The 72,089-nt window shown below is 37.5% G+C and overlaps 1 protein-coding gene, 1 long non-coding RNA gene and 1 pseudogene across 2 annotated transcripts; all 3 read left to right on the top strand.

Annotated features, from left to right (window-relative positions):
- The first annotated feature begins 7,117 nt into the window (after positions 1–7,117).
- LOC113353232 lies at positions 7,118–8,462 on the top strand (annotated as a pseudogene).
- Positions 8,463–15,748: 7,286 nt separating this feature from the next.
- LOC113353231 lies at positions 15,749–18,010 on the top strand. The gene is made up of 3 exons (XR_003361168.1): positions 15,749–16,286; positions 16,381–16,467; positions 16,550–18,010. It is a non-coding gene; the product is annotated as an uncharacterized LOC113353231 (long non-coding RNA).
- Positions 18,011–66,182: 48,172 nt separating this feature from the next.
- On the top strand, positions 66,183–66,901 carry LOC113347604 (rapid alkalinization factor-like). The gene has a single exon (XM_026591267.1). It carries the CDS (start codon positions 66,356–66,358, stop codon positions 66,695–66,697), a length of 342 nt encoding a protein of 113 aa, XP_026447052.1. The 5' UTR covers positions 66,183–66,355; the 3' UTR covers positions 66,698–66,901.
- Positions 66,902–72,089: the final 5,188 nt, after the last annotated feature.

Below are 72,089 nucleotides of genomic sequence, written 5' to 3'. Positions count from 1 at the left end.
TGTTTTGGTTCAATAGTAGGGCTAGTAACACATCTGCCTGAAATGCCCCAGATCGCATTGGTGCCTCCCAACTGATGCTGCCTTCTTCTAGTATGCATAAAACATAAAATTTTAATTGGACCCCAAAGAGAAATTTCAAAGTTTAGTAACCCACCAAAGCCTCCCTTAATGGAAGTTCCAAAGGGAGTAAAAGCAATAATAAAGATTAGGTGTTGAAAATAAGTCTTGATAGGGCAATGATGGTTATTATAGTTAAGGGGGTACGCATGGCTTTGAATGGGGGTGGTAAACAAAGAGACATGACGGTTAACTAAGCGCCATAAATGGAATTGAATAGAAGAAAATGGGTATTTAAGAAGGTAATTAGCAGAGAGGTTATCATTTTGAGAGTAGTTTAACTGGAGAAAATGGCTGACCTTCCTGATCAAAATTTCCCAAACAGCAATGGTAACTTTCCCGTTGTACTACCTGAGTCGCCTGAATATTCTTAAGACAAATAATTAATTCCTTCTTTGAGTTTGAGAGATTTTTAGAGATTGAGAGATGAAACCCAGTCTGAAATTGATCGTCGTATACAAGAACAAATACATCAAAGAGAAAAAGAAGAAGCTGCTCATCTCCTAAAAGAGCGAAGAGTTGAGGCTCTCTATTCTGCATGGCTACCCAAATTCTTAGCATGGAGAGAAAGGAAGGATGAAGAATGGGCAGAGAAGCATGCCAAGGCTCCCAAATATGAAAGTGCAACTGAGAGTGATTCTGAGGCTTCTGACGGATTTGAGTATGATGTAGAAGAGGTGAACAACAGTGACCTCAAATCTGATGCTGCAGAGGATACGTGTAGGATGGAGGATTATCATGGAAGGAAGTTGAGGAGCCAGTTCAATTACGAACTTGCCAACCCCAAGATCTTTGCACGCACCATGAGTGAAGGTGAACCAAGCAAGATAAGGGTAAGCAGACGTATTTCCAATTCGGTTGATGAGGAAACTGAGGATGATGAAGGGGAATCACATGAGTACAGTGATCAAGAATTGTCTTCCAGTGGGACTTCACCTGCTCCATCTGACACTGATGATGGCGAGCGTTATGAAGAAGAGGAATGGGATACTGATGAAGAGGATTTATGGTAATATCTTCAGAATTACCAGGGAAAGCTAGATTTTTAGGCTTTACATAAAGCTTGAAAACGATCAACAAGTTTTTAACAAAACAATTTCTCTGGTAATTTTATCCTTCCTTACTTTTTTGATGGTGATGCAGATGGTGTGAAGTTTCTTCTTCTCTTTTTGGTTGTAAATTCGGACGGCTTTCTTACTATTTTGGTGATGCTGGAATGAAAAGGTGATGTTATTCAGGGGATTTTTTTGGTTTAAAGGTGTAAAGTTTGAAGTGGTTATGGTTTTTTCAGGTATGTTACAAAGATCAGTAGTAGTTAGGACTTGGGAAATAGTGATGTGGGATTCAGTTTCAGGTTTGGTAGTTTGGTGATTTGAAACTTTGGTATTTTGAAATTTTGCTGGAGAAATCTGGATGTAATATTGAACTAAGAATTGGAGACTCTTAATATAGAAATTTGTGAACTGTTTGCTGTTTATTTTCAGGGTGGTTGAGTAAAATTCGTACTTGTTTTTATTAGAATTAATGTTGTTTTGCAATGATTTTTTGTTTATGAGGATAGTAAGAAATAACAAGGATCTGTAGATGATATATCTGCTAATTATAATCACAATGAGTAGATATGATTGGTGAACACTACTAGGATTGTTGGTTTGATAGAGAAATTCTGAAAACATGAAACAAGAAAAGTGATGCACACATCAGGATAACGTTGCAGAGCTTGGATTATGGAGGAAAGTGAATAAGGAACAACGTTGAGTCTTATCTTCTCGAGAAAACAAATTTAAAGTGCCCAAATTGAACTGTTCTATAGCGAATTAAATTTGTAAATCCATCACTAGAAAACTGAAAACCCGTATCTTATTACTAACTAGGTTTATCCCTTGGTGATGGCAGATACCAGTGAGGAACTAGGACTTCTCATTTCTTAAATGCGGTCATTTGTTTTGCTTTTTATATACAACTATAGTACTCTTTATTTCTGACCAAATTCATATCCCTTTCTATTTCATCCATTAATCACGTAGATATTGGTGCATGTTTCAAATGTACTTGACAACTTCATCACACAAGTATATGGACCAAAAATGGTTTGTTCTTGTTCTCGCTTGATCGCGGAAAAGAATAATCATTGGAATTTCGGAAATGTGAACGAGATATATGTGACTCTGAACGTTCAAAATATACGGCTCTATTATGCATACGGTTGGGGGTGCCTTATTAGTTGCCATGACAATTATATCTGCCCAAAAATTAAACAATCATATTTTGTGACTACGCGTATAATTTGATCATTAAGGAATCCCTCTCATTTTTAATTTTAGATGTAATTTTAATTTGGTTCTTGTTTACTGAAGAAGTGCCACGTTAACCCATCGCATTAGTGATAAAATAGTTTTTTAGTCTTAGTAAGAAAAATGATAAGAGGATGGTTACTCGCTACTTTTGGTTTTACGTATTTTCAGCTGTTCACTTCATTCACCCAACGAATCTGCATTAAAAATATATATGTTGTTCTAGAGGTGTAAATCGGGCCGGGCCAGCACGTTTATGGCACAGTACAACACGTTAATATCTGAGCACAACACAGCACAACACGTGACCGGCACAGCACATGCACAACACGTTAGTTTAATGTGCTGTGTTGTGCCCAATAAATAGGCACATCAGCACGGCAAAACACGCGGCACAACACAACACGGTTAAAAGCACAACACAGCACGACACAACACGGTTAAAAGCACAACACGTGTAAAGCACGTTTAAAGCACGTGAAGCACGGCCTACTAGTCAAATCCCTCCTTATTTAATGGTCCATTACCTATAACCAAACCAGGTAGCTAGAAGTAATGACACGTACCTAGTTTCAATACTCCCGTTATAATGCCGTTACCTAAGCACAACCCTATGTTTGACTAGTATTAGAAGGAAAAAGTGAATCTGAGTTCTCATTTCTCTTTCTCACAAACCCTAGCCGAAAAAACCAAAAATCCGCTGCTGCCGCTGGTAAATCTTCAAATGAATCTAATCTAATTCTTTATTTTACCTACCGATATCACTCTTTCTCTCCATTTTCATTCCGTCTAATTAATCTGTTTATATTTTCTTGACAAGATTTGGTCTCGGTGGGTTTTTTTCAGCAATTTTTGAAGCTCGAGATATGTTTTGCTGTTCTTAAGTTAGTTTTTCGTGTTCTGGTTTGGTAATTTACGCGGTTGGACTTTGTATTGTTTAGATTTGTGATGTTTCAAGAGATTTGATTCATTTATTTTGGTGATAAAGTGTTTGTGATTTTAATTTTAGAATACGAACATGAAGTGTTTGTTAAAATGTTTAATTTGCATTTTTGTTTTGGTTTCATTTAAACATATTATGTTTCTGTTTGGCCTTCCAGATATGGTGTTCTTCAAACAAGATGAAGCCTTCAATGCAGATTAATCAACTCCTATTATTATGTTCGTGTTTAGGTTACTGATCTAAACTTATATATCTATCTATATATTTTTTTTTTCCTAACATATTTCGTGGTTAGGTTATTGACCTGCATGTGCTTGGTTTAACACCATTTATTTTTGAGATTTTCAGGTGTACTTGGTGAAGAAAGCAATTAAATCAAGTCTCACATATTAAAATCTTCCTTATCGCTATAGTTTGACTCCCTTTTATTTCATAAATTTAATGTTTTTCTCCAATTTATATTAGGTTTGTTTATAAGCTATGGAAACTGGTGCTGGTCAATCTACTAACCCGTTGAGTACTGTAGATTTAGATATGCTTGAGGCCAACCGGGAAGTCCCTGCTGGTCAGGAGGAGAATGCACCTTCCTCTCTTCCAAAAACAAGAAAAAGAACCTCTGGAGTTTGGGCTTATTTTGAAACTAAAGAGGTCATGTTTAAGGGGAGCTTGGTATCAAGGGATGTATGCAAACATTGTAAGACTGACTACAAAACTAGTAATGAACCTGGGGTTAATAGCGGGACTGGTCACTTAACTAGACATTTAGCAAAGTGTTTGCCCTTACACTTAGATGAAAATGATCCTAAGCAAGCTAAAATCATATTAGGTAGTGCAGGGGTAGGTAATTTTACTTATAGTCAAATTAGAATGAGAGAAGGATTAGCTGATTTGATTGTAAATTCTGAGAAGCCCTTAGCTCTAGTTGAAGATGAGGAATTTGAAGAGTTTATTCAACTTTATCTTCAACCTAGAACTGATATTTTGAAGAAATTTGATGAAAGGAAAAACCTTTTGATTGCTGAATTTTCTTCATATGCTACTGGTATATCTTTTAATTCGGATATGTGGACATGATGTAATGGATCTCCTTATATTTGTGTTACATCTCATTATATTGATGCTAAAACTTGGATGCTAATCAAAAAGGTAATTGCTTTTCGTACTATTCCTTATCCTCACAGTGGTCGCTATATTCATGAAGTTATCTTAAATATTTTGAAAGAGTATGGTGTTGAAAGTAAATTTTTCAGTCTTGGTTTGGATAATGCTGCTGCGAATGTTAGTGCTATTGACTTTTTTCAGCGTTCTGTTGTGCCTCCATATCCTGAATTTGCGAAATTGTTTCATGTTAGATGTGCATGTCATATCATTCATTTGATAGTTTATGATGCTATTAAGGTGATTAAAAAAAATGATTACTAGGACTTTATTAGAAAAATTATAAGTGCAATACTTTACATTACTCATGCTCCTTCTAGGTTACAAGAATTTAAGAAGTCTTGCCTAAATTTTTATCTTAAACCTAGATCATTTGCATTAGATGTGCATAATAGATGGAACTCTGCTTACATGATGTTGAAAGCAATTGAAGGTTATGAAACTGTTATATTGGATGCCCTTATTGATTCTGACTATGAACTGGACATGATTGACTTTGAAAATTGTAAGGTGTTTACCAAGTTTTTAGGTGTATTTTATACAACTACTAAGAAGTTATCTGGAGTTTATTATTCCACCACTTGCATTGCTTTGAATCAGTTGTATGACATTGCAGTAGCATTTAAACAATGTAGGGATAACAGGCTTTATGGCAGAGTTATTAAGTTGATGGAAGAAAAGTATCTAAAGTATTGGGAGGAAATTCCACCTCTATTTATCTTGGGGTCTGTTATGGATCCAAGGAAGAAAATTATTGGAACAGTTTTACTCATAGAAGGAATTGCTAATGCCTTTAATAGAGAACCTCTTGATAGTTTTGCATCTGTGCATTGGATGCTCTTGAAACTGTTTAACCATTATTCCAGTACTCATGGTAGTAATGTGCAAACTACTGTGGCCCAATCTCAATCTGATCTTAATGAACTGGATCCATCAGAAAGATTTTTATCTACTTGTTCTACCACCGTTTCAAGTGGAACATCTAATACCAATTCAATTTCTGAACTTGTTAGGTATTTAGAGTTGGATGTCACTGTTTTCCTTGGCAGTAAGGAACTCGGGAGTAATTTTGATATTTTGCAATTTTGGAATACTCATGGAAATAGTTTTCCAATTTTGCAGGTTATGGATCGTGATTTACTGACTCCACCTGCATCAACAGTGGCTTCGGAGTTTTGTTTTAGTTTGAGTGGGAGAATTTTGAGCAAAAAAAAGGAGCCGACTTGCCCCTGATATTTTGGATGCTCTAGTGTGTTCAAAGGATTGGAATGATGCTCGGAAAAGAAGACAAGAGTTTAACGATGAATATGAGGAAGTCTTCTCAAGGTTCGATGGTTCAATTGTCATTGGAAGGTATGCAATGTTTTGTTTTAGTTCTTGCATCTGTTAGCTCATTTTAAGATACATTAGCTTAAAGCAAGAAACACTTTGTAGAGTACTTGAATTAGGTAAATGGGAACAATGATGCCCAGTGTCTTAAGCACAATGGTTAACCTAGCTAGGCTGCCTGTGTGAATGGTTAATCTGGAAATTGAGTTCATACTTCCGAGCATTGGTCAGTTAGAAAGCATGTTTGGTTTTAAACAAAAAAAAAATGGATTTTTTATTATCTTTCCATCAATTTTATAAATCGTTGTTCACTTCTTTTATTGATTGAATTCATAATGTTTGTTCGACAGGTGATTCCACTTTTTTGACATGGATCTCACAGAGCCATGAAATCTTACAAATACTTTTTGTGCTGCTGATTAGCTATGCTTGGAATGTGCAGTTATGTAAAGTTATATTTTGGATGCAGTTAGTTTGTAAAGCTATATTTTGGATGTACATTTGTCAGATGTTTTCTCTTTCCTTACAACTACAAGGTTTTATTCAGTCTGGTGAAATGACATATTTCGGATGTATAGAGCTTGTTCTCTGCTGAATATTTGCTCTGGTTTTTTATTTTTTTCCTTTTTCTGTTCAGTTAATTGGGTATACCCAGTTCCTTAACTTGTAAGCTGGACTGGTGGTTCACCAATCAGACTCATGGCTTCTCTATATTTTTTATCTTAAAATATTTTTTTTTTTTTTGGTATATTGTCTTTAGCACGTGTGCTAACATAGCACAGCACGGCACAACACGTGAATAAACGTCCTGTGCCCGTGGGCGATGCTGTGCCGAGCTTTTGACTAATAAAGCACAGCCCAACCCAGCAGGTTTAAATTGTTGGCACAGCCCAGCCCAGCTCAAGCACGCTAAGCACGTGATTTAGTGGACTGGGCTGTGGTGGGCCGGCACGTTTTACACCTCTATGTTGTTCCACGTAAATGTCGCTGGAGTACTGTACGTTAAATAAGAGCGCGCACCAAAAACATGCACTCGCCAAATCAATTTGCATTTTGATGTAATACTATCTCACTCTTCCTGAATAGATAGAAAATAACACAACGATAACGTCATAATCCAATTTAATACTATAGCCAAACTGTATGCTCACCGGATATCCTTCTAAAATTTTCCTATAATACCAACTATTTTAGTAACCCAAAAGCACACACCAAAACATAGCAACAACACAACAAAGTATCAAACCTCGATCACATTTCTCTTGTTTCCAAAAATATGATGAAATCATCCAGTTTAGTTTTCTTGCTCTCTCAAATCTTTGTGTTCCAACAGTTAGCAGTTTTATGTGTCTCACAGAATTTCGATTTCTTCTACTTTGTTCAACAGGTAAGTCTTTTGGAATGATAATCTTATTAGTCTTCATTCTATGATTACATGTTGTTTTTCATCTATGAAAACGTCTGAATTTTATGTATCTTTGCAAACAGTGGCCAGGTTCTTACTGTGACACAAAGAAAAGTTGTTGTTGCCCAACCACAGGAAAACCAGCAGCTGATTTTGGTATTCATGGATTATGGCCGAACTATAACGATGGATCATAACCATCTGACTGCGATGACAGCAATCCATTCGATCCATCATCTGTAAGTTTAGTCTATATACACTGTACCTAACTAAGGAAGCCAAAATTAATATCACAAATTTTGCCGGCACCCAAATTTTCATTTTTTGACACTATACGTAAGGCCAAACACTCCGCATTGTATGGATGCATTAAAACTGAAAATTTCTCTGTGCTAAAATTACTTTTCTGAAAACAATATCCTCGAGTATTTCTTTCTTTTTGGAACATTGAACGTGGTTCTCTCACGTATGATTTACTTCATCTACTAGTTAAGTCACATAAATTGCCGTGCTCTAATAATCTGTGACCCATTTCCATAATCGGCTTGTTGATCTTAATTTCTCAAACTAAAATGGATGATCTGGATGACGCAAATTTGTATTGGCGCCAATATGAAGATGAAAAGGGGCAAAAAAAAAATGAAAAAAAATTTCTTTCTATTTTACACTAAAAACACAAATTTAGTTAGGGAGATTTTCTTTTCGACTAATGCATAAATAGATTTTGAGAACGGATGCTGTCTATACTTAATTCTTCCAGGCATGTGTGTTTATCCATTGTGTCTAATTTACAGACTTCTAGTATTAGACGCCAAATGCAATCTGAATGGCCAACCTTAGCTTGTCCAAGCGGAAACGGTAACAAATTTTGGGGTACGAATGGAATAAACACGGGACCTGTTCTCAAGACATTCTTGACCAACCTGGATACTTTCAAGCGTCTCTAAACTTGAAACAACAAACAGATCTCCTCAACGTCCTTCAAAATGCAGGAATTAATCCAGATGGTGAATTTTACAGCTTGACCAGTATAACAAAAGCCATTAGAGACTCTACGGGATTCACGCCAGGGGTAGAATGCAATGTGGATCCATCTGGTAACAGTCAGCTCTACCAGATCCACATTGGTGTTGATACATCTGCAACCACCTTGATTGAATGTCCTAAACTTCCAAGAGGAAAGTGCTCCTCAAGAATCGGGTTCCCTATTTTCTAAATATTATGTGCATGTTGGAGATGTTTCTTTCGTTAATTTGCTGTCGCAATTTGCAAACTCTAATAAGCTTCCTTGCAGCATGCTTGTAATTTGAATTCTTCTAATACAATTTCCTTTGTTGAAAATGATACATTTTCTTTGGGCCGTAACCCAATTCTCCAGCTAGATAATGGTACTTTGGGCCGTAACCCAACTCTCCCGCTAGATAGCGGTAATGATTAACAAATGAGTCTTGTGCCCTTGCAGCTGTTGCATTTTTTCCATTAACAAAGAACCATTTTCGGGTACCACCGTTTTTTTTTTTAGGGGACCATGATTTGATTAGGCTACCTTCCCTAAATTATATGGGGTGTTCTAAAAGGTGGAGATGACTAGTTTACCCTTTAACCTAATTTAAACTATAATTAATCTACAACTTCTTCTCCTCTATTCAACAATTTTTCTTCTTCTCTTCTTTATCAATTTATGATCATCTAAACCTGATCATATACAAATCTAATCAAAATCATCAAATTTTCATTGTCGATTAATCAATCTTTTGTAAACAAACCCGTTCATAAGTATTTTCCCACAAACCCATTATTTCTAATTCGTTTTTGATTGAAATTTTGAGCGGTAGTCACCAAAATAGGTTGAGTATGGAGGTTATAATAGTAAGTTCGGTTAGGATAATTTTGAAAAAGCCTCTAATTTTACAACCGAACTTTTAAAGACGAAGAACACTTCGGCTAAGAATGTTTTTTTGTTCCTAACCGAACGCCTGAGTTCGGTTGTTGCAAAAAAGAAATTCAAAACCGAACTCTTCTATGTATATCCAAATGTTGAGTTCGGTTCAATCGCACAAACAAAAATTCATAACCGAACTTTACTCTGAAAAACTATATAATGAGTTCGGTTAAGTCGCAATTTTTTCTGCTAACCGAACGAAGTGTTCGACAATGTTTTATAAACATTGCGAACCTACCGAAATCCGTTGTTTAAAGTTCGGTTACAACGTAATCTAGTCGACTGAACCGAACAAAACTCTGGAAACTCAAGCATAGTAGTTCGGTTATGTTTGATTTTTCATTAGCAAGCCGAACAAACAAAAACTCCATTAAAGCTTTGGTTCGGTTGCCTGTGTATTTTGGATTTATTAGCCGAACTGCATTTACAGAAAGTTCGGTTACATGTTCTTCGTATGATATAACCGAACTATGTTGACCTAGTTGAAATTTTTTGTTACAATTTTCATTTTGAAGATATTTTATGCCATTTATAGCAACATCAACTAAGTTACATGCGTAGAAAGTAGATCTGAGAAATGAATTTATTTTCTAGGACTTTTTTCCATATATGTGGTCCTAAAAGGATATTTTTGTCACCCCACAATGACAATTACATCACCCATGACATCACCCAAGGACCAAAACATAATTTATGAGACCAAACTATAATATATATTTATAAAAAGGACCAAACTGACAGTTGACTCAGCCAACTTGACCAAACTAGTTCTAATATATTATTTCTAATACCTAGTGGTATTTCCAACATTCAAGACACTAGTTTCATACTGATCAAACAAGAAGTGACCCAATACATGCACCCACTTTAAGTGTTGCTGATTAAGGTTAATTTTTCTATGTAATAGGGTTGACCTAGTTTATTTTATATGCTGGAGTAATATTTAATATTTGCATCTCCTAAAAGAGCCAAGAGGGAATCTAACAACATCTGAAACATTAATTTTATGTTTTTACCCAGCTTGAATATGCAAAGAGAGGGCTAATTTGGGTATTGGTAAAAATCAATAGGGGTAAATATGTAATTTGAATTGCTTTGCGAAATGGAGTAGAAAAATGTTTTAACTAATATAATAGACTTCGTTTTCCGTTAACAACTCGATTTTCTACTGCAAAGGTGAGGACTGTGCACCTTGGTTTAAGGGGTTTGATCTCAGCATTAAGCCCTGTCCTAGTTGAAAAATTGGGCTCGTCAGTGATAATTAGTATGCATTCTACAACATCTGAAAGAAAAAACCAAGCGTATTTCTGGACATTTTCTGAGTAGTGTAAAACATAGAAAACACTAGTTATATTCGGTGCCAAAATTACTAGTTTCCTATTTAATAACTTTGGTCCCCGGTAGATTAGGCTAATGCTATTTTAATGTAGTAACATTTTCTACCAGTGTGAAAGGCCGTTGACGAGGAAACCCCGGCTTTCCTAATGCTGCAAATCAAGTACTAAATCAACTACAATATAAAGGCTCCGATATCATTATTATTTAAATGAGTGTTTTTAGAGAAAAATCATTAACATATATTGTAGTGGTTAAACGAAACAAGTATTTCTATTACTCATATTCAGCTAAAAATGATATAATTAGCCGGTAAAACTTATATAATTGGCCAGTAAAATAAGTTTTGATGATAAAAAACTATGTTCAATCATACTTGTTATCTTTATGGTTACCCTGCCTCCAACTTCTTTATACAGTATTATTTAGTGTCCATGTGTTCCATGTGGTACATAATGCAGTTGCCTCCAACTTCTCAAACCTTATAGCTTATATGTCGTTTCTCGTTTGATTTTGCTCCGTTTCTTTCCTCTATTTGGTATACAGTCTAAATAGGTGATCAAGGCATAAAGCCGCTACTTTATATACTCTTCATGAATGGCCAAGGTGCAAACAACATGAGCTTAGTATGTGTTACATAAAGTGTTTGTAAATAACATTGGCGTGAGTTTTATCTATCCGACAGTTTATTAAGATACAGACTGACAGACACGGTGCGTGCAAAGTGTACCACCTTAAAGAGACATGTGCGTTTCGGCAAGCTTGAAGAACCTGAGAGAATATAAGTGTGGAGAAGCACATCAAATTGGGGGCCATACTAATTTGGGCCCACTAAAACTACACGAAGCACTGCCTGGTCTGCCGTCCCTTCCCAACTTCATTAATTTGCTTTACATTATGATTTCTACTATTCTAAAAGAAATGGACAAAATTGCATGCAGAGGGGAAGGTACGTCATTTGCATCATAGATTCATATCGATTTTCTCCCTATCTCTCGGACTTTGTAGCCTCGTTGGCCCTTGCTTCACACTATGATTTCTAGCTACAAGAATTGACGGAGACCCCGACGTTGGTTAACATACACTATAGGAAGTCACATTGAAAAAAAAACTGACCCTATAAAGATCAGAGCTAAAATAACTAGGAAAACTTATATCTACGAGAACTCGAGTTAAGCGTCATCTTGGATAAATATTAAGTAGATCGGTCAGTTATTTGTTTGAGTTGATATCACCGTATTATATTGGTAAAATTATTAGGTGATGATTCTAACTATACTGAAAAATAAATCTCTTCGGCATAAGCTTATTATGGAGAAAAATCTTCTATGTTCAAAATTTATTTCTTAGATAAGCTCGGAATGTTTTCATAAACGAATTTCAGCAAATAGCCAAAACCTTGACAATTAGAAGTGATGGGTTTACAAGGAGACATTAATAGAAGTGGTTGCATTCCAGTATCTCTGGTATGACTTTCCAAGTCATTCACTATAGGTCCCGCTGCAAATGTACGAACACTCATGTGTGAGCAGTCTTTAGGCATATGCAGACTTCACTGAAACTTTGATGTCCTGATTTGCAGCTACTGTAAATTGAAAAGTAGATGTCAAAAGTGATGTCTAATCATCAATCAGGCTTACATCTGGAGGATTGTTGTAGTAATAGTTTTGCTATCCTTCAATATTATTCTTTGGCAAAGTGAAAGCAGAAGATGAATTGTCATTTTCAATTTTTTTTTTGGCAAAGTTAAAGTTTATTCGATCCAAAACTAATTCCAACATACGAATTTAAGTGTTTGGTACTCTTGGAGCCTAATTGTAAGGTTAGCCTTTCCCCCTCTACAACTTTCAGATCAGATGGAAAACTATTGTATATTTTGCAGTCTTAATTTCTTGTCATCATGCTCTGGTGGTGATCTTATTGCTAACCAAAGTAAATTTGTTCAATGTCTATTATCTATGAAGTGTTGTAAGACATAATTGATAGGGTTGTTGTTCCTTTGTATGTTTTTCAAGCAAACTAATGTTAATCGCCTTTAACTTTATTTCATTGCTGAATCTTGGATTCTTCCTTACAACCCAAGAACGAATAAATATATTGTAGTTGCAGGAAATCCTATAACCACACCCCTTAGATAATCTATAGAACAAACTATGAAATCATTATGAAGAACACTTAGAAGAATTTTATTAAGTTTATAAATCAATACAAAGATATAAGATGAAACCCTAACTTGGAAAACAAATAACTTCCTCTCTCTTAAGGTTCTATCTAAGCTCTCGGAAAAATCTCTCCCTTAATATAATGGTGGTTGGTCCTATATATAGGAGTTTACATAGTGGAGGACAGCTAATAAATCCCCTATTTTCGGATCCGACGTGCGATGTTCTCGCAAGCTTATGTTGGATCTTCTAGCACGTGCTCTTGAACTTCGCACAACTTTCACACTTTACTCGTGATTTCATGACATCATTGGTTCCGTCATTTGGGATATGCTACGTGCGAAAGCCGTTCGCTCTGTAATACCATTGCTTCGCATAATTATTTGGTGTGCGATATTTTTCCCCTACATATATAATGAAAAAGTTATCCCCAAGCCAACGACTGGATAACTTGCAACCTAAACGATAAAGCAACGCAGTAGAATAAAGCAACGCGGTAGAGGGGATAGTCTTCTTTTTCTTTTTTTCATGTGGCAGAAGACTTGCAATCTTAATATATCAATAGATTCTATAAAGTATTATGTAAATATGTCTTGAGCTTCCATTCCCTTCTTTCAATAGACAAACTTATATAAGAAAGCAAACAGTACTACTTACTCATAAACATCATTTCTGAAATTTGTAGTGCTTTTTATATCTTGATCTTTAACATATATACGACTCTCTTGCTATGGGGTAGTTGACGGGATTCTTGCCAATGGTGTAACAGAAATATTAATGAAATTAGTTCCTGTTATTTCTCAAGAGATTCGTCTGGCTTGGGGCGTCAAAGATGAGTTGAAAAAGCTTCAAGGAACCATTGAGATGATACTTGCGGTCATAGATGATGCCGAGAGGAGGCAAGTGACTGAAAAGGCTGTGGGACTTTGGTTGAGAAGGCTCAAGGATGTGGCGTATGATTTTTTTTTGAAAGGAGGTTAAAATGTATTGAGAGAAAAATGTAACAAGGTCAGAAAGACCCCCATTTTGAGCTTACAGTATTACAGGCAGTCTATAATTACTTTCCAATGGGTGATTAAATCCCTGAAAGGGGTTGTTCTAAACCAATTTCCTGCTGAACCCCATAAGTAAATGAGAGATTTGACTTCGTTAATGACCACTGCCTCGGGTCTTGGTGTTTTCGCTGCCATAGTTCGTCTGCTTTTTTCTTTCCAGACTGCCCAGCAAATGGTGAAAATTAACAGTGGCCAGATTCTCCTACCTCTGTTTCTTCCTTTCCTGAATTTCCAAGCCTCTAGTTGCCCATTTATGGAACCAGAATGTACCCATTTTACATTGTACCCTGCAATGAAATAGCTCCAGATCTTGTGCACATAGTTACAATGAAGAAAGAGATGATTGACTGATTCTGGGCATCGATTACAAAGAGCGCAGGTGGCAGTCTGAATAAGGTACTCAATTACAAAGAGAGCAGGTGGCGTATGATGCTGATGATGTGATGGACGAGTTCTCTTATGAAACCTTACGTCGGTGTCAAAGAGGGGACCGCTTTAAGCATAAGGTACTCGATTTCGTTTCGGCTTCCAACAACCCACTTGCTTTCCATTTTGGTATGGCTAAGAAAATTAAAATTATAAACCGAAGATTAGATGAGATTACCGAAAATATGCATAAGTTTCATCTGCAATGTACTATACACCTACTAACACTACTATAACTTTCGGTGAAAGTAGCGAGCAACAGAGTCGACATACCACATCATTCTCAAGCGAGCCAGAAATTGTAGGAAGGGATGATGATAAAAATAAAATAATAAATATATTAACATCATCCTCAACATCTTCTGTTAAAAAATATAAAGAAGTTTCTGTCATTCTTTATATAAAAATAGAGTTTTTTCGAGCGACGTGGTTAACCGAAGTTTCGGGTTGATTCTAGCCCCACCATTCTAAATTTCAGCCAATAGAATTTCCAGAAAATCTTTTAGATCCACAAAATATTTTTTAATCAATCACATTTTTTAAAAATAATTACCTAAAATTACTAAATCTTATTAATCTAGGAAACATAACAAAACAAATATAAACAACTTTTAACATTAAAAATAAAAAAAAAGGATTTCATTGTGATAAATAAAACATGCATCATGATATCATCATAAAATTAGATCAATCATATGAATTAAAAAAAATAAACAACCAATGTCCAATGTCCATTTACAGTTTTTGTAATAAAATCTGCCTATTTACAACTCCAAACTACGGGTAAAAGAAAATACTTGCAATTACACTTTCAGCTGATATTAAAAGAAAATACAGAATTTATATTGACGATTAAATGAAAATACCTGATTTGTGGATGTCACACATGGATCGAGAAATCTTCTTTCGAGGGTTTACAGAAGAGTTTGTTAATCCTGTACAAATATAAATAATACAACATCATTAGGAGAAGTAATCTGGAGTACTCGTATACCAAATCGTTGGTAGAAAGTAATGATGAACAATTGAAATTAAGCAAAATTTTGAGAAGAAAGATAAAATTTATAGAAAAATGCAATAAACTAGGATTAGTTTCGTGTTTTTTTTAGCATTAATTTCGATATTGCTTTTATTATCATTCCATATTTTACTATATTTTTTTATTTTTACTTGCTCATTTTATTTTATTTTGGACAAAAATATCATAATTAAAGACTTAATATCGTGATCCTCCAAAAAATAATACATTCAAAGTAAGTATAGGTGTTTGGTATAATTAAAAAGCCTATAAAATTGGAAAACAAATCTTTAAACGGGAGATTTCTCTAAAATAGGGAGATATTAACGAATTAGTAAAAAAGAAAACGCCCATATAAGTAAATACCAGCCAAAAATAACAAATTCTTGATAGTCTTAGATTATTGAGTAATATTATTTTCAACAATATTTGCAACCACTAATTAGGATGATTTTTTTTCTTAAACGGAGACTTTTTTTTTTTTTGGAATTCTGGGCTTGGATGCTCTATATATACATATATTGCACAGCAAAGCCAAAACGTCACCATTTTCGTGCTGTTTTTATTTTTTTATGTTTGTTTGTGTTTTGCTAGGGTTTTGCTTTTTTATTTCTCAGTTTTTCAGTTCTAATGGTGATTTTTGATTTGCAGAATTCTCACTATGTTGATGATGGATCAACGCGTGCGATGATGCTGTTTAATATTTTGTTTTGTGGTATTTGTGGATGGAAAAACTCAAGATAGATTTCTCCTTCAGAAACAACTCATGGGTTTTTTGTTCCAAGAACTGATGATGCAGACTTGCAACAAATGGATCTGGTAATTTTTTGTTTTTTTGTTTGTTTTCTATTTTTTTTTATTTTCTGTTATGGTCTTTGCAAGGTTCCATTATCATTACTAGACTGAAACCAGCATTTAACCTGCACCAAATGTGCAAGTTTCTTCTCTTATGGTGCTCCGGTGAGAACATTATAATCCAAACACCAAATAGTCCAGTTTCTTCTTCTTACCTCATACGATGAGCGATGAGGATAATATGATCAAAGATCAGCAGAAGGAGTATTTATAAGAGAATAAGACATGATTCTAGATTTTGTCGTTGGTATGCTTCTTTCTCTACCCATTTTAACTTTCTTATTAAAAATATTTTTTTTTATTTTTGTTCAAGTTGATATTTGTTTGTTTTGTGGTCGTAGATGTTGAAGATTGTTTACGCAGTGCGATGTTTTACGGTAGTGCGATGTTTTACGGTTATACATGATGAAGAATTATTCACGATCTTGGTTAGGGTTTTCTTCCTTTCCCACTCTTCAAATAGTTAAACAATTGATTTTGTGATTTTGTCAAGTGATTTTTTTTTCTCAGATTCCGCAAGCGTGTATAGGTATTGATGGTTGCGGCAACGGGTGGTCATCAGGATCGATAATTTTTTTTGGAGCTTCGTGGTGATGAGAATTAACTTATGCATGCAAGGTATAGAATAGTGAAATTATCTTTTTAGCGTTCTTAGGATATTTTTGTTGATTTTCTATGTTGTAGTTGTTGGTGATGTTGTTATGCGAGTACAACTGAACTAGGTGCTCTAACTTCTCAATTTAGGTTCTTAATTAGCGGGTTAGATATTAAGGAGTTCGATTATATTTATGTTTCAGATTGTAAACTCTATATGGCACCATGAACTAATACTTGATCCGTGGCCGGTGAAAATTTACCAAAAAAATTAGGGAGGATACCGCAGTCTTTAGGACCACTAATTATTGTTGCAGAACATTGATGATAACTGCATTCCTCGAGTGTTTGATTTACCATGCATTAAATTAAAATTATAGGTTAGCGACGCTTTTTTCTTGATAACATCTGTGCGTTTAAATGGTTTTGGGATGTGGGTTAAATTTTACTTGCCGTAAATGCGTAAGACATCAGATTCCCGTCAAATAAAACTGAACGGGAAATTTTGAAAAGAATTTTGTGTCCATTTTGTTAATCTTGGTCGCGTGTTCTTTTGAAAAGATTCTTGATCCATGTATGATTAGTACGGTGATAATTGCGTGTATTTAACCTGGAAGTCATTTTTCATTTTTACTTTCGCTTCTAAAATCCAAGATTAGAAGGAGAAGGATCGGAACGGTGTAACCTTCAATCCATTTTTGGAGCTTCAATGAATACTATACACTCTAAATACGTTGTATTTCTAATTTATTTGTATAGAACATAAAAGTTGCATCATTTATCAAGGCCTGCAGAGCATGAATTCCATCATTTAATTATAGACGATACCAGATGACGATACCAAGTGCATATGCTCCTAATGCGGTAGTCTTAGGGAAAAAGTGTCATTTATCCACCATAGATGAGAATACGGGGAACTTAAATTTAGCTATGGGTCAATTTAAATGAGTCAATTCTATTGGATTGTCTGTATCTGTACAGAAAGTTTTCTGAATTTTAGAAAGTGCTCGTAAGGTCTGAACTTTATCGAGAAATTAGTTAGTGCACTTGCACGGGATGTACAGGTTGGCATATTGGTGCTTGGCAGCGTGTTGCTGGGATTTTTTCAAGTGCGCTTTCTTGGTTTATGGATTTTTCTACAAAAATGTACCAAATATCTCTTCTCTTTCCTTCAGTTTTTAAGTTTTGCTTTGGCTGTAGACGACCTAAATTGAAGTGTGATCTTCATTGAAGGTAAGTAATTTGGGGTGAGATTTTTGTATCTGGTCAAGCCAAATGGTCTACCATTCTCTCCGCAAACAATAAACATGGTTTAACATAAAGCTTCAGTTAAAGAATAAATAAGCTAACTACTATCGACACAGTTTTGATTTCCATTAGTGCTATTTTTTATTTTCTCAGTTTATTTTTCTTTGAGATAATTGAGTGGCAAATGATATGAAGAAATTATATTTGAGTTTCCTGCAATTTATCTTTTGGGCTTGAAAGGTGTTCTTGAACCAACTGCAGCTGCATGTTATGTGGTTTTGTGAAATCTTGTTGTTGCACCAGTGACGTTTTTTAACACCCTGGCCAATATAAAGCCAATAAGGCCAGATTAGTGGTAGTGGTGTTGTCACTACTGGTTGTGATGAGGTTGCAATAAAGATGCGATATTTTGGATAGTAGAAAAACAACAAAAGAACAGAACAAATTCCAAAAATCCTATCTGTTGTGGAGTGTGGACAACATATATGGTGTCATGGATCTACAATCAAACTTTTAAGAATGTCTTTCTTTTAAAAACAAAAATAATTAAAAAAAAAATTAAAAAGTATTGTTGTTAAGACTTAAGAGGTCATCTTAATTTTCAGGTCTTGAAGGAAATCTAAGATCGAAAGAACGAAATTGTATTCTAATTAATCAAAGTAAAACAGAAATTCCTTACTGCAGTACTTATGCCGAGCTTTGTTGGAGATCATTCGCTGCTTGGTGTCAAAGAAAAGTTACGTTTTCCTATTATTATCCGTACAAACGACCAATATTTGGACAAGCTCCAATAACCAAATGAAACAAAATTCAATTAGCTACACCAATGAGAGTGACTGAGATGTTACAACAAGTTTGGAGTTGGTTACCTTAAATAAGATGCATTAGCATCTTGTGAATTGGGGATTCGTGGTATGTATGCATGTATAATCAAGCTAAAAAAATTGTGGAACCTTCTTTTTGTTTCCGATAAGAGGCAAGTAGTTTTGGTGTATACGGAGAAAAGAATGATAGGATTTTTCAAGGGTATAGAAGAAAACACCAACAAAAAATTATTATGAAGGTTGATCTTGAACCTGGCAGCTATCTCAAAAGGTGCTAAAAAGGTAGGTTTCCAAACTATTATTAGCCAACATGAAACTAACGTATTTTGGCTCTCCAAAGTTGTTTTCTGTACACATTCGGTTGATTTTGTCCGTTTAAACTTTTTAAACCTACAGTAAAACTACAATAAATTAATAGTATTGAGATTGCTAAATTCTACCAATTTAGCAAAATATTAATTTAAATTAATAAGTCATTATTATATTGAAAATACCAAATCTAACTTTAAATATTAGGTGTGTAATATCAAATATTTAGAGATTTTATTTTCAATTAAAAAAATGCTAATTATTTTAAAGCATATTATCTGTATAAAATGTATATACTTTTATATAAAATTAAAATAAGAAAAATAAAAACACAATAAAATCCTTTCAGAACTTTTCAAGGGAGTACAAAAATTAATGATGAAATCCGATGTATTATAAATGTGAACAAAAACAAATAACCGTAAATGCTATTTTAATTTAGCACACTGACCAAGTCGAGACTGACAAAAATTATTATCTTAGCGAAATTATTAATTCATCGCGATTTAGTTTAATGAAGTTCTACTGTATATTAAAGTGGCAAGAGTACACATATATAAAAGAATGAGCTCTGATATTTAAAGAACACTTTATTGCATAATGTTTAGTTGATATACATAGCTGGAATGTTTAATATTATATGCTTTAAAAATGATGGGTTGCAAGACCAATTTTTTTTAATTACTATTATTTTTTCCGATTAAATGTTTTTATTAGTTTATTTAATGTTTTATTAGTTTTTGGGGTCATTACTTTGTGCTATAGGTATCAAGTTTTTTATAAGAAAAATTATAATGACGTTATTTTTAAAACATGAATCCAATAATACATCAGCGAGAACTAGATCCGTGCGTAGCACGGATGATTAACAAATGACCATATGTGCCATTTTATCCATCTACCCCTATGTATTTTCCTCAATACGATATGGTTTTGTTGGATCACTTAGGAGGCACAATGCCATACTATGCTAAATGCAATGCAACTATCCACTTTACGTGAATGATGCAAGAGTTGGTGTAAATCAGGCTACTGACATGACTAATGGATTAGTGGTGAATGACAAACAAAATAAAAATTATATTCACAATATAACAAACTTTTGATAAAAAATTAATAATTCATCGTGCTTTATGCATGACCTAAGCAAACTTTCCCAGTGACAGCAAAATAAACAAAGTAGTTTGCACATATGAAAAATTATATTCATGTACACTTTTCTTGGAATAATACTACAAGAATGTCAGTGGCCATGCAGGGGATATATTATTTAAAGTAATTCAGGGAACAAGTCTGGTTATATTACAAACATGAATTGCACCCAATTCCCCACTCACCCCCTTCTGATAATTTAGAATTAATTTGAACATTCCCCGAAAAGCGCGTTTTTTGTGTGGACCATTACTTGGACTAAGCTTCCAACTGACATACTCAATGGAGGAGGTTTGGCCATCCAAAATATAGTGACAATCATGGGAATATTGATCAGCTTTTCACAAACATCAAAAATGATATATCTATTATAGTGGTATGTTCAAAAAAGAAATATACCGATACACTGCATAATAATATGATGTATGTTTACGATGTGTTTTTTTGGGGTTTAATGTGGAAACTGGATCAAATAGGTTCATGGTCTTGGAAGTCAATAATTATGACACTCTTTACCAAGACAAAGAGAAAACAAAGGAAGTCAATACTTATGATACTCTATCAAGACAAAGAGAAAACAAAAAGAAATGTCTTGTATCCAAGACAGCAACCGTTCCTTGCATAGACAGAGATAGCATTTTTAAGGCCACGATACAAAGGATGTGGAAAAAAGCTAAGAAAATATTCATTTTCATGGCATTGGGTCCTTAGAGTTTATATTTGTTTTAGCCCTTTTTATATTTTTTTTTATTTTTCTCGATATTAGCTTATTGATTTTTTATTCGTAAGAAGAATATCATACTAACATATTTGTCACCCCTTTTCATAATGTTATTTATAATAATCATCCAATAATTCATAAGCAAGAAATAGCACGGGTGAGAAACTAGTTTCCTTAGTGGGAATGGGAGGACTTGGAAATAGGGGTGTAAATTCGGGCAGGCCGGGCGCCCGACCCAAAAACTAAGACAGGCCGGGCAGGCCAGGCTTAATATTTGTGAGCCCGTAAACAAATTTAGGCCGGACAGGCCGGGCACAAGTAGATAATTTGCTACCCAAAGACCGTCCAAAGCCCGCTTTTTATACGGGCAGGCCAGATCGGGCCGGACAGGCCACTATTTTGAATTTTTTTTTTTTTTAAGTTTAAATTTTCAAATGAACGGTATTAAATACAATATCCTTTCCTTTCCAACATCGCATATCGTAAGTGATAGTATTATTTTATATTTAAATTACACTGACAAATTTTAAATTTTAGCCTATAATAAATAATTAATTAGAGTACAATAAACTTTCTAATAAGAAAATATATTACCATTAATGTTTTGAAAAGGTTAATTATAAGTAAAAAAACAATTATATATTTTATTTTTCTTGACACAAAATTGACAATTATAAAATTGTAACTTTTAAGTCTTTTTAAGAGGATATTAAATGATTAATGGCACATAGAAGGCTTTCAGGCCGGGCACCAGGCCGGGTATCAGGTCGGGCATCATAATTAATCGCAAAGCCCGAGACCGCCCAATAAATTAATCCAGGCCAGGCCGGATGATCCATGACGGACCATAACAGGCTTTGGGCTATTTCGGGTACAGGCGGGCTCGGGCGGATACAGGCATGCCGAGTATTTTCGGGTATTATTTACACCCCTACTTGGAAAAACGACTCTAGCGCAACTTGTCTACAAAGATGAGTTGATAAAGAAACTGTTTGAGCCAAAAATGTGGGTTCATGTATCAGAATGTTTTGATGTGAAAAACATATTGATAAACATTATGGAGTCCATTAACCAGGCTAAATTTGATAGCATGTCTAATTTCGATGTGCTAGTGAATAAAGTTAGAGAAAAGTTACATGGTAAGAAATATTTGCTAGTACTTTATGACGTATGGAACGAAGATCAAGAGCAATGGGAGATACTCAAATCTGTGTTGCTCGTTGGAGGTCAAGGGTATAAAATTTTAATCACAACACGTAAAGACCAAGTTGCTGCTATCGCAAGAGGGGCTATTCCACCGTACAATTTGGGACACCTACCTGATGATGCATGTTGGTCTATGGTCGAGCAAAAAGCCTTTTCTCCGGGTGGTGCACTAAAAACTTTAGAAATGACAAACATAGGAATGGAGTTAGCCAAGAGATGTCGTGGTTTACCACTTGCTGCAAAATTTCTTGGAAGTCTGCTGCATTCAAAAGACAGAAAAGAAGATTCGATATCTATTCTAAATGATGATATTTGGAATGCACCAGAAGGTCAAAGAAAAATCTTGCCAGTTTTGAAATTGAGATACAATAACTTGCCATCACATCTGAAACAATGTTTTACTGATTGCTCAATCTTTCCCAAGAATTGGGAGATTTATAAAGAAGACTTGTGTTAAAGTCTGCGGGCATTCAACTCAAAACCAATTGACAATGAGTGGATTGACCCTTCATATTATATTTAAGTTACTTATGTAATTACTAGCAATGTGGGACTATTGTCCTTCCACACGCCGCCTCACGTGTAAAGCACGTGCACCTACATACGTCATTCGGTCACAGAGATCAAAATCGGGCCTAGCTCTGATATCATGTTAAAGTCTGCGAGCATCCAACTCAAAACCAATTGGCAATAAGTGGATTGACCTTTCATATTATATTTAAGTTAATTATGTAATTACTAGCAATGTGAGACTATTGTCCTTCCACAACTTGGTTAGGCTCTGGATGGCGGAAGGAGTTCTTAAACAATCTGATGTAAGAAATAGAAAATCTATAGAAGACTTTGGACATGAATATTTTCAAAACTTAGTATCGAGCTCCTTTTTTCATAATTTAGAGATGAATGATTTAGGCGACATAAAGACAGCAGGATGCATGATCCTGCAGTAGATGTTCTTGGGGGAAATGAATTGGTATCTCTCAAGGGAAGTGATTCGACCGATTTTTCTGAAGTTCGCCGGTTACGGTTAGATTTGGATGGAGATGTATCACCAAGACTTCTAAAAAACATAAGTAACGCGAATAAGTTGCGGGCACTTTTTATCCTTCAAGGCTCGAAACTGGATCCTTCTCTACCTCTCTGGAAATATGCACTTGCGTATACTCCATGTAAGTCATCCACCAGATCTTTGCTATCAAAAGTTTCCTTCTTTGAGTTTTAATCCCAGACATTTAAGGTACCTCTTCCTGTCTGTCTGATGGGTCCTATGGATGTTACATAGTACTGATATTTTTCCCACTTTCACCACCTTTGGCCAGACAGGTGTGAGGTTTTAATTGAAAAGGTCTCGGTATCTATGTTGTAAAAGGCGAGGGCCTTTGACGCTTAGGCGTTGGACCATCGCCTAAGAGAAAAAGGCGCCAAGGCGCTAAACTTCAATTATTATGTTTTGAACTTTCTTTTATTATTCTCACTGATGAATGATAATTTCCATTAAGTATCCATCAAGTATTCACGCAATATCAATTTCAGCAACAATTTAGTGATAAAAATATGAAAACATCATCAATATTGAGATGATATTATCACGGTTTAAATACAGAAACTTCATTAGTAGTAAGATATATTATTACGGGAATAACGTGATTGACAATCACCATCGACAATCAATGATCTAAGTATAGAAACATCAGATATATAGTGAAATATCAACCATCAATGATCAAAATATGGAAACAAATAATAATTTTAAGGAAATAATGTGATTGATTAGTTTTAAGGGGTATTTCTTCTGAAATTTCAAATGAACTGTGTTCTTTTCCTTAATTTAGTAAGATATATTATTACGGGAATAACGTGATTGACAATCACCATCGACAATCAATGATCTAAGTATAGAAACATCAGATATATAGTGAAATATCAACCATCAATGATCAAAATATGGAAACAAATAATAATTTTAAGGGAATAATGTGATTGATTAGTTTTAAGGGGTATTTCTTCTGAAATTTCAAATGAACTGTGATCTTTTCCTTAATTTACAAATCAGTTGTACAGAAATATGTCATGGAAGTCCAAAGACCATTAGTGATTGCCTAGGCGTCTAGGCGCTAGGCGACGGGCTTGGCGCCTTTCCTCGCCTAGCGCCTAACACAACATAGCTCGGTACTATGTAGGGAGATTCCACACCTTATTAGCCTCCACCTAGAAATCTGCTTATCCCATGTGGGACTAATCTTATGGGCTTGGGTTGAACCAAAACCCCAACAATCTCCACCTTGGCGAGATCCAAGCTATCTCACCAACTATCGTCGTACGATCACCGTTATGCAACATCTTGAGTTACACCTTGCTCCTTCATGTCCACAACTCTACATTGATTGACACAACTTAGCTTAATTCTTACGGATTATGCGGGTCATTGTAAGGGGGCTAACGGATTCCAGCTTCCTTCACCACCAAAGAAGATCTTATCAGGCAAGGAGGAACAACATATTTTGAATGGGCGGCGGATTTGGGTAACAAGATGGAGTTTGAAAGTGATGAAAGAGGAATCCTGCATCTGCTGATAGAAGAACATGCTTCTATGATAAGAGGAAGATTCAAAGAAATGAGAATGGAACCCTATTCAAAAAATATTTTGAATTAACTAGCCATTCTCGTCAAATCCAAGACTGGTAAGGATTTGATCTAAGCTCTCTAATCTTTTGTCTGATTAAAGTTCGTTTAAGCCTAGTTTCTGTGAATCAGTACCTTCATACCGATCTTGTAAATGAAGGAGTGGACATAATAGGGGTGGTTTAATCCACTTCGTTTTTTTCTCTCTTTTTTCGGATAAAAAAAACAGTATTCATTTTAAACTATTTTTTCTCCTCTTGTTCTCTCTTCTACTTTCACAATCGTTCTAAATCTGGATTTAAAAAATCTGTACATTATAAGGTACTTTCTGACTAATTCATGTCTTCTTTATATATCAATTGTGATTGATAAATTGAGTAGTCATAAAAAATGTTTTACTAGCAGAGAGAAGTTCACCTAGAAATTTCATGGAAAACTCTAGTCGAACTAGCAGAACCTGATGGAAATGAAGAACGTGAAAAACAGTTCGGCTATTTCGGAAGAAAACAAATTCATGTCCGAAATTTCTGTAAATATATATACTATTATTTCGGGAAAAAATTAGCTAAACTTTTTAATTTCCTATCAATACTTTTTGATTTCCTAGCGGAGCCTTCTAGTTTCCTAGTTGATCTTTATGTAGTATATGTTTTGGTTTTATCTTAGGTTCAGCTAGGAACATGGTGGTTTCAACGTCGACAAACATATCTTTGTTTAATACAAAACAGGAATTTGGATAGTTGTTCTCTAGTTTTCTAACTAGCACGGACACCATTAAAGAGAATGCTCGGCTGCGTGTACATTTGTTTTTTAGGCTGAACTTACTCCAAAACTCTATTAGAAAGGATGTTCGACTACCTGTGCTTCTATTTTCCTAGCCGAAACTATAACTACTTTGTCGATTTATTCTTTGTATAAGTTTTAATTTTCACAAATCACTCATTACATGATTGTTATGAGTATTGAACAGTCACATTCCTCAAAATTAGCTTTCAAATCTCTCATATTGAATATAAGAATTTGAAAACCTAATTTATCAATAAGTTTTCGCAAAAAGTCTTCTTGTCCTTCATCTCTTTCAAATGATATTTAGTCTTAATTCTCTTACACTAAATTATCTAATCTTACTAACATAATATGTGACAACCCGTATTAATAAAAATAGTCTAGTCTGCCATATCATTAGTGATTTGTGGTTTCACCATATGAGTATAAAATCCACGTTGTCTGCAGTAGCTCAGATAAATATTTGTTTTCAAATAAAAACAAGAAAAGAAAATATTTTATCCCATTAAGAGTTTTGAAATAGACTAACATGTTTCTTTAATGAAATGTGTAGTTGCGGAAAATCCCAAAACTACACCCGTCGTAATGAAAATAACACAAAGCTTAAGTCATATGTTTTAACCCAAACATTAATGATATTATACACCACTTTGACACTAGTATGATCTTCTTAAATACTTTGTATTGAATGTATGATGTCCTTACAATGATCACAAGGATATTTGGTGTACAACAGTGAAAAAATACATAAGATTCTGGCTAAGCTCTAATGGTTTCTTTCTTTCCTCTCTAGAAATGATCCCTGACTCTCTTACTCAACTCAACTCTCTCCCTTTCTATTATTTCTGAACCCTTATATAGGCAAGTATATCAGTAGAAGACAACCAAAGTTCACGTGCAAGATCTTAGTTGACTGATCTTATTTCAGTTTGTCTTATTCGTCAGGCTTTTGAGAGTTGTCTGTATCTATCGCGCTATTGCTTCGTACTTCACCTGGTGAATGTCGCGTTGTACTTATCGTGTGACTGTTCTTCTTGTTTCTTCCTTATTATCGCGTAACTACTCTTCGCCTAATTTCTCTATTCTTCGTGCTTATGGTTGTTTTAGTTGGTGTGAAGCTGTAGATTTGTCTTGTGCGATATTTCGCCCCTATATTTTGCCTCTTCTCGCGTTGTTCTTTTGTAAGTGGAATAATGCGAGAATCCTTAGTCAATGCTTCATGTCAGACCTATCTTTTCAATTTCTCTGTCTTATCCGACACACTTCCGTAATTTCTGCGTAACTGCTACACGTGTTCACGGTATTTTCCTTTTCAAGCGGCACATCTTTGCTGCTTTTCTTTGGATAAATATCTAGGAGAGAGGTAAAAGGAAATGTTTTTATTTTTCTACCGTCTCTTTCCTCTGTTCATCTTCTTCTCCTCTCAAGTTTTTCCTTTTTTCTTCATAGTTCTTTAGTTTATGGTTTTCTCTTCATGGAAGATCAAGATGCGTCTTCTCATGTTATTGTTGTTTCATCATCTTCTAGGCGAGTTAACTTTTTCCTCGGTTAATCACATTTTGCATCTTTCATGATATGATTATAACTTTTGTGACTTTCCCTTATGTCGTTGTCGTTGTTCATCAAGTTTTATAATTTTAACATTCTCATACTGATCACACAGTTCAAAGCGCTAGCCTTCTCAGAAGTGGACTGATGTTCTTAAAGGTTTCCAAACCGCACTTAAAGAGAAAGGTTTCACTCTTACTACTCCGGTGGGTACATATTCTGTTATTTTTCTGAATGAGGATAGAATTTTGGAAGAAACATGGAGTGCGAATCGTATGACCATCGCGCTTGGAAAACTAAAGGAGGGTCCTCTCCCTATCTTTAATCCTGAGATTCCATTGTTTTATCAGATTCTCGCAAGGATCGATCGCTGGATAAAAGTTAAGTGGCGATGCGATTCGTATTTTTCTGGAAATTTCCCGTCGCGCCACCGGAAAGGGACGGTATCTTTGTCCAAATAAGGGGAAGACTTACGAGCCTGCTGATTTTACTCTTGGCTCGTTCTTTAAGCAGTATAACGTGAACTGGGTTAAGAAGAATAGTTCGAGGTGGGGTATTCGCCTAAGTAGGGCTAAGCTGCAGGAAGGCGAGAAGAAACTTATGAAGGACGTAGATCATGATAGCAAGACTAATATCTTCCTTATCCTTTCTAGTTATCCCAGTTGGATGAAGCATTATATCATTGTTGAAGGTCCTCTTCTATGGGGTATTGGTCCGGATGGGAATCCTCGCACTAGCCCAGATGAGTCACTTGTATGGCGTGATGCATTATCTCTTATACCATCCTTGGGAGTTTAACTGTCCTGGCAGCGAGAGCGAGGTATGTGCTTTTCTATTCATGGCTTAATTAATCTCGCTTTGCAGTCTTTTCAGATCTTATATATTTTCTATGGACTAGTAGCTGGAAAAAGAAGCTCACTTCTCTTGCGAATAAAACAAAGGATGCTTCAGAAAAGAAAGGGAAGAAGCCTTCGGAGGCTGAGAAGAAATCTTCGCATTCAAAGGAGGTGAGCCGTATGAAAAAGCGGGGGTCTAACAACACCACCCAATATTTCGCTTAGCAATATGTATGGACAAACTCGAATATACTTTTAAGATAATCAACAAGACTCAATCAATTAAAAGTATATCAACGAGTTTATATCTCTCTTCTTGATTTTATTTACTCAAGCAAGAACTGCGAGTTCTAATCAAATAAAAGGAATCACTTGGATGGTACTAAAGACCAATATCCAAGGATCAATCAATATCAATCAACAACCAAAATTCGGATTTCCAATTGATTGATTCAAACGCACAACTTGTATTATGTCAATTATATAAACAAATATAATGCGGAAATAGAAATAATATAGACACCAGAAATTTTGTTAACAAGGAAACTGCAAATGCATAAAAACCCCGGGACCTAATCCAGATTGAATACACATTATATTAAGCCGCTACAGACACTAGCCTACTCCAAGCTAACTTCAGACTGGACTGTAGTTGAACCCCAATCAGTCTCCCACTGATCCAAAATACATTTGTACTCCCCACGCCTCTGATCCCAGTAGGATATTTCACACTTGATTCCCTTAGCTGATCTCACCCACAACTAAGAGTTTCTACGACCAAAAGTCGAATACTTGACAATAAACAAATCTGTCTCACACAGACAAGTCTATCAAAGGATCAATCTGTCTCCCACAGATAAACCCTAAAAGGTTTTTTTCCGTATTTTGATAATAATCAAGGTGAACCGGAACCAATTGATAATCCGATCTTAAATTACCGAAGAACATCCTAGAGTTATCAATCACCTCGCAACAATCTTAATAGTATGGTAGAGAAACAAGATGTTGCGGAATCACAAACAATGAGACGAAGATGTTTGCGATTACTTTTTATATCTTACCTATCGGAGATATCAATCTCAAGCCAAACAATCTGATTGTACTCGTACGATAGAAGATGCAAGATCATATCACACAACTACGATAAAAGTAGTATCGGTCTGGTTTCACAATCCCAATGAAGTCTTTAAGTCGTTAACCTGGTTTTAGAAGAAGAAAACCAAAGGTTAAAGGAGAACCGACTCTAGTATGCAAACTAGTATCACACGTGAGGTATGGGGATTAGTTTTGCACAGATACTAGAGTTCCCCTTATATAGTCTTTCAAATCAAGGTTTGCAATTAAGTTACCTTGGTAACAAAGCAATCAATATCCATCATTAGATGAAAACCTTAGAGAGTTGTTCAATTGTATGGAAATCTCATGTACTACAAAAGACACAATTGCAAACTGCATTCCTTAGTCTTTTTAAGTTTAAGTTCAGAAATCATCTTCAGATATATAACTTTCTCAAGTTCGCAGACTAGGTTCGCGAACTTAAGTTACCGGGCAGAGTTTACAAACTCCAACAGAAATTCTCGGGTATGAGAACTTCGCCGGTACGCGGGCTGGGTTCGTGGACTTAGTTTCACGCAAATAGTTTGTCAACTCCATCATAAATTCTCGGGTTTGAGAACTTCGGCAGTTCGCGGACTTGGCTCACGCCATTCTTTCGGTTCTCTTGATCAACAAAGTTCGCAAACTTTGGTTCAAGGAATATGACTTATACATAAATGTGTTTCCACAACAATGCTTATGGCCACCATTGGTTATGTAATCTAAACTCTCATTTCAATCATTGAAACATTTTTAGAGGACGTTATACAGTTGTTACACCATTTCTCGTCAAAGCAATTTTCAAGATGATTGAAACATATCATGACTTTCGTCACATGGTAAAGATAAACTTGGTTAAAGCGAAAAGCTTACCAACTCATATTTCGAGATATAGATAGGCGAGGTATACTCGGATTCAAATACCAAATGTGTATAATCAAAGTATATATATATATAACATACGACTTCTTGTCTCAAATAGTAGGAATAAAATAGATATACTTTTGAGTGATAGACAAGTTCAAGTCTTCACATACCTTTTTGTCGAGAAGTTCCACCGGCTCCTTGAGTAGTTCTTCTACTTGTATGATTAATCGCCATGAAGTCCTTGAGATCAACTGCACTTTCTATCCTAGTCCGAGACTTAGCTATAATAGACTAGAAATCAAGACTTATAGTTTTGATCACTAACATTGAAAAACATGCTTGAGATAGCAACGCATGCGAGTTCGACCGAGCAATGCTCTAACAATCTCCCCCTTTGTCAATTTTAGTGACAAAACTATTAATACATATGGAATACAAAAAAAGATGAAGAAACTTTAGTACCTCCTATTCCACATGTCTAATCTTCAACATTCCTCGAAATCTTCGTCACTTCCAAGTACTCCAATGATCCCAAAGGTTGTAAGTTTAGCATCACCACTGTTGAAGATCCGTAGCTATAACAATGAAAAAACATAGTTCTCGATCATTGTTATACATTGTCATAGTATTATTACACAACGTCAAAGTTCAATTGTACCACAACTTTAACAGTAATACTATGGTGATTTGTATCACTCCCTCTTAGTCAATACTCCATCTCACATGGAAACCACTCCCCCTTACACAATGATCCGAAAACCATATGTATTTATAGTGTGAACTACATATTAATTCTCCACCTTTTTGTCAATAAAATTGGCAAAGGTACAAGAACGGGATCATAATGAAATTTCTGAGAGAGACATTTCATGTTAAAAGGAAAAAATACATACCAACTAATTTAGATGCAATCATAAAGACGAAACTAAATGCATTCATCAAGGAGTTTAAAGATACAAGATAACCCCTCTAAAATTCCACAGCCGTACACCCCTCAAGATATGACCATTAAGCACAAGTTCAAATGAACTCTCCCCCATTTGATGTTATTCCCGAAGGAACAACAAGAGCGACCTTAATTTCGAAAGAAAAGAAGGATTTTTATTGGTCACAAAAAACTATGAGAATGATTTCCTATATTCAAAAACTCAGTCAAATTAATCACAAGTAAACCCATGATTAATTTAATCGGAATACGCAATCAAATTAAACACAAAAAGTGATCAATTCGATTGATTATGATCAACATAAGAGAACTTATAGAGACACGAAAATACTCAACTAGATTAATTACAAGAGAACCCATAATTAATCTAATTGGAATACACAACCAAACTAATCACAAAGTAATACATTAAATTGTCATTTGTTTTTCTCGACATAAGAAAACTTACGGAGCTATAACTAAATAACCAAACAAGATGATTAATTTAGTTCAATATGCTCGACATAACATATCTCACGGAACAACAACTAAGCTAAAAAATCAACTTGGTTGTATAGTGCTCAACATAAGATACATTACGGAGCCTCACATTAATACATAAAATATGGAACAGGGATGATCAATATTGCGGAATACACAAGGATTCATTTTAGTTCCCACCAATATTTGCATAACGATATTAATAGACATAATCCTTGAAAACAAAAGATTTTAACCTATATTCCATCAAATATTTGACAATATAGGCTTAACTTTTGTATTTGTCAAAAGTTCATTCATTCTTTTACCAGTTGTTGATGGTGGTTTTTAGCTTAGGGTTAAAATCGTAAAACCGTACAACTGACATGACGTCACTTTGACCATTAGCACATTTATTGAATCGATCAGCATGCCTTCGTAAGAATTACCAGGGTACCTTTTTTTATGTGTCATGTTCCACGGTAGAACCCTTAACATTGACCGACATCATTTATCCCAAATCCTAATTCTCATGCTACCGCGCCAAGGCGTGCCAACCATGCAAGCCGCACCACTGTGCCAATGGAAAACCATGCCAGCCACATCTCCGCGCCAAGGCATTCCAACCATGCCATCCTCACCACTGTGCCAATGGAAAACCATGACAGCCACATCTCCGCGCAAGGCATGCCAACCATGCCAGCCGCACCACTGTGCCAATGGAAAACCATGCCAGCCGCACCACTGTGCCAATGGAAAACCATGCCTGCCACATCTCCGCGCCGAGGCATGCCAACCATGCCAGCCACATCTCCGCGCCAAGGCATGCCAAACATGCCAGCCGCACCACTGTGCCAATGGCAAACATTGCCAGCCACGTCTACCACGCCAAGGCATGCCAACCATGCTAGCCGAACCATGCACCAATGGCATGCCAAACTATTGGCCCCACCATGCCAACCCAACCGCGCCTTGCCTTGGCCCCGACCATGCTAGCCGCACCATGCGCCAATGGCATGACAAACCCTTGGCCCCACCATGCCAAGCCATCTGTACCAAACCCTTGGCCCCACTATGCCAAGCCATCTGCGCCATTGGCCTTGGCCCCACCATGCCGTCCTTCCCTATACGGCTACCAAAACGAATGCGTGCAACGATCAACGGCCACCCTTCCATCCTACATGCAAATCCTAGCCTTCCAAGGTCGCCAAACAACGCATGGTAACCTTTGGCCTAAAACCCTAGTTTTGGACACGCCATCCGCGCCATTGGCCTTGGCCCCACCATGCCGGCCTTCCCTATGCGGCTACCAAAACGAAGGCGTGCGAAGATCAACGGCCACCCTTCTATCCTGGATGCAAATACTAGCCGTCCAAGGTCGCCAAACTATGCACGGTAACCTTTGGCCCAAAACCCTAGTTTTTGCCACGTCAAACCGCGCCAAGGGATGCCATGCCACATGTGCCAATGGCTTGCCAACCACCTTGTCGCGCCATACCATGCCGACCTTCCCCATGCGGCTACCAAAACGAAGGCGTGCGACGATTAACGACCACCCTTCCATCCTACATGCAAATGATAGCCGTCCAAGGTCGCCAAACAACGTATGGTAACCTTTGGCCCAAAACCCTAGTTTAGGCCACGCCAAGCCGCGCCAAGGCATGCCATGCCACATGTTCCAATGGAATGCCAACCACCTTCCCGCGCCATACCATGCCGGCCTTCCCCATGCGTCTACCAAAACGAAGGCGTGCGACGATCAACGGCCACCCTTCCATCTTGGATGCAAATCCTAGCCGTCAAATGTCGCCAAACAACGCATGGTAACCTTTGGCCCAAAACCCTAGTTTTGGCCACGCCAAACCGCACCAAGGCATGCCATGCCACATGTGCTAATGGTATGCCAACCACCTTGCCGCGCCATACCATGCCGGCCTTCCCCATGCGGCTACCAAAACGAAGGCGTGCGACGATCAACGAACACCCTTCCATCCTAGATGCAAATCCTAGCCGTCTAAGGTCGCCAAACAACGCATGGTAACCTTTGTCCCAAAACCCTAGTTTTGGCCACGCCAAACCACGCTAAGGCATGCCATGCCAGATGTGCCAATGGCATGCCAACCACCTTATCGCGCCATACCATGCCGGCCTTCCATATGCGGATACCAAAAAGAAGGTCTGCAACAATCAACGACCACTTTTTCATTTAAGTTGCAGATCTTAGCCGTCCAAGGTTATCAGCTAACACATGACAACCTTTTGCCCTAGTTTGGTCGCGCCTAAACAAAGCGAAAACCCTAACTTTTGGCCGCGCCTAAAGTGGGCCATATTAAAGCCATACTGATCATACTTTCATGCCACTGGCTACCAAACGAAAGGTTGCAATAATCAACGGCAACCTTCCTCTTAAGATGCAAAATCTTGACCGTTGAAGGTCACCACCGAGACGACAAGTCTCCCAAGATCAACTTGCCATAAAACAACAACATGCTACATGTTTTCCACGAAAACACTCGAGACATCAACACATGTCACAAACTGGGGGATGCTCATTGGTTATTGGTTTGGCGGTTTACAGCGTGCGGCGTACACTACGCTCGTTATAAGAAAGTGTCATAAGGATGAGGCGGTTAGTAAATACAGGGAGTACTGGTGAAACGCTTTCTTTTATGGAACATCAATTCCAAGCGTTACCGGTTACCACCTCCTCCCATTTACTCACCCGTTTTCCATTTCTTAATGAGACCAGAGTACGTTTCACTTCGACTCGTATAAATAGACATTACCTATTTCCACCGAACAATAAGTTCTGGTCAGGAGCATACAACATTCAGAAAACGTTTTCTAGCTTTCCCATCTGTTAGCTTCCCACTTTCTGATACAATACACAAAACAACTACTCCTCCAGAATCAACTATTTTGGTCTCAACACTCTCTTCACTTCCCTCCCCTCCCCAAAACCAACCCTTCTCCTACACTTTGTGACCGAAGCAAGTCTGGAACGACCATTTTTTGATTTAGGCCGGACTTGTACAGATTGATCTCCCGAATCTAAAGTACTCCCTTGCAGTACATTGTTTAGGGTTTATATTTGTTTCTCACCCACATCACACGAAATTACCGAAACCAACAGAAACTGTTTACACCCTCAAGCAATTGGCGACCACAGTGGGAGATTAATATCTCGGTTACAATATCAATTTCCAATTTCTGATCTCGTACTTCAACCCATACATCAAGGTGGTAGAAGCAAACGATCCACTCAGGGATCGACGACTCAGTTACCAGATGGCCTAGTTACCAGTCATGACACGTCAAGGGATGACTGGGGACTTACCAGAGGTTTGAAGAAAACGATCCGACCATGGATTGATGACTCGGTTATCAAGCGACTCAGGGACGACTGGGGACTTTCCGAAATCACAGCGGTGCTTCCAACAAACTCGGACTTACACCCGGAATATTCAAGTTTACTACTTAAAGTTTTCACGGGAATGATGAAACCGATAGATATGTTATATTTCATCCCATGCTGTCTACTGATACGCAACGCTCACGGTTCCATGGTTTTCCTGGGATGTTTGCGTCACTTGCAATCGAAGCCAAGACAACATCATCCTAAAACAACTCATTCCTAGAAGAATAATCCAAAACCCTCATAGATAACATTTATCCATCAATTCAAAACAAACCATAAACCAGGCGCTTTGTTTGCCTTTCAAAAAGAAAAAAGGTCACCTACCCGTAGTGCCTACTTTGCATACTATTCATGAGGTAGCCGACGTCACTACGGTGATATTCGAAGAGGATTTGTTTGTGATGAAGTATTTCTACAATTTTATGAAAGGCATGCCCACGACTAGGGTTTACACCAGTTCAGAAGAACAATATTTCTACAGATTTATGGAAGACATACCTATGGCTAGGGTTTGCACCAACATGAGAAAACAAGAAAACGAATTGAAAGGGAAACGCTTGAGTACATAGCTGGGATATGCTTGCCCACTTTATTGCTACCGCGCTACCGCTAAAACCAGGACGTGAGAACAAAGATACGAGATAAAAAGGAAAGTCAACCCCTTTCGTAGACATTTTTGGAATTTGAATGAGGAAAGGATTTCCTATTTGATCTACGTATGGAAAGAGGCAGCTGGGCCCGCAAGAATAAGTCCGCGCCACACCAAGCCAACAGTTCGCGCCATAGCCAACAGTCTGCGCCATACCAAATCCAAGATAGAGTCCACGCCAAGCCAGCGCACGTTCCAAGCCGATCCAGTACTAACAACTTCCATTTTTCCAGCGCTGACAGCTTGCATCTTTACAGCAGCTTGCATTTTTACAACAGCTTGGATCTTTACAGCAGCTTGCATCTTTCCAGCACTAACAGCTTGCATCTTCCCAACGCTAGCATCTTGCATCCTCCCAGCGTTGCACTTGAATTCCCAATAGAAGGGAATCAACAATCCAATTTCATCCCACGCAAATATCAGGAACGACTTCTCCAAAATGGAAGCAAAGAAAATCAGCAACCCCCTGAGTTCACAAAGACTCTCTTCCTGTCAAGAGATGTATCATTTCTGGGGACTTCGCCCACAAAACTGTGCAGTCTATGATGAAACATTTATGTGATATTCTATGTTTCCCCAAGGCACAACGTCAAGACATATTTGCAGCCCTCAACCGCACTGCATCAGGAAAGCAGCTTTTTTCAGCCAAGAAGAAGTTCTCAAACCCCAACCTCTCTTGGAAAGCACGATTGATAGGTGGAAATGGGGACTCCTAATTAACCACTGTTCTCTTGAAGGGTGTCCAGTTTGACAACACACTGATTGACGCAACCTCTCCGCTTCGACGTTCGCTTCAGCAGCTGCTCTGCTTTAACGTTCGTTCCAGCAGTCGCTCCGTTGCAGCGTTCGCTCCATAAGCTGCTCTAGGATCCGAATATGAAGTTTCAGCGTTTTTCTCCATAAGTTTCAACGTCCTCTCCAAGAACCGAAGCCACTTCAACGCCTCCTTCCTGCCAAGGATCGTGTCCTAGCCGCCACTCCGTCTTTCTAAGGATCTTGTCGTAGCCGCGGCTCTTCCTTACCGAGGATCATGATGTAACCTCCATTCCTTCCTTCCAAGTCTCTTCTGATCACATATGCTGCAAAGAACTGTTGCCGGCCGTTTGTTGATACCAACCAGAGCTTCACCATGGAAACAATCACTGTAAAGCCCACCGGACACACAAGATAGAAACATGCAAACCACACTTGGGTATTGTGAATCTACACATAATCCCTTCACTGTCAAAGCTCAGAAGACACGGTCAACCAAAAGTCATAGCCACGACAAAGTCATCTGCTCTTCAAGGGTGTAGCATAAGAATATCATCACCTCTCTGTCTACAAGACTCCTGCAACACTCTACGAGGCCGCGACGGATCCCAAGCCTGCACAGAGGAAACAACTTCAGAAACTAAAAAAAAAAAGCGCCTGGGCAGTACTCATCACAGTCCATCCCGACGGCCATAAAAGATTCATGAGATGACTCCAAAGACGGGGCTGAAACATTTTCCAGAAGAAACAGAGGGAGCCATGATAAACAACATAACTCTATCATTTTCTACCTCTTCGCTATCCAGAATATTTCATCCATGTGATATTCTGAGCATCCCGGCATCACATCCAGAAGAGTGCAATAAGCTTGCGTCAAATCTCGTGGACGTGAATTCAAGGCGATGCAATGAAAGTATGCTACACATGGGGGCTACTAGCATGGGACGCTTTCACTCCCCTCAACCAGGTTATTTCTAATTTCAACATCATCAATGTCGAAGTTTTACGCAAGAATTTATCAACATGAAGCCGTACATATGCACCGAAGACTCCAAAAGCACGCCGCAAAGATACATTCACATATTCGGCCATGACCATCGGATCAAACAGAAGTATAACTGGGGACTGATTACCGCATCCCATTCCATAGGATAGTCCAAGATTCAGAAGATGGTTTGAAGGATGTCGCTTGGAACAAAGTCCTTGAAGACTTTGACAGCAATTCACCGAAAACGCAACCAAAATCTCCAATATTAGCCCTAACATGGTCGTCGCCGAGCAAATATTTCTTTTCCGTTCAGAATGGAGGGGCGGACCGTCAAAATTCGAGTTCATACAAGAACTCTACAACGATTCTAGTAAGGGGCGATAATTAGGATTGCAAAATGCTAAAATATGAAGCAAGTTGTTACCTTCCCGAAGCCAGTCGTTACCTTCCAGGGAGCTGAAACAAGTTGTTATCTTCCCGAAGCCATTCGTCACCTTCCCAAGGAACTGATGCAAGTTGTTATCTTCCCGAAGCCAGTCGTCACCTTCCCAGGGAACTGAAGCAAGTTGTTATCTTCCCGAAGCCATTCTTCACCTTCCCAGGGAACTGAAGCAAGTTTTTATCTTCCCAAAGCAAGTCTTCATCTCCCCACGGAACTAAAGCAAGCTTCCATCATTCCACGGGCCCGCAATTCTTCATGAATTTTACTGTCGAGCTGTTTTCACCTCCCGAACGAGCTTAAAACCTAAATATTCCCTCGTCGAGAGATAGGAAATTCTTTTCCGTTCAGAATAGAGGGGACGGGTCGTCAAAATCCGAGTTCGTACGAGAATTCTACAACGATTCTAGTAAGGAGCGGTAATTAGGGTTTCGGCATGCCAAACCCTAATTTAGACAAAGTTGTCAGGGGCCATCACCACCATTTGATAGCCGAATTTCCAGCATCATCACCATCACCATTCCAAGCCGACCAATGCTAGCGGCTCCATTCCAAGCCGACCAATGCTGACGGCTAGATTCCAAGCGACCAATGCTGGCGGCTCCATTCTAATCCGACCAACGCTAACGCTCCATTCCAATCCGTAAAATGCTTGCGGCTCCCATTCCAAGCCGACCAACGCCAGCGGCTCCTTTCAAGACACACCAACGCCAACAACTCACTAAGTTAGCACCTCCGCATTCCCTAGCCCAGCCAAAATGACGCGTGACCAAGCCAAGCCGACAGTCTTCATCTCAACCGGAAACCGCCTCTACAATTTCACGGTCTAACCAGCAACACTACGAGTAAAATTTACCCAAAGACGGAAACACGAGAATCACGAACTCTCCTTACCTCTCGAAAAGGTTAGTCAGATCTTCCTGACCATATTTCCGTGACTTGCCATTTCGATTTTGTCCTGGCCTGTCACCATCTTATGCTTACCTCGCAACAATTCTCTTGTTCCGAGCTAAGCAGGGGACTTAATGTTGATGGTGATTTTTAGCTTAGGTTAAAATCGTAAAACCGTACAACTGACATGACGTCACTTTGACCATTAGCACATTTATTGAATCGATCGGCATGCCTACGTAAGAATTACCAGGGTACCTTTTTTTATGTGTCATGTTCCACAGTAGAACCTTTAACATTGACCAACATCATCTATGTAAAACCCTAATGCTCATGCTACCGCGCCAAGGCGTGCCAACCATGCCAGCCGCACCACTGTGCCAATGGAAAACCATGCCATCCACATCTCCGCGCCAAGGCATGCCAACCATGCCAGCCATATCTTCGCGCCAAGGCATCCCAACCTTGCCAGCCGCACCACTTTGCCAATGGAAAACCATGCCTGTTACATCTCCGTGCAAAGGCATGCCAGCCGCACCACTGTACCAATGGCAAACCATGCCATCCACATCTCCGCGCCAAGGCATGCCAACCATGCCAGCCGCAACACTGTGCCAATGGAAAACCATGCCAGCCACGTCTACCGCGCCAAGGCATGCCAACCATGCTAGCCGCATCATGCACCAATGGCATGCCAAAACCTTGGTCCCATCATGCCAAGCCAACCGCGCCTTGCCTTGGCCCCAACCATGCTAGCCGCACCATGCGCCAATGGCATGCCAAACCCTTGGCCCCACCATGCCAAGCCGTCCGAACCAAACCCTTGGCCCCACTATGCCAAGCCATCCGCGCTATTGGCCTTGGCCCCACCATGCCGGTCTTCCCTAGATGCAAATCCTAGCCGTCCAAGGTCGCCAAACAACGCATGGTAACTTTTGGCCCCAAACCGTAGTTTTGGCCACGCCATCCGCGTCATTGGCCTTGGCCCCACCATGCCGGCCTTCCCTATGCGGATACCAAAACAAAGGCGTGCGATGATCAACGGCCACCCTTCCATCCTGGATGAAAATCTTAGCCGTCCAAGGTCGCCAAACAACGCATGGTAACCTTTGGCCCAAAACCCTAGTTTTGGCCACGCCAAACCGCGCCAAGGAATGCCATGCCACATGTGCCAATGACATTCCAACCACCTTGCCGCGCCATACCATGCCGGCCTTCCCCATGCGTCTAGCTAAACAAAGGCGTGCGACGATCAACGACCACCCTTCCATCCTATAAGCAAATCCTAGCCGTCCAAGGTCGCCAACCAACACATGGTAACCTTTGACCCAAATCCCTAGTTTTGGCTACGCCAATCCGCCCCAAGGAATGACATGCCACATGTGCCAATGGCATGCCAACCACCTTGCCTCTACATACCATGCCGGCCTTCCCCATGTGGCTACCAAAACGAAGGCGTGCGACGATCAACGACCACCCTTCCATCCTGGATGAAAATCTTAGCCGTCCAAGATCGCCAAACAACGCATGGTAACCTTTGGACCAAAACCCTAGTTTTGGCCACGCCAAACCGCGCCAAAGCATTCCATGCCACATGTGCCAATGGCATGCCAACCACCTTGCCGCGTCATACCATGCCGGCCTTCCCCATGCGGCTACCCAAACGAAGGCGTGCGACGATCAACGACCACCCTTCCATCCTAGATGCAAATACTAGCCGTCCAAGGTCACCAAACAACGCATGGTAAACTTTGGCCCAAAACCCTAGTTTTGGCTACGCCAATCCGCGACAAGGAATGACATGCCACATGTGCCAATGGCATGCCAACCACCTTGCCGCTCCATACCATGCCGACCTTTCCCATGTGGCTACCAAAATGAAGGCGTGTGACGATCAACGACCACCCTTCCATCCTGGATGCAAATCCTAGCCGTCCAATATCGCCAAACAACGCATGGTAACCTTTGGCCCAAAACCCTAGTTTTGGCCACGCCAAACCGCTCCAAGGCATGCCATGCCACATGTGCCAATGGCATGCCAACCACCTTGCCGCGCCATACCATGCCGGCCTTCCCCATGCGGCTACCAAAACGAAGGCGTGTGACGATCAACGACCACCCTTCCATCCTAGATGAAAATCCTAGCCGTCCAAGGTCACCAAACAACGCATGGTAACTTTTGGCCCAAAACCCTAGTTTTGGCTACGCCAATCCGCGCCAAGGAATGACATGCCACATGTGCCAATGGCATGCCAACCACCTTACCGCTCCATACCATGCCGACCTTCCCCATGTGGCTACCAAAACGAAAGCGTGCGACGATCAACGACCACCCTTCCATCCTGGATGCAAATCCTAGCCGTCCAAGATCGCCAAACAACGCATGGTAACCTTTGTCCCAAAACCCTAGTTTTGGCCACGCCAAACCGCGCCAAGGAATGCCATGCCACATGTGCCAATGGCATGCCAACCACCTTGTCGCGCCATACCATGCCGCCCTTCCCCATGCGGCTACCAAAACGAAGGCGTGTGACGATCAACGACCACCTTTCCATCCTAGATGAAAATCCTAGCCGTCCAAGGTCACCAAACAACGCATGGTAACCTTTGGCCCAAAACCCTAGTTTTGGCTACGCCAATCCGCGCCAAGGAATGACATGCCACATGTGCCAATGGCATGCCAACCACCTTGCCGCTCCATACCATGCCGACCTTCCCCATGTGGCTACCAAAACGAAGGCGTGCGACGATCAACGACCACCCTTCCATCCTGGATGCAAATCCTAGCCGTCCAAGATCGCCAAACAACGCATGGTAACCTTTGGCCCAAAACCCTAGTTTTGGCCACGCAAAACCGCGCCAAGGCATGCCATGCCACATGTGCCAATGGCATGCCAACCACCTTTCCGCGCCATACCATGCCGGCCTTCCCTATGCGGGTACCAAAACGAAGGCCTGCAACAATCAACGGTCACTTTTTCATCTAAGATGCAGATCTTAGCCGTCCATGGTTACCAGCTACCAAATGGCAACCTTTGTCCCTAGTTTGGTCTCGCCTAAACAAAGCCAAAACCCTAACTTTTGGCCGCGCCTAAAATGGGCCATATTAAAGCCATACTGATTATACTTTCATTTCACTGGCTACCAAACGAAAGGTTGCAATAATCAACGGCTACCTTTCTCTTAAGATGCAAAATCTCGACCGTTGAAGGTCACCACCGAGTCGGCAAGTCTCCCAAGCTCAACTTTCCAGACAACAACAACATGCTACATGTTTTCCACGAAAACACTCGAGACATCAACGCATGTCACAAACTGGGGGATGCTCATTGGGTATTGGTTTGGAGGTTTACAGCGTCCGGCGTACACTACGCTCGTTATAAGAAAGTGTCATAAGGATGAGGCGGTTATTAAATACAGAGTGTAATGGTGAAACGCTTTCTTTTATGGAACATCAATTTCAAGCGTTACCGGTTACCACCTCCTCCCATTTACTCACCCGTTTTCCATTTCTTAATGAGACCAGAGTACGTTTCACTTCGACTTGTATAAATAGGCATTACCTATTTCCACCGAACAACAAGTTCTGGTCAGGAGCATACAACACTCAGAAAACGTTTGCTAGATTTCCCATCTGTTAGCTTTTCACTATCTGATACAAGTCACAAACAACTACTCTTCCAGAATCAACTATTATGGTCTCAATACTCTCTTCGCTTCCCTCCCAAAACCAACCCTTCTCTTCCACTTTGTGACAAAAGCAAGTCTGGAACGACCATTTCTTGGTTTAGGCCGGACTTGTACAGATTGATCTCTCAAATCTAAAGTACTCCCTTGCAATACATTTATTAAGGTTTAGATTTTTTTCTCACCCACATCACACGAAATTACCGAAACCAGCAGAAACTGTTTTCACCCTAAAACACCAGTACGTTAATACCGATCTCAACGACTTTACTTTTGACAAAGTATGGGACGAACATAGTTCACGACGTAAAAACCAATATCCCATAACAAATTGCAATATAACAAATCATATAGATTAATACTGCAAAAACATCATCTTCCAAATAGTTTTTAGAATTTAAACAAATAAACCAAAAAAGAAGAACAAGAAGATGAAAAATAATAGCTATGTGTAGTCACAATCATTTCTATTTAAAGCACTAGTTATTCTTCCAACTAAATCAAAAAGAATACATACTAGGCAACAATATGTTTGAGAAATTCTTTATCATTCCCGAACTCCTTGTCGTCAACAGCTATTTGAACATAAGGTTCATGGAGATAGGAGTTAATATCAACAAACCTTCTTGGCTGATGATATCGAACCAGGGCTTTCTGAATTTCCAAAGATCTTAAAACACAAGACTTTATTTCACGAATGTCCTTTCTTACTTCCTTCAACTCATCAAGAACATCAAAAAACTTATGAGAGTTGGAAGGAATAGCCCTGGCTTTCTTGTATTCCTCCTCTGTATTTTTACGGACGAAGTTACTGGAGATTTATCTTTTTCCTTGATTGAAGGCTTAACAATCATGTTGACATCTTTTCCATCCAAAGACATGATGCTCTGATAACAGTTAACAACTGGTTTTTGTGAGTGGAATTCACAATATCATCAAGCAGTCTTAAGATATAAAGGATATCAGAGAGGAAAACAGAATGTAGGGTTCGCAACCTTTAAGCAGGTTCGTGGACGACCAACTCTAAACCCTATAAAGAGTAGCATTGTCGATAATAACCCTTTATTTGATAGACAGTAAAACAAACCTAAGAAAAAAACTTTTCCTAAAGCCTGAGCGGTGCACAATCTTATCTCTTTTGAACAGGCACATGAGACAAGATTTACCAATCAACACAATTAATTTGTGTTGTAGTGAACGACAATGTTTCCACCATTTTCCTCTTGAGAGAAATCCTCCGACTTTTGTATATCCAAGATATTTGACCATACCTTCTTTTCTAATAGCGTCATCTTTTTTTTGGAAACCAACCTCTTAGACAAAGATAAAATATTACATACCTCAGCAGTCTTCTGAGCAAGTTTAAGCTTCCTTTCCAATCGATTTTCTCTTCGTTAAAGTTTGTTGGCGTGCCTCACTTGATGTTGTACTTGTAACATCTTTATAATTCACGACCTCTCTGAGAAAAAAATGAGCACGTCAATCTTGGATAGTATTCCGGCATCTGTGGTGTGAAAGCAGCTAGACACATAGTAGATCCTCAAACATTACAGACAGAGTTTCCAAAAGGATGGGTCAATTGATTCTTCCATCTTTATTGGATTCTCTTCTTCACCGAAACCATCAAGGTTGATATATGTATTGCTACAATTATCAAAACAAATGTTTTCACATAAAATACCAACACTTGATTTCCTATCTTCATCAGAATCATAGATCTCAGACATCTCATCAAGTGTTACAACAAGACCTTTGATCCCAGTGTATTTTCTACGATTTGGGTACTCGTTTGCAAAATGACCAAAACCTTTACACTTAAATCACTGTGGCATATCCTCGTCATCATCCTCGTCAGCATCCCTGTTTTCAGGAGGAATGCGATTGTGAGGTTTATCTGATGACCTGGGTTTGTCTCTTGAAAACCGTTTACTTTTATTCAATAGAAGATCCATAAACTGTCTTGTGATCAAGGAGATTGATTTGTCAAGATATTCATCCGAAAAATCACCCTCTGACTGATCATCCTCAGAGACATAAACAGTTTTACTTTTATCAACTAATTTAGTGTTCTTTTGTGCTTTAAAGGAAACATCCTTTCCGATTTTGGATGTATGCTCATGATCAAAGATCTTTAGCTTTCCAACCAAAGTATTTATGGAAATATTTTCAAGGTTATTTCCCTCAACGATGACATGCTTCTTAGACTCGTATCTAGATGGCAGCGATCTGAGAATTTTCATCACAATGTCCTTTTCAGGAATAGTCTTACCCAATGCAAAATATGCATTAACAATTTCATACACACTGTGATTAAACTCATCAAATGTATCTTCATCTGCCATACGTAGGTTCTCCCAATCATAATTAAGGTTTTTAAGTATAGATTCCTTTTCACTGTAGTTACCTTCAAATACGGTTTCTAAGATATCCCAAGCATTTATAGACCTAGTGCAATTTGACACATGATGGTGAATATTTGGGGTAATGGCATGTATGATGGCATTCAAACCGTCGAAATATTTCTTTGCAGCAAGTATCTCGGCAGGACTATATTCACCAATATTATTGGGAACGTTTACATCTCCAACTGCCACAACGGGAGCATCATAGCCATTAACAACATATACACACGATTGAAAATCACGCGCTTGAAGAAAAGCTCGCACAGAAATTTTCCACCATAAGTAATTAGAGCCATCGAAGACTGGTGGTACGGTTAATAGAGATAACACCTCTGTCCATAGAATCAGATCGCTACAAACACAGACTTGCAAGGTTTAACTTAAACGTGATTGCCTGCTCTGATACCAATTGAAAAAGCGGGGTTCTAACAACACCACCCAATATTTCGCTTAGCAATCTGTATGGACAAACTCGAATATACTTTTAAGAGAATCAACAAGACTCAATAAATTAAAAGTATATCAACGAGTTTATATATCTCTTCTTGATTTGATTTACTCAAGCAAGAACTGCGAGTTCTAATCAAATACAAGGAATAACTTGGATGGTACCAAAGACCAATATCCAAGGATCAATAAATATCAATCAACAACCAAAGGTCGGATTTTCAATTGATTGAATCAAACGCACAACCTGTATTATTTCAATTATATAAACAAATATAATGCGGAAATAGAAATAACACAGATACCAGAAATTTTGTTAACGAGGAAACCGCAAATGAAGAAAAACCCTGGGACCTAGTCCAGATTGAACACACATTGTATTAAGCCGCTACATACACTAGCCTACTCCAAGCTAACTTCGGACTGGACTGTAGTTGAACCCCAATCAGTATCCCACTGATCCAAGGTACAGTTGTACTGCCTACGCCTCTGATCCCAGCAGGATACAACGCACTTGATTCCCTTAGCTGATCTCACCCACAAATAAGAGTTGCTACGACCCAAAGTCGAAGCCTTGAAGATAAACAAATATGTCTCACATATACAAGTCAATCAAAGGATCAATCTGTCTTCCACAGATAAACCCTAAAAGGTTTTGTTCCGTCTTTTGATAATAATCAATGTGAACATGAACCAATTGATAATCCGGTCTTATATTCCCGAAGAACAGCCTAGAGTTATCAATCACCTCACACCAATCTTAATCGTATGGTAGCGAAACAAGATGTTGCGGAATCACAAAAAACTGAGACGAAGATGTCTGTGATTACTTTTTATATCTTTCCTATCGGAGATATCAATCTCAATCCAATCAATCTGATTGTACTCGTACGATAGAAGATGTAAGATCAGATCACACAACTACGATAAAGTAGTATCGGTCTGGCTTCACAATCCCAATGAAGTCTTTAAGTCGTTAACCTAGTTTTGGAAGAAGAAAACCAAAGGTTAAAGGAGAACCGACTCTAGTACTCAAACTAGTATCACACGTGAGGTGTGGGGATTAGTTTTGCACAAATACTAGATTTCCCCTTATATAGTCTTCCAAATCAGGGTTTGTAATTAAGTTACCTTGGTAACAAAGCAATCAATATCCACCGTTAAATGAAAACCAGATTTAGATTCAAGCTAATATTTCTCAACCGTTAGATCGAAAACTTAGCTTGTTACACACACTTGACAACGCACACTTCTAGGTTTGCTAACCGTACCCAAACGTATGCACTTGTTGGTTCAATAATAGTTTACCAACTGTTTAGCCATATGAGCATTCCATATCAACCACATTCTTCTTCACCATAACTAATTCAAATGATTTCAAATAAACTAGTTAGAGAGGTTTTCAATTGCAAGGAAATCTCATGTACTACACAAGACACAATTGAAGCAAAGATGATTTGATTCACTCGAATCGGTTCATGAAGTTTTATAACCACGGTTTGCAAACTGCATTCATTAGTCTTTTTAAATTTAAGTTCAGAAATTATCTTCAGATATATAACCTTCTCAAGTTCGCAGACTAGGTTCGCGGACTTAAGTTACCGGGCAGAGCTTACAAACTCCAGCAGAAATTCTCGGGTATGAGAACTTCGCCGGTTCGCGCACTGAGTTCGCGGACTTAGTTTCACGCAAATAGTTTGTCAACTCCAGCAGAAATTCTTGGGTTTGAGAACTTCGGCAGTTCGTGGACTTGGCTCACGCCATTCTTCCGGTTCTCTTGATCAACAAAGTTCGCAAAAATTGGTTCAAGGAATAGGACTTATACATAAATGTGTTTCCACAACAATGCTTATGTCCACCATTGGTTATGTAATCTAAACTCTCATTTCAATCATTGAAACGTTCTTAGAGGACGTTATACAGTTGTTACACCATTTCTCGTCAAAGAAATTTTCAAGATGATTGAAACATATCATGACTTTCGTCACATAGTAAATATAAACTTGGTTAAAGCGAAAAGCTTACCAACTCATATTTCGAGATATAGATAGGCGAGGTATAATCGTCTTGAAATACCAAATGTGTATAATCGAAGTATATATATATATATATAGCATACTACTTCTTGTCTCAAGGAGTAGGAGATAGAGTAGAAATAATTTTGAGTGATAGATAAGTTCAAGTATTCACATACCTTTTTGTCGAGAAGTTCCACCGGTTCCTTGAGTAGTTCTTCTACTTGTATGATGAATATCCATGAAGTCCTTGAGCTCAACTACACTTTCTATCCTATTCCGAGACTTAGCTATAATAGACTAGAAATCAAGATTTATAGTTTTGATCACTAACATTGACAAACATGCTTGAGATAGCAACGCATGCGAGTTCGACCGAGCAATGCTTTAAAAATCTCCCCCTTTGTCAATTTTAATGACAAAACTATCAATAAATATGGAATACAAAAAAAGATAAAGAAACTTTAGTAGGTCCTATTCCACATGTCTAATCTTCAACATTCCTCGAAATCTTCGTCACTTCCAAGTAATCCAATGATCCCAAAGGTTGTAAGTTTAGCATCACCGTTGTTGAAGATCCGTAGCTATAACAATGAGAAAATATAGTTCTCAATCATTGTTATACAATGTCATAGTATTATTATACAGCGTCAAAGTTCAGTTGTATCACAACTTCAACAACAATACTATGGTGATATGTATCACTCCCCCTTAGTCAATACTCCATCTCACATGGATACCACTCCTCATTACACAATGATCCGAAAACCATATGTATTTGTAGTGTGAACTACATATTGATTCTCCCACTTTTTGTCAATAAAATTGGCAAAGGTACAAGAACGGGATCATAATGAGATTTCCGAGAGAGACATTTCATGACAAAAGGAAAAAAAACATACCAACTAATTTAGATGCAATCATAAAGCCGAAGCTAAATGCATTCATCAAGGAGTTTAAAGATACAAGATAACCCGTCTAAAATTCCACAGCCGTACACCCCTCAAGATATGACCAATAAGCACAAGTTCAAAAGAACTCTCCCCCATTTGATATCATTCCCGAAGGAACAACAAGAGCGACCTTAATTTCGAAAGAAAAGAAGGATTTTTATTGGACACAAAAAACTATGAGAATGATTTCCTATATTCAAAAACTCAATAAAATTAATCACAAGTAAACCCATGATTAATTTAATCGGAATACGCAATCAAATTAAACAAAAAAATGATCCATTTAATTGATTATGGTCAACATAAGAGAACTTATGGAGACACGAAAATAGTCAACTAGATTAATTACAAGAGAACCCATAATTAATTTAATTGGAATACACAACCAAACTAATCACAAAAGTAATCAATTTAATTGTCATTTGTTTTGCTCGACATAAGAAAACTTACGGAGCAATAACTAAATAACCAAACAAGATGATTAATTTAATTCAATATGCTCGACATAACATATCTCACGGAACAACAACTAAGCTAAAAAATCAACTTGGTTGTATAGTGCTCAACATAAGATACATTACGGAGCCTCACAATAATACATAAAATATGGATCAGGGATGATCAATACTGCAGAATACACAAGGATTCATTCTATTTTCCACCACTATTTGCATAGCGATATTAATAAACATAATCCTTGAAAACAAAAGATTTTAACCTATCTTCCATTATATGTTTGACAATATAGTCTTAACTTTTGTATTTGTCAAAAGTCCATTCATTCTTTTACCAGTACGTGAATACCGATCGCGAACGACTTTACTTTTGACAAAGTATGGGACGAACATAGTTCACGGACGTAAACACCAATATCAAACAACAAATTGCAATATAAAAAATCATAAAAATTAATACTTCAAAAACATCATCTTCCAAATAGTTTTTGGAATTTAAACTAATAAACCTAAAAAAAAGAACAAGAAGATGAAAAATAATATCTATGTGTAGTCACAATCATTGTTATTCAAAGCACTAGTTATTATTCCAACTAAATCAAATAGAAGACATACTAGGCAACAATATCTTTGAGAAATTCTTTATCATTCCCGAACTCCTTGTCGTCAACAGCCATTGGAACATATGGTTCGTGGAGATAGGAGTTAATATCGACAAACCGTCTTGGCTGATGATGTCGAACCAGGGATTTTTGAATTTCCAAATATCTTAAAACGCAAGACTTTATTTCACGAATCTCTTGTCTTACTTCCTTCAACTCATCAAGAACATCATAAAACTTCTGAGAGTTGGAAGGAATAGCCCTTGGCTTTCTTGTATTCCTCCTCTTTCTTTTCAAGGACGGACTTACTGGAGATTTCTTTTTTTATTTGATTGAAGGCTTAACAATCATGTTGACATCTTTTCCATCCAAAGACATGATGCTCTGAGAACAGTTAACAACTAGTTTTTGTGAGTGGAATTCAAAATCTCATCAAGCAGTCTTAAGATATAAAGGATATCATAGAGGAAAAAGGAATATATGGTTCGCAACCTTTAAGCAGGTTCTTGGACGACCAACTCTAAACCCTATAAAGAGTAGAAATATCGATAATAACCCTTTATTTGATACACAGGAAAAACAAACCTAAGGAAAAAACTTTTCCTAAAGCCTGAGCGGTACACAATCTTATCTCTTTTGAACAGGCACATGAGACAAGATTTACCAATCCACACAATTAGTTTGTGTTATGGTGAACGACAATTTGTCCACCATTTTCCTCTTGAGAAGAATCCTCCGACTTCTGTCTATCAAAGTGATTTGACCATATCTTCTTTTCTAATAGCCTCATCTTATTTTTGGAAACCAACCTTATAGACGAAGATAAAATCTTACATACCTCAGCAGCCTTCTGAGCAAGTTTAAGCTTCCTTGCCAATCGATTTGCTCTTCGTTGAAGTTTGTTGGCGTGCCTCACTTGATGTTTGTACTAGTAACATCTTGATAATTCATGACCTCTCTGAGAACAAAATGAGAACGTCAATCTTCGATAGTATTCAGGCATCTGTGGTGTGAAAGAAGCTAGACATATAGTAGATCCTGAAACATTACAGACAGAGTTTCCAAAGGATGGGTCAATTGATTCTTCCAGCTTGATTGGATTCTCTTCTTCACCGAAACCATCAAGGTTGATATATGTATTGCTACAATTATCAAAATTAATGTTTTCACATAGTCGACCAACACTTGATTTCCTATCTTCATCAGAATCATAAATCTCATACATCTCATCAAATGTTACAGCAATACCTTTGATCCCAGTGTATTTTCTACGATTTGGGAACTCGTTTGCAAAATGACCAAAACCTTTATACTTAAAGCACTATGGAATATCCTCGTCATCAGCCTTGTCAGCATCCCTTTTTTTTAGGAGAAACGCGATTGTGAGGTTTATTTGATGACCTGGGTTTTTCTCTTGAAAACCGTTTACTTCTCTTCAATAGAAGATCCCTAAACTGTCTTGTGATCAAGAAGACTAATTTTTCAAGATCTTCATCCGAAAAAATCACCCTCTGACTGATCATCCTCAGAGACATAAACACTTTTACTTTTATCAAGTAATTTAGTGTTCTTTTGTGCTTTGAAGGAAACATCCTTTCCGATTTTGGATCTATGCTCATGATAAAAGATCTTTAACTTTCCAACCAAAGTATTTCTGGAAATATTATCAAGGTTATTTCCCTCAACGATGGCATGCTTCTTAGACTCGTATCTAGATGGCAGCGATCTGAGAATTTTCATCACAATGTCCTTTTCAGGAATAGTCTTACCCAATGCAAAATATGCATTAACAATTTCATACACACTGTGATTAAACTCATCAAATGTATCTTCATCTGCCATACGTAGGTTCTCCCAATCATAATTAAGGTTTTTAAGGTTGAAGAATAGCTCGCATAACAATTTTCCACCATAAGTAATTAGATCCATCGAAGACTGGTGGTACGTTAATAGAGATAACACCTCTGTCCATAGAGTCAGATCGCTATAAAAACAGACTTGTAAGGTCTTAAACGTGTTTGCCTGCTCTGATACAAATTGAAAAAGCGGGGGTCTAACAACACCACCCAATATTTCTCTTAGCAATCTGTATGGACAAACTCGAATATACTTTTAAGAGAATCAATAAGACTCAATCAATTAAAAGTATATAAACGAGTTTATATCTCTATTCTTGATTTGATTTACTCAAGCAAGAACTGCGAGTTCTAATCAAATACAAGGAATAACTTGGATGGTACCAAAGACCAATATCCAAGGATCAAACAATATCAATCAACAACCAAAGGTCCGATTTCCAATTGATTGATTCAAACGCACAACCTGTATTATTTCAATTATGTAAACAAATATAATGCGGAAATATAAATAACACAGACACCAAAAATTTTGTTAACGAGGAAACCGCAAATGAAGAAAAACCCCGGGACCTAGTCCATATTGAACACACACTGTATTAAGCCGCTACAGACACTAGCCTACTCCAAGCTAAATTCGGACTAGTCTCCCACTGATCCAAGGTACAATTGTACTCCCTATTCCTCTGATCCCATCAGGATACTGCGCACTTGATTCCCTTAGCTGATCTCACCCACAACTAAGAGTTTCTACGACCCAAAATCGCAGGGTTTGACAATAAACATATATGTCTCACACAAACAAGTCTATCAAAGGATCAATCTGTCTCCTACAGAGAAACCCTAAAGGTTTTGTTTTGTCTTTTGATAATAATCAAGATGAACAGGAACCAATTGATAATCCGGTCTTATATTCCCTAAGAACAACTTAGAGTTATGAATCACCTCACAACAATCTTAATTGTATGGTAGAGAAAAAAGATGTTGCGGAATCACAAACAATGATACGAAGATTTTTGTGATTACTTTTTATATCTTGCCTATCGGAGATATAAATCTCAAGCCGATCAATCTGATTGTACTCGTATGATAGAAGATGCAAGATCAGATCACACAACTACGATAAAAGTAGTATCAGTCTGTCTTCACAATCCCAATGAAGTCTTTAAGTCGTTAACCTGGTTTTAGAAGAAGAAAACCAAATGTTAAAGGAGAAACGACTCTAGCATGCAAACTAGTATCACACTAAGGTGTGGGGATTAGTTTTGCACAATACTAGATGTTTCCTTTATATAGTCTTTCAAATCAGGGTTTGCAATTAAGTTACCTTGGTTATCCACTGTTAGATGAAAACCTGATTTATATTCAAGATAATATTTCTCAACCATTAGATCGAAAAATTAGCTTGTTGCACACACTTGACAATGCACTTGTTGGTTCAAAAATAGTTAACCAAATGGTTAGCCATATGAGCGTTTCATATCAACCATGTTCTTCTTCACCATAACTAGTTCAAATGACTTCAAGATGAACTAGTTATAGAGTTGTTCAATTGCAAGGAAATCTCATGTACTACACAAGACATAATTGAAGCAAAGATGATTTGATTCACTTGAATCGGTTCATGAACTTTTATAGCCACGGTTTGCAAACTACATTCCTTAGTCTTTTTAACTTTAAGTTCAGAAATCATCTTTAGATATATAACCTTCTCAAGTTCGCAGACTAGGTTCACAGACTTAAGTTACCGGGCAGAGTTTACAAACTCCAGCAGAAATTCTCGGGTATGAGAACTTCGCCTGTTTGCGGACTGGGTTCGAGGACTGAGTTCGCGGACTGGTAATCACGCAACAGTTTTTCAACTCCAGCAGAAATTCTCGGGTTTGAGAACTTCGGCAGTTCGCGGACTTGGCTCACGCCATTCTTCCAGTTCTCTTGATCAACAAGGTTCGCAAACTTTGGTTCAAGGAATAGGACTTATACATAAATGTGTTTCCATAACAATGCTTATGTCCACCATTGGTTATGTAATCTAAACTCTCATTTCAATCATTGAAACATTCTTAGAGGACGTTACATAGTTGCTACACCATTTCTCGTCAAACTAATTTTCAAGATGATTGAAACATATCATGACTTTCATCACATGGTAAAGATAAACTTGGTTAAAGCGAAAAGCTTACCAACTCATATTTCGAGATATAGATAGGCGAGGTATACTCGGCTCGAAATACCAAATGTGTATAATCCAAGTTTATATATATATATATATCACACGACTTCTTGTCTCAAAGATTAGGAGATAGAGTAGATAGACTTCTGAGTGATAGATAAGTTCAAGTCTTCACATATCTTTTTGTCGAGAAGTTCTACCGGTTCCTTGAGTAGTTCTTCTACTTGTATGATGAATCGCCATGAAATCCTTGAGATCAACTGCACTTTCTATCCTAGTCCGAGACTTAGCTATAATAGACTAGAAATCAAGACTTATAGCTTTGATCACTAACATTGACAAACATGCTTGAGATAGCAACGCATGCGAGTTCGACCGAGCAATGCTCTAACACCATAGGCATTTCTTTTTAATGGGCATTGTTTCTCAGTTTGCTAATTGTGTTTTGGATCATTTATCCCGTTCTTGAGGATGAAAAGATCGAGGAAGAATAGGAAGATCTGGAAGATGAGGATGATGAAGGCGATGATCAAGAGTTTGTGCGCGAAGAATCTCGTATTTCGTATAGGCCCAAGAAGGAGAAAGTGAGCAAGCATAGTAAGTCCAAGGGAGAACCAAAGGATAGACCTTTAATTAGGGTGATAAATACTTTGACTTCTGGTTCTGTGTTAGGGTCCGCTTCTACTGCTAGTGCTGATAAAGGAAAGATCTCTCATGTTGATGATAGATAGGAGCAAGCGGTTTCACTCATTCTTCTCCTGAGGTGTTATCTAAGAATTAGCCCTCTCTGGAGGGTGTTGTCGCGACCTTTTCTTCAAAGATTGCTTCTCTTGCTAAGCTTTCTGTATCAGATTCTACCCTTTCGAAGATTCTCCAACTGATGTTAAATATTGCTTCGGAATAATCCACTAATGCTACTCAGTCTGAATGGGACATTGCATCTTCTCCTACTCCAGATCAGCATCTCGCGCTTGACTACCTGGTGGGTTATTATTTTCGCATTCCTCTTCTTGGCTGATTGTGCTATTTCTGACTAATGTTTTCATCTTGTTTCCCAGAATCTGTGTCGCAATGTTACCCAGGCTGAAGATTACTGCAAGACGGTAGACTTGATTTGCGTCCAGGCCAATCAGGTTTCTTCTCTCAAGGCTGAAGTTTCGAGCCTTCAAGGTGATGTTTCTTTTCTTCGGAAAGAGTGCGATAGGCTTGCAAAGTAATCTTCTGCCAATGCGAGTGCAGGGAGCATGGCTCGTGTTAGGAATGACTTGTTTACAGGTAGATCTTCACGTTCTTCATTTTTTGCTTTCTATTTTCTCCTTGTTCTTTTATTGGTCCCCTAGGGATACTCTTTTTAGTTGAGGGTCGTGAGGTTCCTTGCAGAGCTCTTTAGTCTGTCTGATCTTTCCATTGCTACGAATTTAGATAGGGAGGCTCTTCTAGTGCATTTTAATTCTCTTATGCAAATTTTTTTATTGGATGATAATGATGAGGATGATATTGAAGATGATACTGAGGATTACAAGCAAAACTATGAACATCTTAAGCTTTAGTTTAGGAAATTAGTAACAATTGTGGAATCCTACAGGTCTCGCGTTAGGTATCCTTGGGATGTTACCAGGAAGTTGGATGATGAAAAGGAAACTTTGACGGATGAAAAGAATAAGGTCGTTGAAGACGGGGCAAAGGATCTTCGAGATTGTCAGAAAGAGAACCATGAGCTTCGCGTGATTCTTGAGAAAATTTGAAAATCGTCTTAGAATTGAAGGCAATGATGACTTTGATAAAGCCTTAGGTGAAATTCAGGATAATAGGGTTACAGCGGTTAAGTATGCTAGTTGGGTAGAGCGACACCAAAAGATCTTAGATTCCGTGATTATGCAGAAAGAAGGTGTCCTTAATAGCCTATCTTAGTCTTTGAAACTTGTCTTCTTTTTTACATATTTTCTTTGTTTCTGATTTATTCTTGTTCTTCGCAGAAAATGAAAAAAAATTGAAGGATGAGTTGGGTTCTCTGATGGGGAAATTTGAGAAGTCACAGCAAGAGTAAGAGATGTTCAAATGTGGTGATGGTTCTTCTTCGCAGCTGGCGGCTGATCTATCTGGGAAGATTTCTTTGGAGAATGATGAGCTTGTTTGCATGAGTACTGAGGCCGAGCAGTATAAAGAAGGTATGGAGGCTAGGTACGCGTTGTTGAAGCGTCGCAAGAGAGCCCAACTTATTAATGCTGAGCGTGAGGCTCAGAGGCAACGTAACCAAGCTGCTAGAGAAACTATTGATCGCATCACCACAGAAAATAGTCTTCCTACTAGGGAGGTTCCTGATGTTTTTATGCCGAAGAAGAACCCGTGGAACCTGGATCTATCGATGAGGAAGAGGTTACAAAGGACGAGCAATCTAGCGATGATGAAGAGGCTGACGAAGAGAATGCTGATTCCGGCGATGAGTTCGTTGAGCAGGTCGGCCAAGATGAAGCTAACAATTTTGTTGCAGGGGGTGATCAGGGAGATCATCAATCATCTCAAGTCGCTGGAAACGGCCAGGGGATGGGTCGCCAAGAACCTGTTTCATCTTCTCAGGGCGATACTCTCGATACTTCTCAACCTGAAGCAGGAGGTTCTTCTCAAGTGACTTCTCCTTCACGCGATTGGGCTTCCTTTTAGTTGTACTTTCTCTAAACACTCTTCCTTATATTTAATTTTTTTTTGGGCGCTCCCAAGTTTGGGGGCATAACTTTCAATCGTTTCTTCTTTCATGTGTTAGTATTCTAGGACTAGAACAGATGTATGTAAAGTTGAATGTTTTTTCTATATTGTTAAGGGTTTTTATGTCGACTATTGGATGTTCCTTAGTTTGTTTGAAAGCATGATTTACATTATTTAAGATGTCTGACGAGGTGGCAAGCACATGAATTTTAACATTCCCACACTTTCCTATGCCTTTCACCTTCGAAGGAGGTTCATTTCCTTAGATACCATGTTTAATCTACTAAGAGGTTTGTTACATAGGAGATGCGAACATACTCTTAGGAGAACTAGATTATGTTTTTTTTTTTTTTTAAAAAAGGGTGTAATGTGCAAGTGTTTGTCCCTGATTCATGCGAATACTAAGTTCAAGATTTATGCGAAACTATGATGATGCGACAGATTTTTATGTGATAGAGCTCAGTATGCATATATTCATGTGAGTAACAAACTTGTTTACTTGACAGAGTAATGTAAGTAATTCTTGTTTCAGATTTGTACTTAGCTTGTTGAGGGTATGTTCCCTTTGGCATTTTCTTTGTGCCTCGGCGCGATTTTTCCATGCCTTTGTTTCTTTCGTGCTCCATTGATATTGATATTTGCATGATCTTTCATATGTATAATTTTTCTCCTAAGTAAGATCGTATTGCCTTCCCCCACATAGAGAACTTAAAGGATTTATGGTCGCCTTGGGTAGGCATCTTCAACATTGAGCGAAGAAATCTCAGTTCCATGTGCTCTTGCGAGTCATTGGTCATCGATCTCGCCTTATCTGTGTTAGTAGTTTTACCTCCTCAGGTTATTTCTGCGACAATATGCCAGGCCTTAGATTCTCCCGTGAGTAAAAAGCCCAAACACGTTGTCGTCTTTGACACAATTCAGCTCCCTAATGGAGGGTTTTATCCATTTATATTCCCCTGAATTGCCCTTCAAGGAGATCACCCCTAACCATTTCAGTTGGGCTCCTCTCATCCAGTTATTCAACAACCAGTGTTGTCTCATGCTTTTCTCCTATGTGGCTAATGGGCAGGAGATCACACCCTAAGTGGGGTTTCTTTGGACCGAGTGTATCCAAGCCAGGATCTCCTTCTGCTCCACTGGTCATGTTTCTACACCCCATGCCGGAGAACTTATTCGTTTAGTGGTTCATTCTCAGTAGCCTCTAGCGGATAGGCTTTTATTTCGTCCCAGTATAGTAACTTCTCCAGAATATCCCAATTATGACGCGCGTTAGGGATTATGGTCGCCTCTTACATAATCTTGTTAAATCGCCGTCGCACGGGAACGTGAACTAAGTTGACATGCCACAACTGGGTTCCCAACCTCCCTAAGTAGAGGTTTTAATAGTGACTTGTTGCCTCCTATTGAGGTCTTACAAGAAGTTTTGTAACTTTGTCGCGTAGATTTTGTTTCTCCTTTGGCTTGTTCGCACATAGAAAGAACTTTGCATCATATTAAAATTTATAGCTTGGTTTCTTCATTACATCCTTTCCACGATGCGAATCTTGTTTCTCCGCATATTCTTTCCGCGTGTTGAGTTGAATGTGACACGCGACCTTCCTTTTAAATGTTGTTTGGGTACTTTTTGCAGAAAGGGTATGTGATTGGGATCCCTTCTCTGAATATTCTCTCTTCCTCTCCTGCTTTTTCTCTGGTGATGGAACACTTTTGGGCTTGGTGCTTTTCTACCATCAATCATCTTGCTCGAGATCTTGTCTCAGGGAAGCCTTTTCATTTTCTTTAGGGTTGAAATGATTGGGTTGCATAACCGACGCCCCGGTCCCTTCTTAGTGGTCCCTGGGTGTTGCTTTCGCGCTGAGCGGCCCTTCTCCATTGTTCATTCTGATATAGCATCCTCCTGCTTACCCCATCTCCTTTTCGCCCGTACCGGTATACCTTGCCCCATAGTTGTTCGTCTTTTTGTTTCGCCCTCTCTTCTTTTTCGGCATCTCTTTCGCTACATGCTCTTTTGTAGCTTTCTCCATATTTTATTCCCAGTTTGTATTCTCGCACTCTTCTCTTTATATCATGATGATTTTCGATCATCAGTCGCCCATATTCTTTCGCGAGGTTTACTCGTTCTTTAATCAGCATTTTTTTCCGTCTCCCTCCATTGTGCGAGCTTTTCTTCATATTCTTGTTTAGTAACAGTTGCTTTTTCATTCTGGTTCTCACAGTTGTATTGCCTTCTTTCCCTTTCACAATTTGTGACGGTAGCTAACATTGGCCTTTTCTGATTGTACAGTTCGACCCATTTTGTCCATCATTGGTTGTCTTCTGCAGTCGTCGCTGGCTCCTTTCCCTTTCTTTTGTGAATGCCTTTTCCACGTGCCGTTGTTGGATACTCATTCTGCAGTACGATTCTCACCATCTTCCCGTCTAAGAGATTTGGTCGAAGTTACCAACGAAGTAGGTATTTTAGGAAGATATCTTCCTGAGGGCTTTTGGGGTTTATTCAAACAGAGAGACCTTGAGAAAGCTTTTTCCGAGTGAGGTAAAGAAGTAGTGTACTGTTTACGAGATCTTCATGATCGACAGAAAAAATGAAAGTGATGAAAACAACGAACGATCTTCAAAAGGTACCAATTTCTAGCTGGTAACTATCAGGTGAGGATAAATTCTCCATGTTTCTAACGCCAAAATGTAATTGCGGAAAATCTCATAACTACACCCGTTGTAATGATAATAGAACAAAACTTAAGTCATATGTATTAACCCAAACATTAATGATATTATACATCACTTTGACACTAATATGATCTTCTTAAATATTTTGTATTGAATGTATGATGTCCTTACAATGATCACAAGGATATTTGGTGTACAACAGTGAATAAATACATGAGATTGAGGCTAAGATCCAGTGGTTTCATTCTTTTCTCTCTACAAATATTCCCCGGCTCTCTTACTCAACTCAACTCTCTCTCTATTATTTATGAACCCTTTTATAGGCAAGTATATTAGCAGAAGACAACCAAAATTCACGTGCAAGATCTTAGTTGACGGATCTTATTTCAGTTTGTCTTATTCGTGAGGCTTTTGAGAGTTGTCCCTATCTGTCGCGCCATTTCTTCGTGCTTCTCTTGGAGAATGTCGCGTTGTACTTATCATGTGATTGTTCTTCATGTTTCATCCTTATTATCGTGTAATTACTCTTCGCCTAATTTCTCTCTTCTTCGTGCTTATGGTTGTTTTAGTTGGAGCGAAGCTGTAGATTTGTCTTGTACTATATTTCGCCCTTCCAAAATGATTATTGTTAACAAACATAAAAAATATAAGGGTATCTTGAAAAGCAACACCAATAAAATTAATCTGAAATATACTAGCTAAAATATTGCTATCCGCAGCATTCCAAATCTTTCTAGCAATCGTACAGGCCAAAAGTAAATGACGATCAGTCTTTTTGTCCTTTTCATATAAGGGGGATAATAGTATTTACATGTCTTGCTAGTCTGTCTTTTCCTGGAATTTCCAAAACCGAATATATTCTCAAGATACTCATTAAAGCACAGATTCGGTTTTCATAATTCCTGGAAATGATGTGTCCAAAAATAACGATCGAAATCTCTCGGAAAATCTAATTAGCAAATGCACATTACTAATTCTGTAATTTTCCTACAAAATGAAATTAATAACCTTAATTAAAAGATTATTAACTTACTTATGTTTCGATCCTGGGATTCTCTTCCCTTAGCCGTTAAGGAATATCTTTGAACAATTAAAGAAATAAACATTCACAACACATATTCAAAGTTTGTCGACATCTTAACTTTGTAAGTTCTCTTTCACACTTACAACCTTGAAACCGATTTTCCACACTTCCCAACAAGTTTAGAATTGGTTCATATGACCTTCAAGAACTATGTGATTGATCAAACCAACATTCAATCACAATCATGGGTTTACGGTTCTACCAAAACAAGTTTCGGTTCTACCTCCATGTGAGTACTGTACATAGTCACACTAGCTTTCCAAAAATTCGGTTGACTAGGTACTAGGATCGGTTCCCCACATATATATGGTATCTAACTTATATGTGTTGCACATGTCCATAAGATCAGTTCCCCTTTGCCTAAAAACGTGTTGCACATGTCCGTAGGATCGGTTCCACTTTCTTCTATAAACCTTGATGCACCCCATACAAGGATCAATTCCCCTTGATATATTGCACCCCTTACTAGGCTCGGTTCCCCTCTCCCAAAAGTTGTCAGACATAGAAACCCGATCATACCACAGGTGATTACTTAAGATCGGTTTTACTAATAAAAGTGATACCGATACATAAGTTAGGCATTTGTGAATAGTTCTACCAAGAACACAACAAGTTGTGAGCGGTTATACTCTATCAAACATATTTGTTGTTCATAAGATATGCCATGAATAACAAAACTAATAACACCTGGCAATTTCCTTTTCGGTCCACAGACAAGTTTATGAACTTACTTCCTTAGAACACATGTAAACATTGTTCCCTTGGATGAAATCCTCACTTCATACCCATACATAATCACAATAGCATTCAAATGATTATGGTGGTGTCTTATCTACAAAGTTTAATGGTTAAGCAATAAACCTCTCGTATTGTATTCCTTAATACTATGTCTATCTAGAGTTCAAATATGCTTCGCAGTTATGTTTTCAATATGCACGACTTGAAAGATACGTTAGGGAATGAAACAGTTCAAGTCAAATATCACTAACCTCAAGTGGAAGGATGATTGTTGTCGTTGTAGATCCCTGCTTCTTCACATCTTCAAGACTTCGCAATACTTGTAATGTCTTATATCCTAATACTTTCAAGCTAACCTATACGAAGTTGACTCTAGTACATCATCAAGTGACTCTTAACATGAGTTTTGATTCACTAAAATATGACAACCAAACTTGAAATACCAACGCTTGGTGGGTTCAACCGAGCAATGCTCAAACACTTACAATGATCACAAGGATATTTGGTGTACAACAGTGAAGAAATACATGAGATTGAGGCTAAGATCTAATGGTTTCTTTCTTTTCTCTCTAGAAATGTTCCCTGGCTCTCTTACTCAACTCAACTCTCTCTCTATTGTTTATGAACCCTTTTATAGGCAAGTATATCAGTAAAAGACAACCAAAGTTCACGTGAAAGATCTTAGTTGACTGATCTTATTTCAGTTTGTCTTATTCGTCAGGCTTTTGAGAGTTGTACCTATCTGTCGCGCTATTACTTCGTGCTTCTCCTGGTAAATGTCGCGTTGAACTTATCGTGTGATTGTTCTTCATGTTTCATCCTTATTATCGCGTAATTACTCTTCGCCTAATTTCTCTCTTCTTCATGCTTATGGTTGTTTTAGTTGGAGCGACGTTGTAGATTTGTCTTGTGTTATATTTAGCCCTTACAAAATGATTATTGTTAACAAACATAAAAAAAATATAAGGGTATCTTGAAAAGCAGCACCACTAAAACTAATCTGAAATATACTGGCTATCCAGTATGTAACGGGCATTGATTCCACTGAAGTTTCCTAAAATATTGCTATCCACAACATTACAAATCTTTCTAGCCATCGTACAGGACAAAAGTAAATGATGATCAGTCTATTTCTCCTTTTCATATAAGGGAGCTAATAGTATTTACATGTCTTGCTAGTCTGTATATTACAAACAATATGTGATAACCTTATTGAGATTAAGAGAAAATAAATTCGAAAGAAAACTACATAAAGGAAGAGGTCTCATTTACTTCCGGATACAGAAGTGGAAACTCGAAAAAGCCTGGTGACTAACTCGCTTATTTATTCTATTACCTGAAAAGGGAAAACAATCCACTACAAGAAAGTGAGTCTCTTGGTACACCACTTCGCCACACATCAACAAAGACTGAGGCAATAGGTAGGTTTTTACCTCACCACACAAAAGATGTGGCATTAACTAAGACTTTTTGCCACACCTATAAGTAATCGAGGCAAAAAAATGCCCGTTTGCCTCATATATATTTTAAATGCTGCAACAAGTTTATTTTATGCCACATCGGTGTGGCCATATATATAAATAAAATAATAAATGAAATTTTGATTCCATTTTTGCCGCACCTCTACTGCTATAGCTATTTATATAAAATTAATAAATCAATATAATGAGTTTCTAAAATTAATTAAAAAAAACGAAAAAAGAAAAGAAAAGAAAAAATAATCGTGTTACTTCATGTGACTCACACGCGAAAAAAACCCACATTACTTTAAAAAAAAACACAGTGAAGTTTGAGTTCTTAGGAGTCTCTCTGAACAGCAGAACGGTGAACTGATTACAAGGGGTTCTTTGTTTACAGAAAATTAAGGTATGGTTTTTTAATTTTGTTAAAGCTCGATCATTTATGAATTCGTATTGAGTATAAATTCGTAGATTTAGATGTGGGTTTGTTTTTTGTTAGGGAAGAGAGCTATTTTCATCCCCAAAATCCATTTTTCGTTTGTTAGTGTTTGATTTTTGATGTTTTTGAAATAATTGAGCCTTAGGGTGATCTTACCAATCTTGTAGAGTGAAAAGAAATCTCAAAAATCCATCCTTAAACAGGAAATTCCTCCGGCAACGATCTCTGCGCAAAGGTATGTTCTCTCCCAACCTCCTCCTCTCCGTGTCAATTTCTTATCCACCTTTGTAATTTGATTTCCTTGATTAAGGGTTTTTGGTTCTATATATTTTTAATTGCTAAGAACAAATTTGGTATGAAAAGACTTGGATTAGAGAGGACTTAAGCTTTTGTTCTAATTTTTATCAAAACATTAAGATGAAATCATGTATTAGCCTCATAAAAAGGAACATGGTATGAAAAGACTTGGTATACTTGGGGTTTTAGCAACCTCTTTTAAATTTTGCCATGCCTTATATCTCTGTGTTGTATTTGTCGTTGTGTATACGCATTTTCTGGGAGATTTGAGCATCAGATTATATATACTAGATTATGGTTTTAGTTGAAGGTTGCTTTAGACGGATTATTAAGGGGCGCCATGCTAGAAAGCATATGTTATATGTAACTATGATGAGAAAAAGGGATTGGTAAGCACCCTGCCCACAGGAATGCCAATGCTAGGCCCTGGTGTTGAGTACCCACTATTATGTAGATGGTTGGTTAGTTATGGGATTTAGGGTGTCTGGAACACATATCTTTGACAATGAAAGCTGCCAACAAGTAAAGCACACAATGGGCAGGAAAAACCACGCTCGATGCAAAGATGAAATGGTACATACATAATTTGGTCTTTACAACCACTTTTCACTTTGCAACTTCAATTTTTTTTGGATTTAAGTAAGGAGACATGAACCTGTAAAAATTAGAAGTTTTTTATTTGTAACTGTACTTAGGCATGTCTTTCTTTTCGCATGTTGTAGCATTTGTTGATCATCCAGATGGATTAAATACAAATTGCAAAACCTTGTCAAGAATTGGAATATCATATGCTAGGATAGTGCCTGAAGTTTTTCATATTTTTCTTTCAATTACTATTATATTCATTGTACGTGATGGAATTTGTACAGGCTGAAGATAATGGAGGAAACTCATGTGAATAAAAAATATGCAAAAGCTTTGGACCCAATTTCACAAGGCTTCATAGTAAGTATCTTCTCTAGTAAGGTTCATACACTTCTTATCATAGAAGATAAGATCCTACATTTTTTTCGATACACATAGGTCCAAATGAGGGAACAATCAGGGTTGGATGAGAATGGGTTTGATGAGGATGGTAACCAACAACCAATTAGTGATGAAGCCTATGGAAATGTAGTACCTACAATAAGGAAGAAACGTGTAGAGCTGAAAGATATCCGACATGCTCTAGTTATGAGAGAAATGAAGATTTTGAGAGACCAATGAAAGAGCGGGATGAAGATTTTTATAGGCGAATCAGGGAACGCGATGCAGAATGGGAGGCACGGCTAAAAGCACGTGATGAGGAGGCTATGATGCGTGAGAAAAAAATGTTGGAGTATGTTAGACTGTGTTGCAGGCCAGGGCACGTTTTGAGTCCGGGGCAGTTTTCAGGGACCTTCAAATTACCACTTCATACCTGCGCAACCACTATTTGCACCTTGGGAGAAGCCTTACAGACCTTTAGAGCAACTTAACGTATGTGAGGATCAGTCTTATAGACATGAGGAACATCTTGTTAGACCTGCGACTCAGCCTTACAGAGCAGTCTAACAGAATTGAGGAGGAACTGTACATATCTCAAAATGATTGTAAGTATCATTTTCCTTGATTTTAAATTTATAGAATTATGACCATCTCAAACAAACATGTGAATTAACTTTTAAGTGGTCATAATTGTTGGTATGTTGGTGTTATATTTAATTTTTCTCTTATAGCCCAATATTTTTAGACATGGTGATTCTCTGCACTCCGGGATGTTTTTTCTACTTATTGGTGTTTGTTTTGATATGTGATGTTCTTTTTTCTTGTTGGTGTTTGTTTTGATCTGTTTAGCAAGAGTGCGAGGCCTAGGGGTGGACGACTGTGATGGATTTAGCATTGAATAGGTCTAGTTTGAAGATTAAAGTTTCTTTGAAGTTTGTTTACTTGGGGATTGTGTAAATATTTTCTTATGTCAAAGTTGGAATCACCACTCTGTAACAGATATTTTTCGTTTTAATTCTTTGTTCTGATTTAATTCATGCGAGTAAAATGATTTTTTTTAATACATTTTTATTGTATAACGTCCCTGTTTATGGACGCGTTGGTGCACATGTTGCAATAGATATTTTGTTGCTGCACTCAGGTGTTGGTGTGGCAAAAATACTTTTTAAATAAATTAAAATTAAAATTATATATTAAAAAAATTTGTTTTTAGCTGCACATTATTGCGTCGCTAGCTGTGTGGCAACATGTTTTTAGAATAAAATGAAACTGAAAATAAAATATTAATTTAATTATAAAAATGGTTTTTTCCTCATGTTATTGCCTCACCTTTTGATGTGGCATAAAACCTATTTATAAATAAAATAAAATTGAAAATAAATAATAATTAAATTAGAAAAAATGCTTTTTACCTCATGTTATTGCCTCACCTTTTGGTGTGGCATAAAACCTATTTATTTCCTCACTATATTAAAGGTGTGCCAACAACTTCTTGTCACACGGTTTGTTTCCACACAGTGTGGCAAAAAAAATTTATGTGGCAAAAGGATGTTGGCACACAAAAAGTGGGTTCTTGCCATACAATCGACGTGTTGCAATACATGAAGTTTCTTATAGTGATCAACACAAGGTCAGAGCCTTGAATCGCAAGTTCACTCTTAATCCATCAGATTTACTGATAAGCATAAAAGCAACAAAAATATCAAGTAATAATAAACATCTAGGAAGATCAGGAGAGATATCATTGGGACAGTTCACTACAGCATCAAGATACAAAGACTTGACTGGCAACTTCAATCAATTGCATCGAAGTCCTCTAACTCCAACTAAGTTCTTGTGGACATTGCTATGTTCACCAAAAATACAGCTTTTCTTGTGGAAAGCATTGATCGAAGGCCTTTCGACCTTCGAAACCAACATTCCTCATCGATGTAACTCCGATCCGAAGATTGCTTTTTTGCTCCAATATCATGTTGATGAAGATTCTTGGCCTACCTATTTAAATGTAATTGATGAATCTTTGAGTATTATGTACCCTCTTGTAATAGTCCCTTAATAGTTTAATAAATTGCATGCTTCAAAAAAAAAAAAAGGAAGATCATGAGAGTTTAAAAATTATTAACATACCGCTTATCCTCGAGCGTTCACCAACCAGAAACACACGTATATCGCAAATTAAACAATTACATCTACTGCCCAATTAACTTGAATTTCATCATGATGGGGACGTTGAATAGCCTTTAAAACACGTTCCTACTTTCTTTTTCTTTTTTTTTTCTTTGGCAACCAGTTTTTTTTTCTTTAGCAACCATATTATGGTGTTAAAATCAATTGATAAAAAAAAATTATCCATAAAGGTCAAAATCAATAGTAAAATGTTTTTATTTCAACTCTCTCAATAATCAGACGTGTATCATCAGCCATGAGCAAATAAAACTATAGACGAACACTCGTAACCGAATTTCAGCTTCCCTACCGTCATTACAGAGTAGGTGAGAGCGTGTGAATCTGTGATGCATCCTCTTGGGGTCAAGGTGGTACAGTTAGTTAGCATCAACACACTGCTGGCTTTGATTAAGTTGGAAAGAAAGAAAAACGAGACCACACACACAAACAGCTGTCTTCTTTAACCAAACCAAAAGAACGCGTAAACACCGTCGTCCCCGTCTTGACGTCTAGCTACTGATTCTCCCTCCACCTTCCTGTGTGTGGGCCCCACCTCCAAATTTCCTCCATTATTATTTTTTCTTTGCTACTACCAGATAATGAGACAGCACCAATCATCATCACAAAGGAAGAGTCAAGAAAATACACATAAATAACGATCATACCTCACTGGCATGTTTGTAAAATCGCATATAAACCAGTGTCATTTGTTATTCTCACCACCCTTATAACTCAGTCACAAGAACGTTTCTCATCTCTATCTCTCCGCCTGTCATTAAAAATATCACAACAACAACAAGAAGAAGAAGCTCTGATTCAACTGAAGAGCAGAGGAAGAATTCAAAGAACAAAAACATGGGTAAGGGCATGTCAATTCTATTGGTGATTTGTGCGGTGGTGTTTTTGATGGTGATTTCGTCGAATGTGGAAGCTTTTGGAGAACACAACTTGGATTGGATGCCGTCTTCGTTTGGTGAAGGGACAATCGGAGAATCTTTGGAAATTGAAGAGTTTCAGATGGATTCAGAGATTAGTAGACGTATTCTAGCAACGACGAAGTATATTAGTTACGGTGCATTGAGGAGGAATACTGTTCCTTGTTCAAGAAGAGGTGCATCTTACTATAATTGTAAACCAGGTGCTCAGGCTAATCCTTACAGCCGTGGGTGCAGCAAATTGAGCAGATGCAGAAGTTAGTAAAAGAATTTCATTTCTTTTCTCTCTTTTGGGTTGATTATACTGGTGGATTTATGGTGGTGGTGGTGGAGGTGATTTTGATCAGATAAGAAACAAAATATATATGTGATGATGATAAATTTGATGCTTGTTATTGTAAAAACCATAGCTTTATATAATTTCTTGTAATAATACTACAATTTATTTTCTATTTTTTCTACTCAATTTTTGTTCTTGCTCATCACTACTATGATTTTGCATCTTGTTGTTGATTTTGAATGTTCGGGGTCTAACTTTGGATTGATTGATTGATGATCAATTCAAGTTTCCTTGTCTTGGTTTTGTTTGCCTAACCGCAGAGGCTTTTTTAGAAACTTGAAGAACCATGAATGTGTATCCAATTTTGTATGATCCAAAAAATTTCATCAAAAATTTCTTAGAAATTGAATTGATTTCTTCGCTTTATTGAAATCAAAGTTTCAACTTTCATGGGGTCTGTGAATACCTTTTTCTTCCACAATTGATCTCCCTCTCTATTTAGTCAATGAATAAAATAGTTAGAAAAAGCAATAAAGTTGATTAAATTTGAAGCAAATTGGATTAGACGAATTCAAATTTGCACATAATTATGTTTGACGATAGTTTGATGATGAAAAGTTGAAAACTTAAAAGAGTTAGTTTAAAGTAAAGTCAGTTGTGGTAATCTTTGTGTTCTAGTTGATGACTGTCCATGGTAAATAATTCTTGTGTTCTAGTCAATGGTAATTGGTATATTCCTATAGGAAAATTTTGCATGACCATTGGTCCATGCAGACCTCAAAAGCATTTTAATGGAGTAGTAAATGGATTCTGTGATTAAATTGTGAGGACCAAAACAAACAAACAAAAATCCCATATTTATTTTCCACTTGGTATATTGTTAGAGCAATCGGTATGACTTTTTTTTTTTTTTTTTGTCTACCACACAAGAGCAACTTGTGTGGTAGAACAATTGTCTCATATCTAACGGTTAGCTAAGCCAAGATTATTAGATACTAGAGATGTGCAACATCAAATAGGCGACACGGTTTAGCCCGTGGAAACTGGGTACCAACTAAATTTAGAGTAGCATGGTCACGGTAGGGGTACCATTTTGTTTGGGCGCGTTTATGCTCAAAATTTATACAAGACAAAGCATTCCACATCACTAAATTGCCTAGCATTATTAGGTACGACCCGAAAAAAAAATTAGGATAACATATAAGACAAAATAGGGATACCCAAATCTAAAATCAAACCATCTCTTATCTAAATGTTTTTGAAATGACAAAAATGCCCTCCATAATCGATAGACAATACTATAATCGGTAGTTTATATTGATGTATGTTGGTTTGTGTTACGAAAATTATAATCGGTAGTTAAAATGATAATCTCATGATGTTAATTTTCTACCGTTTATGGTAGTAGTTCCAAATTCAAAATTTTCAAAAATCAATGATATTTTGAATTTATCTATTTGCACAACCGGTAGTCTCGTGATGTTAATTTTCTACCGATTACACAATCGGTAGTCTCGTGATGTTAATTTTCTACCGATTATGGTAGTAGTCCCAAATTCAAAATTTTCAAAAACCAATGGAATTTGGAATTTATCTATTTGCATATCGGTAGTCTCATGGTGTTCGTTATCTACAGATTATACAATCGGTAGTATCGTGATGTTCTTTTATCTACTGATTGTGGTAGTTGCCCCAAATTCGAAATTTTCAAAAACCAATGAAATTTTGAATTTCTTTATTTTCACAATTGGTAGTTTTGTGATATTTATTATCTACCGATTGTACAATCGGTAGTCTCATGCTGTTCTTTTTATCTACCGATTGTGGTAGTAGCCCCAAATTCAAAATTTTCAAAAACCAATGGAATGTTGAATTTCTCTATTTGGACAATCGGTAGTTTCGTGATTTTTATTTTCTATGGTGATGTTATTTATCTACCGATTGTGGTAGTAGCCCAAAATTCAAAATTTTCAAAAACAATGGAATTTTGGATTTATCAAAGAAGAGAAAAACATAGTCACAGTCGGTAGATAAAAAAAAAATAACACTAAACTCCGATTATGAAGGGATATATAAATATTTTCATCATATTTTGTCTTATATGTCGTCCCTAATTTTCTCTGAATCGTCCCTATTTTGTCTTATATGTCGTCCCTTATTGACGCCAGGCTAAATTGGTACACTCCCAGACAAATTAGTACTCCTATCAGCAACGTTGGTGGAGAAGCACATCACAATTTGGCCATTTGGGGGCCATGGCGACCCACAATTAGCGCGGCCACACAAACTGCTCGAAGCACTGTCCTCCCTTGCATCACGACATCATGTACTTGAGCTTCCATTTACATCATGTACTTGTTTCCTTTACTTACGCAACACCGGAACTGAGAAGATCAATATGGACGGTTATCCTGCTGCTGCAAATGTACACACACTTATCTGTAAGGATGTAAGCAGTCTTCAGGGCACTTGTGTGTAAGGCTGTAAGCAGTCTTCAGGGCACATGGAGACTTTGCTCAAACATAGGTTTGGTGTCAAAAGCTGCAGCTACGAGTCTACATATATATCCTTTGTATCACTAGAGGCCACGGCCCAGCTTATAAAGTAAACATTTCTATTGGAAACCTGTTTTGAGGCATACTGATTCTTTTTTTGAGGCATACTAAATAATACCAAAATAGGGTAACCAAATAAAAACAACATCACTCCTTATCCACCCTTTTTTGATAATAACATAACTACCTTTACATAAGTATTGTTAATTATTAGTGGTAAATTAGTAGAGAAATCAAATTTATGTGAGAGAGTTGAGATTTTTGAGAGGAAGAAGAAGAAGAAGTGAAAAAGAACTTGGGTTTTGAGATTTTAATGATTAGAAGCGACTAAAATGTGTGATTCAAATAAGAAGTTGACTTCTATACGAGGTTTAATGTCTTTTTTATAAGTTGAATCTGTCAAAAAATTGAATTTTTAAAACCCAGATCTACTGACAAGAGTGAAGTTCGACTGATAACTTGCCAGCAGAACCTATGTATATTTAAAAAAAACAGAGTTTCGGCTGATAAGTTATCAGCCGAACTTCACTCTGTAACTGACGAAAGTTAGGTTCGGCTGATTCGAACAAAATCTAGCGAAGTCGCATCAGCCGAACATAGTGTTTCTCTAAATCATATACTAGGTTCATCTCAAAATTGATATTCCAAGATCATCCGAACTGATCTTCTGAAAATCTAAAACGAAGAACAAGGCTAGGTTCGGCTGACTCGAACAAAATCTAGCAAAGTTAAATTAGCCGAACATAGAGTTTTTCTAAATCATATACTAGGTTCGGCTCAAAATTGATATTCCAAGATTAGCCGAACTGATCTTCTGAAAACCCTAATTTCATCTTTGAAATCATATTCTATCGATCAAACAAAATAAAATCAATCCAAAACAAGATAGGTTTGTTACAAATACATTCTAAAATACATCTGAGAGCAATTGAGATTTGGATTTCGCACTGCATCGCTGACTTCGATTCTTGTTTCCTTTGCTTGATTAATTGCTTGGTTGAATTGGAATCCAAAATGTTTAAGTTTAAAGGTAACTTTGATCTTTGATTTTAGGTTTTTTGAGGATAAGGGCATGCTAGTAATTTAAATTGTTCAAGGATATATAGGTAATTGCACTACTTTTAGACACCCCTTATAAACCCACCCTAGATGGGATAATGAATGAGTATGCCTCAAAACAGGTTTCTTCTATTGTTACTGTTGAATGTACACGTTTGGTATCTGGATATGTGTAATGTTCCAAATTTCACAAGTGTGGTTGAATGCAAGATACTAACTATCTAATCAGGCGATTAGGGATCACTAATGTGACTGTGGATTTTCATTAAAACTTGAGTAGGCCTTTTGAACAATCTCCAAAGGATGTAATCTAGTTTGTTTTTTTTGACAAAACCATCCTATTTTTGGTTCAATTGTGAGATTTTCTTTCTAATATTTGGTAATCATATCCTTCTTTCTTGAATTGAGGTAAAAGAAAATAAATCTGCGGTTGAAAGTTAGATCCGACCGAACAATTACAAAAGAGAGAACATTAACAACTCGCCAACACACACAGATGAAATCACAAGAAATAAAGAAGTAGATTCGTTTCTAACAGGTATTTTGTTGTGAATACTAATATGGGATTCTGTTTTTCTTGTGCATGGAGCTTAAATACAATCTTTAGTCTATCACATTTATTTGTGTACTTCATTTCTTCCTGAGAGATTCAAATAAAACAAGGTAACTGGGTCGGTCTTTAGAACATTAAAAACAAAGTGATGGTATGTATCACAGTTTCCTCCAACTTCTCAAATATCACTATTTCTTGTTCAGTTTCATTTTGTATAACGTCTAAACAGGTTATCTAGCAACTTCCTTATATACCCTTCAAAAATGATAAAAGTGCAGACAACATGAAGTAATTATGTGATACATTACGTGTATGTAAATGACATTGATGTGAACTTTGTCGATCTGTTAGGAACGTCGGTTTGTTAAAAATTTGTTATTAGAAATTGATTTCTTAAAATCAAAGTTTATAAAAGTTGATTATGTTACTTTAATGGGGTCTATGAAATTGAATACCTTCGGTCACGCACTGTCATATAGGGGACAGTAAGGCAATCACTACAAGAAATTTAGGCCGGGTTTGGTAATGTTTTTATTTTCCCAAAAGCACTTTCAAAACCTATATATGTTAATAATTTTTGAATTTAATGTTTGGTAAAAAAAAATCAAAATGCTTTTTATCTAAAACACTTTCCAGATTCCTCAATTTCTAAAAGTTAGGGAATAAAAGCTTTTAAAAACTACAAAAGCATAAGCTTTGGTCCCACCAAAATTTAATACTTGGTTTATCTTTTTTGTCCCTATTTTATTTTACAAATGACAAAAATTATCCTTAAATATATATATAATTAATTTTTTATTTCTTATATTTTAATCTTTAAATATTATTATATTTTATTATACCATTTCATTTAATTTGTCAAAAATAAAAATAAAACCAAATATTAAATAATTATTTAATTTTAGTTTGATTTTTTGTTTGATATATATATATATATACTAGGTATGGCCGGGGTTCAACCTTTTTTTATTTTCTTTGGTTGTTTGGTCGGCTGGTCGGTATTCTTCCATAAAATTTTAGTCATTAACAAAACAGATTAGATTTGAAATGTCAAACATCGAACCTATAAGTTAGTTGGGGACTGCGATCCTAGTGTTTTGTTGGTCTTGTTAAATTAGCTAGGGGTTACAGTCCTGGCCATGGCCTCTTAATCGTGCCCTAGTGTTTCGTTGGTCGTGTCTAATTAGTCGGTGCATACATCCCCTAC

Source organism: Papaver somniferum, chromosome 2 (genome assembly GCF_003573695.1).
Source record: "Papaver somniferum cultivar HN1 chromosome 2, ASM357369v1, whole genome shotgun sequence".
Classification (NCBI taxonomy): domain Eukaryota; kingdom Viridiplantae; phylum Streptophyta; class Magnoliopsida; order Ranunculales; family Papaveraceae; genus Papaver; species Papaver somniferum.
The sequence above is the reverse complement of the archived record's forward strand: the minus strand, read 5'-3'. Positions and strand labels throughout refer to the sequence as shown.

Excerpts from the sequence above, each read along its gene's own strand:
- LOC113347604 (XM_026591267.1), top strand. The coding sequence starts at position 66,356 with ATGGGTAAGGGCATGTCAATTCTATTGGTGATTTGTGCGGTGGTGTTT.